We start from the raw sequence: 72089 nt of genomic DNA on the forward strand, positions 1-72089 counted from the left end.
CTACCAGCATCAAGAAGCTGACCCTTATTTAAACAAATATGGTTTGTACTTCCACACAGTGGGAAGTCTAACAGCCAGCACTGCTGGACTTGGTGTCTGTTCAGAAAAGTCACCAGGACCCAGGCTCTTTCCAGCCTCAGTTTTGTGGGTTTTTCTTTTTGTGATTGTGCCTCATGGTCAACAAGACTGCTGCCACAGCTCCAAATAACATATTCACATTTAAGGTAAGAAGCAGCAGAAGGGGTTGCAAGGGCTTTCATTCTGGGGCTGCTATTTTAGCAGGTAACAAAAATCTTCCCAGAAGCACCTGAGAGCTTACACTTCAAAACCGAAACATGGTTCATATGGCAGAAAAAGGCCGGGGGAGAAAACATCTGGGTTTCAATCTCTGTGTTAGGCAATGGCAAAGAAGGGCCTGGGAGTGGTTTGGAAGCCAACTGATGTGTTCATCCCAAATAAGGAATGTGTGCTCAATAACTATCTGTGGAGGGTCTGATTTTTGTGATCTGGTTCTTTATTTTCAGTAACATAAAGAGCTCTCATCATTGCAATGACTAACCAATTTTGAGCACATCTTGAGTCTATGCTGGGCCCCGGGCCAAGCAAGTTACATGAATTTTCTCATTCTATTTTTGCAACTTGATGACAGAGTTATTATTGATCTCTGATTTACATATGAAGAAATTAAATCTCGGAGTAGTTCAGCAACCTGTCTAACTTGTTCATTTACTAGCTAGTCAGTGATGAAACAGGGCTCTGGATGCCAGTGTCTCAGTCCAGAACCTGTATTCCTATCCTAGACCTTCAGATCTAGAGGGGACCTGAGAGTTCATCAGACCCTGCCTTTTATTTCCATGGTGCTTAAACAAAGGCCCAGAGAAGGAAGGTGACCTGCTCAAAGTCACCCAGCAAGCCCAAGTCAGAGCCAGACCCAGAACTCAAGAGTCCTCACTCTTAGGAATCCTTCTATCAACACTGGTCTGTCTGTCTGGACACCTCACATATAAAGGAATTAAATTTCTGATCTTTTTTAAAAAAAAATGTCTAGCATGACATATTGTAGATAATTTGGTTTTAAAAATTACATTTGGAGGCCTGGGGATATAGCTCAGTTGGCAGAGTGCTTGCCTCTCAAGCACAAGGCCCTGGGTTCGATCCCCAGCACCGCAAAAAAAAAAAAAAAAAAAAAAAAAAAAAAAAAAAAAATTGTGTTTGATATAAGGCTTGGCAAATTAGTTGTCTTCTGTTTGGTTCAGACTCTTTTACCCATTTCAGTGGAAACTCCAGTCTGCATGATATTCTCCTGTTCCCAAGGAATGAGAGGAAGAGCGAAATGGCCAGAACCTCAGCTAGATCGTACTGAGATGATTTTGAGGTCCAGGCTCACGACCAGAAACGCTCTTCCATCACGTCCTGACACCAGTCTTGGGGAATCTCTGGAGCGAGTCGAACAAGGGTGGCACCAAGTCCTACTCCTGCCACCTGTTAGCTGTGGGGGCCTAGAGCCCAGGCCCATGTGGAAACTGAGCAGAACTAACGTGCTGGGACTGGGCCTGGGTCAGCCTGTGTCCCCTTCCTCTGCTGCCTCCCTCAGGGCTTCTCGAGGATGGACATGCAGCCAGCAGGGCACCTTGTCCTGGGTTGGGAGGACAGAGGTCCCGGGGTGTGGCTCAGCAGGAGAGCGCTGGCCGTAGGTGTGAGGCTCTGGGCATTCCCAGCACCGCGAGATAAATGAATGGAGGTTGCAGAAGGATGGATTCTTCCAGGCTGGCTCAAGTGTCTAGAAAAGCCACCCAGTCAGAATGTAAGACCAAGGGTGAAGACACAAGGGGGCTCCAGAGCCTAGTGGGGTCTGGGCGCAGGCCCTGTCACTTCCTATAGCATGTGTGGGTACGTGACCTCCTGTGCCTCCATACGAGGGGGTGACAGTGACGGTGCCTCCCCTGACCTTGAGGCAGGATTCCATGAGGTGCCATCTGTCGAGCGCCGAGCACCGTGCTGCCTCATGGTGAGCACATGCGCGGGTTCCTGGGGCCGGGTCAGGTCCGTCAAGCTCTTCAGCACACTTCAAGGTTTTCTCTGCCTCTTTTAGGGGTGAGGACAGTTGGGCAAAGGACTGCACCTGGCAGCAGAGTGAGGTAGCGTAGCTAGCGTTGAAGACACGACTGCAGGGCAGGAGGCCTGGGCTGGAGGCCGGCCTCTACCCCCAGCACCCTGTATGGGCCTCGGTTCCCTGCTCGCAAAATGTACGGGTTGGCAGAGCTGATGGGTTGGGTGGCCCCTAGCTGTAGACGCAGGAGGTGATCTTGGCCATTCAGTCATCTGCCTAGAAACCTTGAGTGACTGAGATGAGCAGGAAGCAACCATTCAGCAAAGGTAAATCCCAAGATTTCTTGGCCTCCCAAGCCAAGAAGAGCTAATTACTATCTTCTCCTCTTATAAAGTGTGGGAGTTTGTCCTGCTCATCCAGCCCCCCACACTCCTCCTTGGACAGAGGGTGACTTTACCCCCTGCTTTTTTCCTATGTACTCATGTAAACTTGCTCTCAGACCCTTCTCCACACTCAGAAAGAAATGTATTCAACAAATATGCACCTACTGTACCAAGCACTCCTCCAGGTGCTGGGATAGAGCAAAGGACATAGTTCCTACCCCTGTGGGGTTCATGTGCTAGGAGGACAGATAGAGGTAAGCAAAATAGGCAAGTCAAATACACAATGACTCCAGCATGGTGGTGCACACCTTAGTCCCAGTGACTTGGGAGGCTGAGGCAGGAGGATGGCAAGTTCAAAGTCAGCCTCAGTAACTTAGTGAGGCCCTAAGCAACATTTATTTTGAGATGTTGTCTCAGAATAAAAAGGGTTGGGGATGTTGCTCAGAAGTCAAGCACCCCTGGGTTTAATCTCTGGTACCAAAAAACAAAAACCTTGGTGGAGGCGGGACTGGCAGAGAGCAGGAGCTAATGGCTGGGACTGTGCCACTGAGGGCAGCCCAGCAGGTGGTGTGTGTGTGTGTGTGTGTGTGTGTGTGTGTGTGTGTGTGTGTGGCAGGGTATAGACAAGACAGGAGCTGTGTTAGCCAACCTGGATTTAGGCTGGGAAAGGAGTGGAGTGAGGATCTGGGGGGCCGCAGGAACGTGGTGGGTTGGTGGACTCGGGAGGAGTCAGTGGACCTGGGAGTGGGGTGAGGTCTCAGAGGAACCAGCTGGAAAGAGGCTTGACTGAGCTCTGGGGAAAAGGAGGTCAAAGAACCAGGAGGCCAGGGCTGCACCTGCTGGGGAGGTAGGTGGATGGAGAACCACCGAGGACCCAGGCAGGACGAGCCACCTTGAGGTGGCCGCTAAAGCTGCAGGGACACGCGCGGGGAGCCCCGTCCAGTGGGGATGATCCGTGAGTGCGCTCAGCTTTCCATCCGGAAACCTCTTTCATTTCATAATCACAGAGAGGAGGAGAGCCGCAGCCTGGGAGGAGCTCCCGAGGGCCGGCCGCCGAGTGCCTGGCCGGACCCTGCCGCTGGCCCGGGTCGACGCAGCGCGCCTGAGGCCGAGCGGCTCGGTGCCTCCCGCGCGACACTGAGCTGGCAGGCCACCGCTGGTTTCCTGATCGAGGACCTCCCTGTCGTCTCTGAAATGCTGCCAACCGCCGGCCACCCGCGCAGCGAGGCTCTGTCGGCTGCCCCTGTAGTTTCTGAGGCACTGATGAGCCCAGGAGCACCTGCAGTGCCCTGCGACCCCGAAAATGTTGCCCCATGCATGCCCCGTCTCTCTGGTCTTTGTTGGCAAACAAACAAGAACAGCTCCAAAGCCCGCGACTGCGCAGTGACAGAACAAGGCTGAAAAGCCTGCTTTCCGGGCTAACTGCTGTCCAGCGGCCACCGGGAGGCAGGGTGGCCCCGGGGCTGAGGCGGTGCCCGCTCTGGGGCCCCGGGTTTCCTTCTCCATCTAGGAGGCCCAGGGCAAGTCAGCTTGTCCCCCAGCCTCAGCTTGCCCACCCGTGAAGTGGGGATGATGGTTCTTGCCAGGCTCCCATGAGGGGGTTTGAGGACCAGGGGAGGAAGGTGCGTGCTGCTCCCCATGCCAAGTGACCTCCTGCTGCGTGCTGGGCGCACACACACTCCTCCCTGGAGGAGCCCGGAAGACCACGCCTGAGCCCAGAGAACCGCAGTGTGTGGGAGAAAGGGCCGTCAGAGGGACACGCTAGGGCAGTCAGGTTACAGAAGGAAGAAGCATTTTTCTGGTGAAGTCTATAGACAGATTTGGGGAGAAGGTAATGAATGGCACAAGTGTGCCCAGTGGTCCCCCTTCCAGAGCATCATGTGACAGACACACCTGCTCATGCAAATGACCTGAGCTCAAGGCTGTTCACACAGAACAGGATGTAACTGAGCAGGTCGGAAGCCCCTAAATATCCACTAATTAGAGGAGGGTTGAATAAACAGGCTGCATGGAGAATAAGGAAAAGATGTTGGTGAACTGATATAGAAAGACTGCCAGGAGATACGAAGTGAAGAAAAACTGGTCAAAATAGTACATATAGAATGCTAGCTTTTTTTTCTTTTTTTTTGGTCCAAAAATAGGGGAGAATATCTATAGAATACACCTATTTGTATGTACAGAGAATATTCTGAAATTAGCTATAAGAAGCTAGTACCCTTAATTTTCTCTAGGAAGGAAAACTGGGAAATAGGGGTAGGAATATCATTGCATATTCTTTGTACCCTTTGAGTTAGGGACCATGTAAATGCAATATCTATGAAAGAGAGAGAGGATAAAGAAAAAGGAGGAAGAAGGAGAGAGTGGGACTTCAGAATCAGACTTAAGAATTCCAGCTCCACCACTTCCCAGCTGTGTGACCTTACCCAAGTTACTCAACCTCTCTGAGGCTCAGCCTGGGCATGAAAAAGGCAAGATGATATCATAATGTCTCCAACCTACCTGGTCTGTTGGGAGAGCCAGACTAACAAGTTTCAAGCACCAAGTTGAACATGGTTGCTATAGCCTTTGAAGCAGTCATGGCTTCCCGCTCTCCAAACTCCCTGGAGGACATGCTGCTTAGTTCTTCTGTTTTTTCCACAATGTCCCAGGCACTGGGCCCTTGGCCACCCCATGCCTGCAGGTTACCAGGTCAAAGTCGGGTTGGAAGGGGAGCTGTCCTGAGCCACGTGCCGTACCAGTCCTGCTCTCTCCCAGTGCAAACAGCGCACACACTAGCTGCTGAGCTCTGTGCTAGGGTGTCCAGCTCCACTCACCCCCACGGCCCTTTTCCTGGGCTGCGCCTCCTTATGCAGACAAAAGCAGCAATTGTCAAGTGTGGTTGTCAAGCTCCGACGGGAGCAGGCCTCTGAACTGCTGGTACCATGCCGGAGCCTGTGCCCACCCAGGGGCCCTGTTCTGCCCACTGAGCACTCCAAGAGGGAGCCCCAGCGGCACTCAGGGCCCGAAGTCCCACATCCTCACCCTCTACATCTTCCCAGTTCCTCACTGGTTCCCAAGTACATCCAAACCTTCCCCCCCTCACTCTCCAGGCGTCTGATTCCTGGTCCCTCATCCAGGGATCCTGCCTCCCAATCCATCAATGCCCACTTCTCATCTTGACAGAAGCAGCTCCAACATCCCCTCCCTGAGGAAGCCCTCAGACTGGGCTCTGCTGTGCCCCCTCCGGGTGCTCTCGGACACTCAGAGCCTCACCATGGCTTCCTAGAACTAGGATGGTCCTGATGACAAGGGAGGCCTGGCCAGTCAGTGCATGAACAGAGTGGTTCATTAACATTGGCCTGGTCAACCCCCAGCCCCAGAAAAGTCAGCGGGACGGTCACGGGGGAAGAAGCTGAGGCTCAGGGAGGGCAGAGAATTCACCCAACGCGGCACAGCAAAGAGGTGGTGGGCCAGGGTGTGTCCCATCCTTACTTGGTTATTTCTGTGCATGTGTTGCCCTGGCTCCTTCAGGGCCAGGCAGGAGACGGGTGTCCTCATTGGAGAGAAGAGGAGGGGGTGCAGCGCAAATGGGACAGGGTGGCCCTGTGAGGACCAGGGGGATGAGGCTCCGACCCTGGGCTCCAGGAATTAAGGGAATTTGTTGAAAATAAGCAGGTACAGGCCAGAGAAGAACGCAAACTGTCTTCCACCTAAACATCTCAAGAGGTGCCCGGTCCAGACCTGCCCCCCCACACCCTGAGCACGGGTGCACTTTGTTCTCCACACCCTCAGTCACTTGCTGCCAGTTGATTAAGGACTGGAGCCGACTCAGTGCCTGTCTGTGGGTAAGGAATGGTGCAGTCAGTCAGGAGAACATCATGTGACGGCACCGTCTGCAGCCAAGACGGGAGGAGGAAGTCCTCGCTGCTCTGATAAGGAATGGTTGCCAACACATGTTTGAAGTCAAAGAAAATACCATGTGCGTAATTAGCGAATGAAAAGCAGCCCACACCTGATGACGATTTACCCGCATCGGTCTGGCAGGTTTAAAAGGTGATTAAGGGGCACTCTCAGGCAGGTGTGTGAATAGTCACCACCGCTTTAGAAAACTGATGGGCAGCATCTACTGAAGTGGCCTGTGCCCAGGTCTCAGAGAAGTTCCTACTCAACCCTTACAAACACCGAGAGAGACAACAGCTCCTGCACACCACTGCTGTGCCCAGAAGCAAAAACTCCAAAGCAACCCAAGCAATGAAAGGAATCCCGGCATCTTCCGACAGTGGAATTCTACCCAAGAATGGAAATGTGCGCCGAGTCTGGGACTATAATCAGGGTTCAGATAAAAGTTGCAGAAGACGATTCAAAAATCCAAAAAAGTTGAGAAAGTATACAATATGTTTTTGCTACATTTTGTTTATTATATTATTATGTAATGTTTATGTGTATTATATCTACTAACTATACTACTTGTTTATAATTATTGATTATAGTAAATACATATTTATGATAATATAAATAAGTGGCAGGATTACAAAGAAAAAAGGCATAATAAGCATAAAATTCAGGATGGTATTTAGGGGAAGAGCGGTGGGGGGTGGGGCAGGGCACAGAGAGAATTTTAAAGGCCTGACTTCAGGCACAGCTGTGAGCTCGGCTCTGGGGACACTGGGGCAGGGGGATCGCTCCGGCCCAGGGGTTAGAGGCCAGCCTGGGTGACAGACTGAACAAAAAAAAAAAAAAAGGAAAGGAAGAAAAAGAAAGAGGAAGGAAGGAAGGTAAAAGAAAAGGAGGGAGAGAGAGAGAAAGGACAGAGAGAGAAAGAAACAAGAAAAAAAGTCAGCTCTCTTTGTTTAAAACAGATTGTAGATACCAGATGGGTTCATTGTATCATGGGTGTTTTTTAAATTTATATCTGCTTAATATTTAGTAAGACCAAGGTTTAAAAATGAGGTTCAGAACTGTGTGCGATGTGCTATAATATGTATACAAAAAGGAGACACACACACACATTCTTATACTAAAGGATCTCTGGAAAGTTGCATACGTGACTGGTAAAATCATTTGCCTCTGCTGAGGACAGGGAGACTTTCCTGAGGTTTTGGAATTCTGAATCATATAACAGACCAAAATTAAAAGTCATAAAGAGAGAAGATTGAAAGGGAGGGCAGGAGGGAGGTGGAGGGGAGGGGAGGACCCCAGTCCTGTCCCAGCCTGGGGGCAGGAAGAGGGGACAGGCCCCATGGCTCTGGATGTTACCTGGGTGTGTCCAGAGCCCGGGTGCCAGCTCAGGAAAGTCGGTGACCTCACCCCCTCTCTAGGCCCACCCCACCCCCAGTCCTAGAAGATGCTCTTGGGTCTCAGGACAAGGCCAGCTTCAAACAGTTGCTCAAGTCGACCCTGGTCCCACAATCTCTTGTGTCCAGAGCTTGCCTTTGGCACCAGGCTCCCCAGTCTCTCTCCCTGACCCGCCTTATCTCCGACCTTCACCCTACCAGAGATCTGAGCGAGTCCTTTGAAGTTGGTTCAGTCTTCCGTGCGGCCTCCTGCCTGACTCAACGCAGTCAGCCAGCCAGCGAGTGGGCCCTTCTCATCTCCTTTTATTCCTCCCTCGAGGTCTGGGTGTCCTTGCTCCGTTGCCTCATCCAGACCCGCTCATGCTGCCTCCGTTCACCCAGCGCTACCAATCCTTTAAAGGGAAAGCGACCCACTCTGACCGTGGTCCTGCCGCTGGGTCACAGCCTCGAGATAAAAGCATGGATTGCTAATGGTGGAATTGGGGGCATCAGCCTGTGCGCAAGGAAAGATTTGGATATGAAGTGCTGGAGGCTGGTGTCCCTCGGAGCCCAGCGGGCAGGGATGAGGAGGACGTCCAGGGCAAGGCTACATACTCTGAACCGGGGACCGTCCAGCCTAACCTAACTTCGCAAAGAGCCCAGGCTGCAATGCTGGGGTGCGGAGGCTGGTGCGGCGCAGCGGGGCGCGAACGCCTCCGCGGACTGCCAGGCCCAGCTTCCCTCCCCGCCAGTCCCTTCAGTTGGGGGCTGCCCAGTTGAAAGCACCTTGGAGCAGGGTAGTGCGTAAAGGAAGAAGGAAGAGCTGCTGCCCCATGGAGCTTAGTGGAAACCATTCAACCGCCAGGTCCCGGGCAAAGGCCACCGGCGCGTGCGCGATGAGGGACACCTGGACACTCGCCTCCGCTGTGGACTTGTGCTGCTGTGCCGCTGTGCTAGTGGAAACTGAACAACCAACGGCAAACTCGCAGAATGTACGAAAGCTGAGCATCTATCGGCCCCACGGCCGGCAGAGCAATGCCACTCCCGGGCAACGCCCAAACGAGGGCTTAAGTCCACCAAAGCCACGGCGAGAATGTTCCTGGCAGTGTCATTCATGACAGCCAAACCAGAAACACCCCAGCGTCCGTCCGCAAGAGAATGCAGAGACGACTGTGGTGTTGCTGAACAATGGAACACTGCTCAGAAAAAAAAAAAAAAAAAAAAAAAAAAAAAAAAAAAAAAAACTATAGCTACAGGTCAAACAGGAGAAGCTCAGAACACAATGGAGAAGGAAAGAAGCTAGACACAAAGCAGCACTTGTTGTGTGATGCCATTTACACCACGTTCAAGGAAGGCAGTCACCTTTGGAGCAGGGGTATTGACGGGGAAGGGACCTGAGGAAACTTCTGGGGCCCTGGAAATATCGTGCATTTTGACTGTGGTGGAGGTTTCATGGAGCATGTACGAATTCATGGAGATTCAACTTAAGGTCAAATTATATCTAAAAAAGATGGTTATTTCTGGGTGGTTCGAATGAGGATAGTTCTTACTTTCTTCTTGGCACTTTTTTTCTTTTCTGTCCATTCCAATCACTGACCGAGGTGCTTGAAGGGGAAGGGCAAGCCAGCAACCCATGTGTCAAGATGGAGCCAGCTCCCTGCTGCCCTGGCCCAGCACACACACACCTTCCTGGCCCCTCTCCCCCACTGCACAGTGATTTAGAAACTTCTATCCCATGTTTTGAAGAAACCATTCCCCCACTCTCAACTCAGGTAAAGGCCAGATTGGCTGCAGCTGGCAGGACCAGAGATGGGCATGATTGATGGTTGTCGGCACTGTTGAGGCGGCAGCCCCAGAGCTCCGAAGGCCTCACCGACCACGTAACCACCCTCTTACACAGCCTAGCAGTCAAAGTACAGCCAGACCAGGTCAGGCAAGCCCTTCTGAGAAGCAAACACACTCAAGTGTTAATGCCAACTAACACAGTAAGGAAGTGGCCAAGCTGACTGAATTTTTTGGCAAATGTTTTTTAATGATTTTTTTTTTTTTTGGTACCAGGGATCGAACCCAGGGGAGTTTTGCCACTGAGCTACATTCCTCAGTCCTTTTTATTTTTTATTTTGAGACAGGGTGCTCAGTGTCTGGATGAATTGCTGAGGCTGGCCTCGAACTTGCAGTCCTCCTGCCCCAGCAGCCCAAGTCGCAGGGGTTAGAGGTGTGTGCCACCGCACCTGGCTTAATGATATTTTAAACTTCTGAGGAAAACTGGATTCCCTGTTCCAAGTCAGACCTCCCCCTCTGCATGCGGCAGTGTCATAACACCATTTTAGACTTGAGTCCATGAAGTTCAATCACAGCATGAGCAGAACTTATTAAAGACATTTGTTATCTCCAAGGCTGAGTGATGGGTCTGCAGAGAGCAGGTAGTGCTGGGTGTGGGTTCTGCTCCGGCCCCACCTTTTCCTGCCTTGTGATGCTGAGCACACCTGGCTGTTCCCTCGCACCTCCTATTCCCACCTGTGGGATGATCCCTAGAGCTTGCCAATTATCCACAAGGGACCCTGGGGACCAGGGCCCTCTGAGGGTGCTATCTCCATCCACTCCCTGCCAGCTCCACACACTTGGGACTTTGCTCAGGTCCACTTGTCACTTCCTCTTTCCTTGGCCATTCTGCTAACTGCCCTGGTGGGCCCACCTCCTGGTCATCTGTTCCTTTCTTGACTCCAGGCCCAACTCCTATTTGCATGCCAGAAGTTTTTCTCAGATGTTCCACAGGCAACACAAATACACCCCTCCACCTCCCCAAGCTCCCTGATCCCCGCAGTTACCCAGCAACCCTGTCTCAACGCTTCTGCTTCCTTTCCTCTGGTCATCTCTTCCGTGTTCAAGTTCTTCAATGAATGCTGCCTCCTCCCGAGTACTGATGCCTTGACCTGGCTCGGGGTCCTCTACTACATCAGTCTCAGAGGTCAACTGTCATGCTGGAGGCCACGAAGCCAGCGAGGGACAGGGCTTTTCAGTGTGATGCACTGCCTCACCACATCATTGGCTTCTAGTTAAATGGGGTGTCAGTCACTGGAGTCAGAATATGCACAATTCCTTCCTGAGTCAGGACAAGCTGCTTCATCTATCGTCAGCTGTGCCTATTAAAAATCCCACCCACTTGGCCATTTTCCTTATTTCTAAAATACTTTACAGGATCTCATAATTTCATTAAACACAACTATTTTGCAATTCAAAATATAATTCATAAATAAGAACTTTTGACCCACTTTTTCAAGGCTTGAATTGCTTTTTTCTTCTGGAAGTTTTCATCATTCCCCAACCAAAAATCTCTTTCTCAAACTTCTCCACACTTCTGGGACTCTTGAACTACCCTCGTTCAGAGTTGTCTGTGATGTCCTGTAATCAGACTGTGAGCATCTTGAGACCTGGGCTGTGGCTTTTTGCACAAGGATCATCAGCACAATGGAGGTACTTTATCAGTGTTAAGCTGAACTGACAATTTTCACACATTAGAACCTCAATGTTAAGAATGTCACAGGCGAGAAGGTAATCAGGAGACCTGTGTCCTCTGCCACACTAAACACAAGCACATGTGCCGGGCAGGCCGAGAGAGGTGGTGGGATGGGGAAAGCTATTCAAGGTCCAGCAATCAGGCAGTTTGTCCCTGCTTCTCTTCTTCATCACGTCCCTTTCCAGAAAGGCTGGGGCCGCAGCCATCAACAATGGGGAGCATGGTACACAAGAGGCCACTGCAGCTTTGAAATGCTGTGGAGCTCATGAGGAGCACTGGCCAAATCCTCTTTCCAGAACTCTGCCACCATTTCTTAGCTCACCCACCTTGGTCGAATCTTTTACTCCTGCTGGCCTGTTTCCTTATTTCTTCCTTCCCTTCCTTTGAAGGAAGGAAGGGTCAGGTAGGTTTAAGGATCCCTTCCAGCTCTATGAGGAGCTGGGCTCCTGCTGCCCCTGTCTGGTCAGCCGCCCATCTACAAATGGATCAGCCAACAATGGCAAAGGAGGAGTGAGTATCTTAGACTCTCGAATTCAGCAGCTTGGCAAAGAGGTGCTGTAAGTGTCCAAATGGTCACTTCTCCTACTGAAGAGGAGCAGAATTCCTAAAGGAACTTGGCCACAGAGAATCCAAGGCATAGGAAGGTGGACTGGCCCTTCCATGGCTCCAGGTGGCACTATCTGGGATGGAAACAAGGTCAGAGCACATCTTCATGCCTACTCAAAGGTTCAAGAAGAGACAAAGCCCTCTCCAGCCAGGGGCTTGCAACAGCCGGACAATCCCATTCTTAAGGGCTCTGGCCTTCTGAGGAGCGGCTGGGCAGTAGGAGTTAGGAAGAGGGGCCCCCACTGATCATATCAAACACAGCACAGCAACTGCTGCCCATTAGAACATTTATTTCTCAGAGAGAAAATAAGTTTCCGACAGTCATATTATAGTAGGTAAAATTAACTTTTGTATTCTTTACAGGCATAGATTTTCTCTGTTTATTACCTCTCTTATACCATCTGTTATAAACAATTCTAGAAAGCAAATAAAGTCACTTTCTACAATAAATAGAGCATCATGTGCTTCACAGCAGACGCGACAGAGACACATAGGCCCCATGCCACAGCAGGATCTGAGCCGTTTCGCGTTCTAAAAGAGCATTTTTAAAAATGAGACTCAGAGAGAGACTGAAGGATTCAGAGATTGAAAAACAGACTAAGAAAAGAAAGTGTTGGGGGAAGAAAGAGATAGACAGACATGGAAAGGGGGGAGTGGGGGAGAAAGCCCCAAGATCTTACAACACAGGTTTAGACAAAGGTCACAGAGTCCACAGTTGACCAACTACCTGGGGAGAGGGGACGCGTAGGCTCCTTTAAATAAACCACACTGTGTGGCCACACAATGGAGGACTCCAGTAACGGACAGTATAGGCCTGAATAATTTAGAACAGTATTTTACAATTATATACACCATGTCCTTCCCTAGCCATATGCTGAATTGTGTTTTTTTATTGTACAAAATCCAAAATCCCATCCTCTATGTTATAGAGTTTTGTTGGTTCCCTTTTAACTCTGGCTCGTGTCCCAGATGTGTAAGAAGTTGGTGTGTGGTTGGCTGCATTTTTAAAAAGTTGTGTGTGTACAAATGGCAGTGATCTCCCCAGTGACTTTGTTTTGTCCAAAACTCCCCTATGAAAAATTTAAAACAATTAAAAAGAACGTCGAGTTAAAAATCAACATGGCGGTCAGTGGCCTGCAAGCTGGCCCGCGACTTTGGTGCTTAAGAGGAGGAGAAAAGAAATGTCCAGAGAACAAACATAGAAGCCTCTGAAAGCTGCGTTGGTTTGTCAGTCAGCATTCCCCATTCACAGTTTTGTTTTGTTTTTTCCCTTCCATTTTTGAGAAGGTGGTGGTGGAAAGGAGGTTAAAGAGAAAGAGGGAAGGAGACGGGATGAAATAAAAGGGCTGCGTTCCCTGGTTCGGGAAGAGGGAGCAGCAGAGCTGTGGGGCAGAGCGCAGGCAGGGAGATGTGTGAGGGCAGCGCCATGCCATCCACGATGGTGGAGAGCTTTAAGGCTGCAGTTGCAGAACAAGAAAAGCTCATGAGAGGAGAGGAGGGAGAGGGCACACCCAGCTGATGGGCACAGCTCCATCCCAACTGCCCGCGACATCTCAGTGGACAGATAGATACTCGCACAACCAGTCTGGTCAGCTGATAGGGGCCCATCCCAGCCTGGGCCCATGACACAGCAAGACAGGGAGAGGGCAGGAGGGCCACTTCATCCAGGGGCATGCGCAGATGGTCAGGCTCAGCCCTGTTAGCAGCTGCAGAGGCCTATGGGATGGGGAGGTGTGCTGGTGGATGGGGTTCTCACAGGGTGGGCGGGCGCTGCCTGGACCCTGGACCCTGAGGGCCTGGCAGAGACAACCACCCAGTATAGCAGCTGGCCAAGAAGGGAATGAGACTTTAAAGAAAAAGACCAGTTTGGTGATGTTTCTGTCAGTTTGGCACGAGAGAGAAAGTAAGGAAAGGAATAGGGCACGGAGAGACTGGGCCTGGGCATGAAGATGAGACAGGTGAGAATGGGTTGGCGAGGGGGAGGAGGGGAGCTCAGTGGGCTTCCCAGAGGGACCCTGGCGCATCCACAGCATCTCTGGGATCAGTGTCAGGACCTCGCCTGCCCTGAGGTGTAGTTAGCTGGGAGGGGGCTGGAGGAGCCAGGCAGCCCCTTGAGAAGGAGCCTAGCATCTCTCCCCTTCTGGGCCAGGTCCATCTCCTTGCTGGGCCCAAGCTCCACAGCCATTTCTACTTCTAAGTGGTTCTTCAGTGGAATAGCCCCTGATGGACCTCAGGTGGGAGTTTTTGGCACACAGCAGGCCCTCCAGGGAACCATGTTATTGGTCAAAACTGAGGCCTTGCCCTTAGTGAGGACACAGTTCAGTCCCTGGCCATCACGGGGAAGCTGCCGGCCATACATCTGACTGGGGCAGAAGAGGCTTCTCTGTACCCCATGGGACGGAGGCAGGCAGGACAGGCAGAAGCAAGCCCAACCTCATCCTTACAGGTAGCTGGAGGTGACGAAGGAGTGGGGCCCCCGGACTCGGCTCAGGTGGATCATTGCACGGTCATAGGCCACCTGCACTGACTTGCGGATGCTGGTCTTGCGGCCTTCCAGCATCTTGAGCTTGTCCACAGTATCTTCCACACCCAAGGGCAGAACTTTGTCCCTTGGAAGCCACTGCCTGAAATGCAAGCATAGTTACAAAGCTGGGCTGTGGTGGATCCAGGGCCTCCCCTGGGCCCACTTGCCCAGGATAAGCAAGACTAGAGGGCAGTTACAAGACAAGAGGAAGGTAGATGGGTACAAATTCATGCAAGAGCCACCAAGAACCAGGTGGGAGAGGGCAGCATTCGTGCAGGGTCAGTGGGAAGGCACAGGACCTGTTTGGCAGCCAGGTCCTTCCCTGGGCCCTCACTCTGCTCTAAGGATTGTCAGGGCCTGAGAGCCAGAAGAGGCCCATCTACTGATCAGAGGGCAAGCTGAGTGACCCTGGAGGACTCTGATCCTCACATGCTCTGGGGAATTAGGGAGTTATAGCTAGGAAATGGAGCTGTGGTTACGAAGTAGAGCCAGTGTCAGGAATCCATGGACCTCCTGGACCTCCTTGGGGTCTACTGTGTGTGTGTGTGTGTGTGTGTGTGTGTGTGTGTGGTCCCTCACCCCTACCTCCCTAGTGGGATCTAATGTGTAGCTGAGAGCACAGCCTTCAGATCTTGGTCTGTATGTTAGTTCTGGTCAAGGAGTCTTTTTTTCTTCTTTTCTTTCTTTCTTTCTTTCTTTCTTTTTTGGTACTAGGGATTGAACCCAGGGCACTTAACCACTGAACACGTAAAAAATGGATGGTGAGGGGACTGGGATTTAAATGAGAATAAATGAGATCATGTATGTAAAGCAATTTGCATAAGGACATGGAGTAAGCACTCAATAAATAGCAGCTATTACTATCATTGTTTTTACCAACCAGTTCCAAATCCTTATTCTACAAAAGCAGAGGTGACAGCACCTTCTGCTGGTGCGAAGAAAAACCTTGAGGTGTTCATGAACCATGCCAAGTGAGTCCCTTGTAGAGGACTCACATTGCCTAGATACCCTCCAGGGCTGAGATGTGCACTCCCACAGTTGCTGGGAGTGCTGGCAGCTGACAGGCTCTCAGCTGAGTCTCTCCAGGAATCATCCACCAAGGGAGCTGCCTGGCCCGAGGTCATGCCCTCTCCAGGGACAGCCAGCATTCAGAGACTAGTTGGCAAAAAGGCACAAAGACCAGTGCCAATTCCCAACAGCTCTCCCAAGCTCCCCAGAGGATGAGCTGAGACCTCCATTTCAAGGTTTTTTGCACTCTGACTTCTTCCTCTGCCCAGTGCTATGCCCCTCACCCCACGGCTCTCTCTAGTCTGCCTCCTGATACAAAGCTTCACCTCAGAGTGCTTCCCAGGGAGTCTCCTCTGTGACCCCCTCAGTTACTACTGATGCTTTGGGCCACTGTAGTAACACAAAGTTATCATTAACACAGCAATGCAGGACAGCTGCTGGTAGGTAACGCCTCTCCCTTCACCTGGGTGGCCCCAGGGTGGTGCCATCACTCACCAGGTGCGCTTATTGTCAAAGAAGAGGACAAGGAAGAGCTTCTCTCCAGCCTCTGCCTGTTTCTGCTCTCCCAGCTTCAGCACGTCCAGCGGGGGGACAGGGATGGGGACACCATTGTGCAGGAGGCCCTCCCGGGGCATCTTGGGATCGATGATCTGAAGGCAGAAAGGGAGATGGGCACTAAGTGGGGGAGGATGGGGTGACAGGAATCCCTGCTGCAGGACCAGGTGCCAAACATCCTATACCTAAGTCATGCCAAGGGCTCAGTTCTGCCCATAACTGAGGAACGGAGGGGCCAATGTCGTCCATGGCCCATAGCACCTCAAAACAGATATCAGGACTCTGTCCTAATCCTCCAGCCCTGCCCAATCAATCCTGATGAGGGAACTCATTTTATGAATTATCAGGCCTTGCAGTTCAAACAAAGTGGGAAGTTCATTGCTGGGATGGTACCAAGTAGCGTATCTTTGACGTCCTAACTAGGTAGGCAAACCCCTTCCTCCCAATGTCCCTTAGAAGATAAGAGTGCAGGCCATTTCCCCCTCGATTTCCCTTTAAAACCTTTGCAATTCACCTCAAATTCTCAAGGGAATTGCCTAACACCATGGCTACCAAAAAGGTTCAGCATCAGCAAGCAGAACATCCTTTCAGTACTATGGAACAGATCCCTGGTCACCCAACACCTTCTTGCCCAATTATAATCCTCAGGTATAGGTCAAATACACATCATACCTCCATGAAAAAAGTCAGAGGAAGTTCAGTGTACAGGCAGAAGACTGAGTTTGGAAGGCCGATGGAGAGGGGAGAATGAGGTGGCTGGGAACAAGGACCACATGAGGAACTAATCCTTGACGCAGCAGGCACAGGGGCTGGGCCTGCTTTGTTCAGGTTTGTTTCCTGCACCTAGCACCCCTGCCTAGCTCAGAGCAGGTTCTCAGCAAAATGCCTGGCAGCATCAACAAAATAATAATTTTCTATGTCTATAGAGCAATCTCAGTTTCCAAAGCTTCTAATTATTTACACATCATTTCTTTCTCTTTTTTTTTAATGTTTTCTTATTATTTATTTATTTTTTCATTTCAATCTCTTGCTGATGCTGGTAAGTCTGACAGGTGTAAGCTGACAGACAAAAAGGCCAAGCAAGTAGAAGCCATGGCTGGGACGAAAACCTGGACAAGGCTTGGGCCTCTGCTGCCCGCAGCCTCCTGCACAGCCCCTGTTTCCAGAGCAGTGAGCTGATAATCTTTGTGCACAAAGGCCAGAGAGACTTGGAAACTTATTGAGGAAGCAGTCCTCTCTAGAGACAGAGCAATCTTAATTCCTATACCCTGTCCCAGGGGCCTCTTCGTCATAATAAATTGCTCTCATTATTTACCTTTGGGTGCCTGCCAGCTTCCCCACATCCCTCTCAAGATAAGCAGCTAAAAGCAGGTGCTGGAGTTAAGAGTTTACTCTAAGGAAGAACCACCTCTACCCCACATGCCAGCTGTGGAATTTGGTCAAAACTCTACTCCCAGCGTGAGTTCCTTCTAGGACTGAGGCTAAGGGTCCTAATAAGAACAACTACACAAGCCCTTCTAAGCTTCCTCAATTACCAAAGGAGGCAGTGGGGTGACTGTGGCATGCTGGTTCCTGAGAAGAGATTGTGAAAAACTTTTTGAGGGCAACAGCAAGGTGGGTAAGCCTGCCATCTGAAGACAGCTTTTATGTCCCAAAATAATAAACAATGGTCCATTCACTCAATGAATGCTATGCAGATGTAAAACAAGATGGAAACAAAGCTTGTGATAAAATTTAACATTAAAGTGTACATATACTATTATTATATCTACAATAAGTAAAACAACAAATAAAAGTATATTTAAGAGCAACATGTTAGAATGGTAGGGTTTATGTTGCTTTTTTGTTTTCCCCAAACTTCTATATTTTAATACATTACTCTTATTAAAAACAACAATGAAAACAATAACACATTTGTGTAAACGACAAGAACTTAAAATAAGATTAAAATACAATATAATATGCAAATACGTACTGAAATGTGCACAGGAAAAGGACTGGGAGAGCATGAACAAAAATAAAAACACAGGTTGTGTTTAGGTGGTGGCTGAATCTCTTTTTAAAAAAGACTAGTTTTGGACTAGCTCTTTTGCATGTGAGGTTTAAAAAAAAAAAACAAAACCACCAAACCTGCGCAGCCTAAATCACTTCCTAAATGACTAAGCTGGGGGTGGGGGAGGTCCTATAGTCTCACAGCTGGCAGTGCCCCAGCCTTGTGAAGTTGAGCAGCCCCTGGTCCAATGTCTCCAGCTGTTGGACCACAGGGTGGATCTTCCCAGAGGCCACTACTAGGAGAGAATGAGGTAGGCAAGATGAGTTCCCAATATGGCTGCAGCAAACTATATAACCCCTTTGAGATATAATCCCTTATCTGTCCAGATAGGATTGCGTTCCTGCTGCCTTTATCTTAAGAGGTTGTTGCTAGGCTCAAAAGAAGCACAGATAGTAAAGGGCTCAGAGAAACAGAGGCCCAGAGATGTGTGCATATTAGAGACTAGCAGGGTGGTTCCCATTCCTGGATACAGAGCATTCAGGAAGTCTTTGAAAAAAATTATCCATGCCTCAGTCTGGGTTTAAGAGAATCTAATTTGGTGGTTGTAAGGTGGAGTTGACTCAGTGTATGTATTGTTTTAAAAATCCTCCCCACCCCCAGATGATTCTAACATGGTCCAAAGGTTTAGGATCAGTGGTATCTTCCAGAGCCAGGTGGACACTTCCTCCTCACCTGAGAAAGAGCTCTAAGAAATAAGAATCAAGGTGGTAAAAATGGAATTCTTAGCTACTGCTACTGTGGAAGAAATGGAAATTTTAGCTCCTGTTGGTGAAAGTATAAACTGGAACTCATTTTCAGGCAACTTGGGAACTTGTATCAGAATTGTACAGACTTTGCCCCAAGAAGGCATGCCTAAGAATTCATTGTAAAGAAATAACAAGGATGTAAAGAAAAGTAAAGATACAATGATATCTATTGCCAACTGTTTATCATGGTGAAAAATTCAAACAATCTAAATGGCCAACTAGGGACTGATTTAAAAACATGGTACAGGAAAACAACTGAAGATGATGCAATCAATAAAAGCGATGCTGATAAAGAATGTTTAATGGCATAAGAAGTGCATATTCATAGTATGCTTCTTAAGTGAAAGGGAGGTTAAAAACAGTATGGGCTCATGTATATGCATATTTATGCATTTAAAAAAAGGCTGAGGGGATATACACCAATTTATCCCTGAATAGAGAGGACTGTGGATGTTAAACTCAGTGGTTAAGAACATGGGCTTTGGCATCACACAGTTTGATCCCTGGGCTCAAATTCCAACACATATGCATAAGTAAATAAAAAAATGCTATCAAAACCCTAAGAACCCTAGTTTCTGCCTGCCTATGCTTAGCCTATTTTAAGTGCTCCCAGCTGGAAGCCTTACTGGTTTGCCCCACCCAGGCAGGGGTAAAACCCCACTCCCCTCTGCAGTCAAAGGCACCCTGACTCCCACCACACTCTGCTGGCTTGACCCACTCAGATAAGCCCCCAAGGCAAGGCAACAGGTGGAGGTGGGAAGGTGGTGTCTGGGGCAGACTCACCAAGGCAGGGTAGGAGGGGTAGCCTCGGCACTTGGCCCACACCAGCTCCAGGGGCTCCAGGTCTCCGCGGTCTTCAAAGGGCATCAGGAGGCTTCTGCCTGGGGGTGGGGGAGGGGAGGAGACAGCGCCCGAAGGGGACTTGGAATGATGCCCCAAAGCCCTGCCTGTGGCCTCTACTTCTCTGGGGCAGCACAAGAATGAGTCAGCAACATCCCCTCCACCCTTCCTTTTCCCTGCCCTTTCCTTAGGAAAAATTTCTTAGAAATTCTTAGACTGGATCAGGGGTCGGCAAACTAGTTCTACAAACTGCCAAAAAGTAAATATTTTAGGTACTTAAGGGTTACATGGTCTCTGTTCCATGTATTCAACTCTGCAGTTGTCCCATGAAAGCCACCACAGATGATCTGTAAATCAATGAGTGTGGCTGTGTACGAATTTTTGTTCTGGACACTGAGATTTGAATTTCATGTAATTTTCGCGTTATAAAATAGTCTTCTTTTGATTTTCTTTTAATAGTTTAAAAATATAAAATCCATTCATAGCTCACAAGTCATATAAAAATAGGCAGAAGGCCATAGTTTACCGACCTCTGAATTTGAACCCTAGGATGGCTTTCCCAGGGAAAACTACTTCATCCCCAGGGCCTCAGGGAGAAAGGCAATACCCCCGCGTGGGCAGAAAGAGCCACAGATCACTCTCTGGTCCCACTAAGTGGGGAGTCCTCATGATAGATGCGTTGTGGGAAAAAAATGGGAAGAACACTGCAGTAAAACCACTTGCAAAGTGAGCTCTTTTCTGACCAGGCCACGCTGGGTCATCCAGGACACCTGGCTATACAGCACTCGGCAGAGCCAAGTAGGTCTGCAGGTCTTTCACATCCATTTTTATCAGAACCTTACACTGGGTGTCCGGCCTCAGGCAGGCACCGTATGGCCTCAACTTACTTCATTCTAGCCTTGGGCCTACCCAGCACGCATACACGGGTGCTTCACAGATGCTTCTGAATACCAGAGGAAGCTCGCTTTCTCTCCCCACATCTACAAACTGGGAGCAAGGAGGTGATTGCACTCAACAAAGAACAAAGGCCCAAATCTCAACATGGCTAATTACATTTCTAAGCAAAAACTACCACTCTCATTTATGTTTTTTTAAAAAATGTACCAAAATAATAATGAGGTACTGTTTTGACTCTACTGAATCAACAGTAATAACAATGAAAAGATAAAAGGTACTAGTGAAGAGGTTGTGGGAGTGGGAACCGGTGCAGTGATACACTGCTGATACAACTGCGATTCTTTCAGAATGTAATTTGGGGTTATGTCTCAGGAGTCACTGAAAAAGTGTATGAACCATCTGCTCCTTGGCTACTTATTCTAAGAAAAATAACTTTAAAGATGAATAAAAGAACTTTGAACAGAAATGTTCACTACATTATGTATAATGTAAAAAGTTGGAGCTAACTCAAATGTCTAACAATAGAACAGTTAATTATAATGCATTGATTATTCAATACATTGTCCAATAAGATATATAAAAATTATGTGTCAACATGAAAGAAGTATGAGATAACAGTAAAAAAAAAAAAAAACAGAAGGCAACACAGAAATGAAGACAATAATGTTAAGATGATAGAAGTATGAGAGGTCAATTCCCTTGGGCATTATTTTAAGTATATGTGGGTTTTAAAAATAAGAATAAAATGTCACCACCAGAAGCACAAAGTGTGCCAATTCACTCTTGGTTTTGAGATTAGATGCTCTACGAATTCATCCAGACATAACTGCCTTCTGGGTGCTGACAGTCACAGAAAGTAATGAAACACACAGGCATGCATTCACCAGCACACATACGAGAAACTGATGCTAAGGGAAAAGAAAGCAGTTGGGAAAAGGAAAGGGGAAGAGGATTGCTGCAGAGACTGCACGGGGATGGACAAGGGCAAGCTCAGGGAACACCTCCTCTATCCCTGTTCCACCTGAGCACCAGCCCACATCTCTCCTCTTGGCCTGGCTCAGCCCTTTATTTCACTGATCCAAAGAGAAAGACCCATAAAATGACAGGGGTATGTGACATTCAGGGATACACTCTATCACTGATTAATGTGTACAGACAGGCAATACCCATCCAAATTACAAAAGCATATTTCCTTCAAACCAACAATTGACTTCGATAGATACACTCCCCCTGGACATAAAATGATCTATGTGCACATAGGGTTGCTCAATGCAATACTGATCATAACAAATAAGTGAAAACCATCTATACTTCTACCTTTAGATGGCTGGCTAAGCAAATGAAGGCACTCCTATATATTGGGATGCAAGGCAACCAATACAAACACAGAAAGATCTCCAAGGTATACTATTAGCTGGAAAAAAGAAATGGTTTAGAGTACAGTAGGCATCTTTGCTCACTCAAATATACACACAAGTTTTGGCTTGTACATCCATGGATTACCTCTGAAAAGACAAAGGAAAACGCTAACAGCTGGATGTTCCAGGGAAGGGAGCACTGTCTTTCATTATATACCCTTTGGTACCTTCTCTCTCTCTCTCTCTCTCTCTCTCTCTTTCTCTCTCTCTCTTTATTGGTACCATGGGCATGCATTATCTATACAGATTTAAGATGGAAAAAATGTTTTAAAGCCTACAAGTGAGGGCCATTTCCTTGGCCAGTGCCTGAGAGTTTGGGGAGCTCCAGGACTGGCTGCCTGATCCTGAGCCCCAGTGGTGAAGCAGCCTGCAGAGCTGGCTGCTCAGAAGTCCTGCCCCCAACCCAACCAGCAGTGCTTGAACACCACTCCTCACCTGAGCCACTGTAGTCGGCGTCTCCGTTCACACCTTCCAGGAAGGGCACTCGAGACAGGGCTGGCTTCCCACGACTGCGTTTGGGGGGCGTTAGACCACTGCATACAGAGCAAGGAGAGGGTTGAAATGAGCAGTGTGGATGACTAACACACCCACTCCTGCTTTCCTATCTCTGACACAAGTGGAGCTGCAAAAGCCCACAGGGAAGATGGGCTTGCAGCTCCCCTAAAGCCCACACTAGCCCACAGCACTCTTCTGACCTCAGAGTTCCCACCAGATTTTCAGGAACCACAGCTTCCATGTAAAAGGACTGAACATGAAAGGAGGTCCCTGTCCAGGGACTTTGGACTTCATCCAGAGGACAGGTCACCCAGTCTCTTGTCAATCCTTCCAGAGTCTCAGCAGCTTTGCCACCTCATATCTGCCCAGAATTCCTTGCTCTGTGGTTCACATGCTGCTTCTTTAGAAATCAATTTATTTTTGAGGTACAAAAATTTGCCTCTTTTCCAAATTTTCTACAATGGACATGTCTTACTTCTAGAATTAGAAAAGACATTTTTAAATTGAAAAAAAATCCACTTCTCACTTTCAAATCATTTATGTGTGAAGTTTTTCTTGGATAGAGAGATGTATTTTTTTTTTTTTAACTAAAAAGTAGATCGACTTTTTTTTTTTTTTTTTAATCATGGCTACTGCAAAGAGGTAATATATATATATTACACAAAGACTAGAAGGTAATAAGCAAAACCAAGAATAGCAATACCGGAACAACAGTATATAACTGAGGTCACCCAGGCATCAGTATTTTAAATAGTTCCCATGCAATTTAAATAGTTCTAATGCACAAACAAGTTGAGAGCCTCTGGCAAGAATGATGTGGCAAGGGCTCTTTATCACCCAAACTTTAAAAAATATTACTGCTACTTATTTTTTCCAATAAAACAATGCTTAAAAGATAGGTGGACGATCTACAGAAAAGTAGATGTAGGTGCTTAGGAAACCCTATGGAATAAGCAGAAATGGTTGGAGCTGTTTTCCTGAGTCACAACTATCATGATCTTAGATTTTTTATACAGTCCCCTTTGGTACTGGGGATTGAATCGAGGGGCACTATGCCACAGAGGTACAACCCAAGCCCTTTTTACTTTAAGATGGGCTTGCTAAATTGCTGAGGGTGGTCTCCAACTTTGTAATCCACCTGCCTCAGCCTCCCATACTAAGAAAGCTTTGCTTAACCAAAACCCATGAGGGATAATCCTTTAGTAAACAGTAGTTACATTGGAATGTTATTCTTATTAGTCAAATTAAGAACTGTTTTGGAGGAAAAAACAAAACAAAATCCCAAAAAACCCAGTTCACATTAAGGATTCAGTTCCCACTCACCCTATAAAAATCTATCCATGGGCTTAGAGACTCTAAGGTCTTATACAGATATAAGTGCTAATAATTTTGTTAGGAAAATCTCTCAAAGTTCATATCCTGAGTCTGGGAAGACATCTTCAAATACAAAAGGAGAGAACACTGCAAAGTGGTTCAAATATTTAAATTGGAGCCAGGTTCTCTATGTTCAAAACCCAGCTCTTCTCCTCATTAGTTGTGCAACCTCAAGTGAGTTATTTAACTTCTCTGAGGTTTGTGTTCTCTGTGTGATGTTATGGGGATTTAATGGTTTAATACACACAAACCACTCATTATAACACATACCATGAAAAGAATAAACAGTAGTTGTAGTTATGTGAAGGGCTGTAAATTTTGATGTCTAACTTTAAAAAGTGTTCCAAACTACTAATGTTACGCTATGGAATGATGAGCTCTGAGAAGAATGAGCTCAATATAATAGGATGCAATACTAACACCAGTTCTGTGTGTTTCTGATTCATAGAAAAAAAGCACAACTGACTCAACTATTGCCTGCATTGCAGCCCTCTGTCCAAGGGACCTACTGTTTAACCTCCATCTCCCTTCTGGAAGATAAGCTCCATGAGAACAGACACCTTATCAGTGTTTAGAACAGGGTCTGGCATACAGTAGGTGTTCAATCATCAACAGGTGAATGAGCCATCTACAGAGAGACACAGTCCCAACCTGCTCTGAAAACCACAAGAGAAGATCATCACAGGAGTGGGTGGAGAAGAGGGAGCCAAGGATGGGTTAGTGACCAGTTCTTTCAAGGTTATTTCTAGTTCTGGGATGATGTGATTCCAGCATAATAAGATCCTCTTTTCTGTACTTACTGCCATAATGGAGGGAAGAGAAAAAAGAGCTGCAGTTGGAGCCCCTGAATCTCCTGTTTTAAACCCTGAAATTCCACTGATAATCACCAAGTTAAAGAGGAAATGCCTCCCAAGGGCACTGTTCCTACATCAAGCAGGTGCCCAAAGCAACTGGTGACATTAGTCTGGAGTTCCGCCTAGGCCAGCAGGTTGAGCTGGGCCTGGCTTGCTCTCGTGACTCACAGCTAGGAAGAGTGCCTTCACAGAAGGAGACTAGCACACCTTCCACCTTTGGTCAAGGGCTAGAAGGGAAGGGTGGATGACCTCGTTCAACCCAATGAACTGGGCTTCCAGGCACTTAAACTTTGAAGGAAGTCAGAACTCCAACCTAGGCCCAGACTAGAAGCATCTTCTAGGATTCTGAAATCTCTGTCTCTCCCCTATTCCTGGTATTTTCCTGTGTATTTTGCCTTCGACTTCCCTTATACATCTGAAGGCAGCAACTGAGAGGGAGAAAGCTAGGGCAGTTTTGAGGCACTGTGGGAAGAAAAATCTCAAAAGAACTAACGTGGAAAACCAGTTCACCACCAAAGGGTAGGCAGAGGTCCTTTTGGTCCTCCCTGAAGCCCAGCAGCCAAGGTAGAGAAAGTACCTACCAGACTATACACCAACCCTGTTTTAAGTGGCAGCACTTAAAACTTAGACATGCAGTCCTCTGGTGCTGCCCTGGGACCTTTCCTCCCCGCCCTCTGAAACTCAGCGGCTGGGGTGAGACCAAGCCATCAGCCTTCAGGACGAGTCATTTTCATTAGTGACACTGAGGGTCTCTCAATTTCTAATAGTTTCACTCTCCCTGGGTTTTGCAGAACACAGAACACAGAGCAGAGGCTCAATAAACTCCAATTTGGAAGAAACTTTTAAGGTTCTGGTCCCAGAAATCCTCCCTTCAGATTAAAGAATGACAAAAGAGACCCATCCCTTCCCTGCTCAAGGATGGTACATGAGCTGGGGTCTTTATGTGAATAAAAGGCAATTTCAAATTTCCTATTTGCTCATTCCTTATTTCCGTATGGCACCTCTAAAGAGGTGGTCACTATGAAACTCCAAGAGGCCTAGTGCAAAACTAAGTCTGTAACAAGCTAGGTTACCTGTGTGTATGATGGGGGCCTTGCTTAGATGTTATTTTCACTGGACAGTAGCAGATTATGCTGTCCCCACACTCGAGAGTCCACCTTCAGCCCCACAGACCCTGTGAAGCACCAGAACTACTCTTCTCTTTGTCAGAGCACCCAGGAGAGTCAAGAGTCATCCTGTTTCCTAGGAGCCCCCCAGGTTAAAGACCAGAAGCCTCAGGAAGTAGCAGAGGTTACAACCAAGATAAGAATGAAGAAGTTCAAACCACCACTGAGTGGAGAATAAAGGGAGAGGTGGTGGAGCTGCTGACAAAGTTTTGGGGACAAGTGTCCTTACCTGCAAGCTTCAAATGCCAGTCCACCACTGAGACCCAAACTACATTCCGAGTCAGACCCGCTTTCAGTGTGTTTTCCAAAGCCATTGGTCACGCCTGCCAAGGACACACAGAGTGAGCCTGTGAGCACAGAAACTCCCAGCCCCTGACACATGCCACAGCCTGAGGCAGCCACCTCGGGAGAGCTCAGTGAGGAGGGGTGAAGAGGATGGCTGCCCCTCCCCTGTGGAAATGGGTCTTGGGTGGCGGAGAGAACCTGACAGAGATGAACGTTTGGGAAGAGCACTGCTGGCTTGGGCAACGAGCAGACACTGCATTTTCCTTCACTTTAAGAAAAACAGCACACAGTTGATTTCTGCTACTGTCATCAGATACAAAGGCAAATGCTGACTTTCCCACCCTGGTAGGCTCACAAGACCCTGGATCTGCTTCTAATTTCAAACCTCAATTATCAGGGAGTCTTCTCTGTCTCTTGAGGAGCCCACCCACCTTGCCTCTTCAGATAAACATTCACACCCTACACATCACACAGCTGGCAACAGCTTGCTTCATTCTTTGGAGAGGGTGTCAGGAGGGAATGGGGCAGGATAAGAGCTCTGTATTAACTGCCCCTGAGATATCTAGCAGAGTTATCAGAGTTAAGAATGGAGAGAATTTCCAGGAGATCTACAGCAGCCCAGATGTTGTCAGGATGGGGAATCAGAACCCTGGGATCTGAAATGTTGGGTCCCTTTTCCTTGTTAAGCCTTGGCCTTTCCTTTTGTGAAGTGAAGATAATGCCCTCTTACTTGTGGAGGATGCTACTCAGCAAGAATGAGAGGTCTGTTTACAGCAGGAGCCTTCAGAAGCAGATGAGGACTGTCTGGTCAATCCAGGGACATGATCTTGCTGTGAAGGCTTCCACTCTATCTATCCAATTTCTAACCACATTCCGGAGTCCTGCAACTGACAGCTGGGCCAAGAGAGGCATGGAGGTGAGCCAGGCACCTGATTTCAGAGCTGTAACAGACACCTTGGCCAGAAAACTGTGAGGCAAGTCACACCCGTAAGAGCAGGTATCTGAGCCAAGATGTCTGTACCCTGACCTTGCCTCTAATGTTAGGACCTCAATTGAAATCACTGAATCCAACTGTGCCTCAGGTGCCTCACTCGTAAAGGATCAACACCTGTGGTGAAATTCAACTAAGGTTATACACAAGTATTCCTGGGTGCCAGGCAGCTGGGGTCATGGTAGAGGAATGGATTCTCTCAGTATCCCCAGGCAGGAGGCTGCATCAGGTTGGATGGGGCTGATGTCCAGGTCTAGTTCCCAAGAGCAAGAGCTTTCATTTTTAGTGCACAATGTTCTCTGTGCAGTTTGGCAGAGCCAGATAGAGCCAAAAGATGACAATAACGGCTCTCGACTACTGCATATGGTAAGTAGTTTCTACAGCCTATTTCTAATCCTGAGTCCTAGTTCCATATTAGAAATAAGGAAACAGGCTTACAGTGGTTAGTTTTCCCAGGTTACATATCTGGTAAGAAGTTGGGATGTGAACTCAGGTATGCCTGACTCCGCTCTTGCCCCTATATACCAACGTTCTTCCCTAACCAGGGAAACTTAGGCCAGATAGGAAAAAAAAAAAAAGTAATGTTGAAGACAAAAATGTTAGATTGAAAGGGAGAAAAGCAAGTGCTAGTTACACATTTCAAAGCCACCACATAAAAGGACATGAAAGCAACACAAGGAACAAAAGCCAAGAGCAGCCCTTACCTGCCAGCTAGCTAGCCTTCCCTATCCAAGACTACACTACTCTGCCCGGCACTCAAGACCCTCCACATCTAGGCCCACCTTACTCACCTAGGCTCTAAGGCTCCCAGAAACCCCTCCTAACTGTCCCTCAGAAGACTGTCTTCCTCCTTGTTTCCACACGCCTGGGTCTAAGCCCTTCACCCCCAACTATTCCTTTCCATCCTCCCTCATCCCTTAGGGCCAGCTCAGGTACCACTGGACTGGGAAGCCTTCCCAACTCTTTCACCTCCTCCTCCAACAGCTCTGGGAGTTCCCCCTATCACCCAACGCTTAACCACACACTGTTGGGTTCTGTGATTTCTTTGTACCTCAGGAGACCACTTTGTTTCCCTACTGAACTGTAAATTCTTCCAGAGCTAGGACTGAGTGAACTAATTTTTTATCCCCACAGTGACCAGCTTGTTCTGGACATGACCTAGGCTGTGGGGCCTCATCCCCTCCCACCACCCCCTGCTACAGCCACACTGGTTCCCTTGCTGCTCCTCAGACATGCAGGCACATTTCCACTTCCAGAGTCAGTGTATGTTCTAGTTTCTTTTGGGAATATTATTCCTCTAGATAAACAGCTCCTGCCTCAGCTCCTTCAATCTTTACTCAAATGTCACTTCCTCAGTTCTCCCTGGCCATCCTTTAAAATACCATCCCAGCATTCCCTATTCCCCATCCCTGCTGGATTTTTCTTCAAAGTTTCTATCACGAGATAACTCGTTTTCTTTTGGTTAACTTCCCCTATAAAAGAGGAGATTTCTGTCTGTTTTGTTCATTGATTTTTCCCCCCAGTCCCTAAGATAGTGCCTGATGAACAAACTGAAATGCAGGCAGAAACTATATTAGCACATACAGGCCTGCATCACGGGCCAAAAAGAGCCTCAGACACAACTCGGCCCTCTGAAATGCCACTCAAAGCCTCTTTCCCTGGGTTGCTACTTATGTTAGGCCCAACTGTGAGCTATAGAGCCCTCCAAGATACTACTAGCATGCAGAGGCCTATAGGGAGATGGCCAATTAGGGAAGGTGCTGGTTGGCAAAGCAAAGCAGAAAAGCAGATGAGAAGCAGTGAGAGAAGTCGCAGGCAGGGTCACCTGTCTCCTCCTCCTGCCGTGGGGACCTCTCCCCTTCACTTTCACTACAGCTCCTGCTCCTTGGCCGCTTCCGGGAATGGTGCTCATCCTCAGTGCTGGCTGGAGAGGCAGGAGAGCCCACCATACCATGGTCCTCGCCATTCTCTGGGGCCCGGTCTGGGCTCCTCTGTAGCTTAGCTCCATTCTTGGCCTTCTTGAAGAGGACTGATGTGCGGCGACCCACGCCACTTAGAGGGATACCAGCAGGAGTGTCAGGAGCCATGACAGACAATCTGTTGATGCCATTGTCACTGAGCAAGTGATGTAAGGGCTCACTCCCTAGCTGCAGAGATGATTTTTCCAAGAGCTCATCTTCTTCCACCTTTTTGGGCTTTGGGAATCGGCTTGGAGGTTTACTATCATTGATGGGTTTCAGAGTCGGGGGGTCTGGGGGAGATTCTTGCTCAGACAAGGAAGGTGCAGGCCCAGTAGGCTCCAGGGTTGGTGGGGGAGGCAGTTTGGAGTCATCTGTTAGAGAAAAAGGGAACCTGCTTGAACATTTTAGAATGAGTCTGGCCCTACAAGCCAGATACTGACACTGATAACCAGGAACCAAAGTCATGGGGCTGGCAAGTATAGGAAGTTTCTTAAAAATTCCAATGCCTAGGTCCAACTAAAACCAAATCTCTAAAAATAGGGTATTTATTTTTAAAAGCTTAACAGGTGAGTCTAATGAAGTGAGGGTTGCAAACTGTCACTCTATACCTGAGAAAGCCACCTGCATAGTTAAAACTTAGGTTAAGTCTCAGCCTGGCAGATCAGAGGTCTAAAATTCTCACTGGTCTTCAAGTGTTTTCTATTTGTTATTGATTTTGTTTCAAGTTAGATCAAGTAGAGCAGGCAGAAAGAATAAGTTTACAGCGGAAAACAGAACAAGTAAGTTAAATCAGTGGTTCCCAAACATGTCTGCTCACCTACCACCTTGAATCTTTAAAAAATTGAGAATTCCAAGTCACAACCCAGACCTCCTGAAAGTGAGGCTGGGGATTTGTTTTTGTTTTTTTAAACCCTCTAGGTGATGCTGTGGCAGCTGGTATATGGGGCATGACACTGCCCTGCTAGAGACCATGAGTGGAATATAGGTGGCATGCACATGCCACATGGGGAGTTGGTTTAAGAGTCACATTGACATTGAACCCTCTAATGCCAAACGTGACCTATCAGTCACCTTCCTATTCTCTGCCAACTTATAATAAAAAGGGTCACTCACTCCAATTTGGGCCCTTATTTATTGGAGATACTTCCCAATCTTTTGGACTGTGTGGGTAAAAGGCCCTCCCAAGACCTAGGCTCAGGGCAGGTATAAGGGAGACAATTCTGTCCTCAGCTAAGGGGAAAGATGGGAAGAAGCTTAGCTTATAAAGCTCCTGAGTTTCTCAAAATCACTTCCCCAGCTGCCTTTTACAGTCAGGTGCCTCTGCTTGGGAGGGGCCGGCAAACTTGACTAGCTGGGGTCAGAATCATGAGGAAGCTCAAGAGCCCAAGTCACATGTAGGGTCTCTCCTGCCCTGCTATCTCCTCATACTCTGACCCAACCTGCTCTAAGAACCTCTCTTCATGGTGGGAGAAGGTAAGCTGACATTTAACTGGAATGTACAATATGGCCATTTCAGGTGGACATTCTGTGATGCTTCTCAATTGGTTAGTCAACAGCTACTGCTCCAGCACCTGAAACTCCTGAACCTCCCCCAAATCAAGCAACTAACCATCCACATCAAGGGCCCCTAGGAGCACAGTCCCATATAATAGCCAACATCTACTATGACAGATAAATTCTGGTCTCTACAGGTTATTCAATATTTTGAATATCATCATTTGATATGGAAGGGTGATCCTTTTGTGGGCTTTTGTTTGCTCAGGGGGTCAGACCTAAACTCGAGGAAGGATATTTCCGAGAAATTTCAGCTTAGCCCTTGGGAGTCCCATCCCTCCCACCCTGACACACCCACGCCCTGCCTGCCTGTGACTCACTCTCACCTCTGTCCCCATCGTCTTCTGGCTCCTCCTGCAGGGCCTGCTCCAACACAGCTGCATCTTCCTGGGGCCCTGCTGGTAGGTCCCCATTGGACATTGTCTTGTTCAATGATGGTGGCTGTGGTGGTGGTGGTGGCTGCGCCAGCTTCTGCCGAAGGGCATTGATCTCCCGGCGTAGTAGACGGACACGGCGGGTACGGGCCCCACTGGACCGCATGGCATTCACCAGATCCAGTTTCTCCAGCAGCTCCTTCAGCTGCACCTCTGGGGACAAATGGGCCCGGTTCTCTGGGATGAGGATGTTGTCCACTGCCAGGGAGAAGGGAGGACAGAAGGGGCTAAAGGACCTGCCCAGCCCAGAACAAGGGAATGGGGCTGAATCCTTCGGATGTGAAATGCGCTCCTGGAATGCCTGGGTCAGTGGCTTCCAGCAATGTCACTGCCTTTGCCCTGCAACATCACTGACCAAAGGCAGACACGGGGATGAGGCCAGAATGTGGGAAACATCTGCAAGAAGCAGTTCACAGTCATGATATGGGCACTGTGGAGCAGGCACGAGGCAGCTTAGCAATGCCCTGGCCTGAGTGACTGGCTGTTGCCATCAAGTAGCAGAGAGCAGGGGGTAGGTGATGTGTGAGGCTCAGAGGCAATTCTGTTTTTCTGGTCCTCCACCTGCACTCTTCTGAACAAGCCAGACACACATCAGCATGTACTGCTCCATTCCATGCTCCAGTGCCACACAGAGGGGATCCAGGAGAGGAAGACTCCTGTGAAGCTTTAACTTCTCAAACAGATAGCAACACCTGATTCCCTTTTTCTACCACTCAAAAAGTGCACTGGTTACACTTTACCCTGGAACTATTCAATCCACAAGCAGGTATACCCCATTCAGTACCTACCCCCAACTTTGATACTGGAGCCTACACTATACCCCGCAAGGTCCACCCTGACCCCTGGCTCTCTGGGCTCTGACCCTGTGCCTCTTCCTGGTGCCTTTTCGCCCCACCCATCCAGGCTTCTCACCGTCTTCCCAGGAGAAGCGGTAAAAATCTTCCAATTTGGGTGATTCAGGCAGGTGGGTACCCCTCTCGGGGTCATAGCCAATGTTCTCTGCCTGCCGCCGGGCATGGCGCAGGATGGCCCCTCCCAGGTCCCGCAGGCGGACAGCTGCTCGGTGGAAAATTGTGTCTTTAGCATTATACTTCATGCAGTTGGTAACTATAAGGTTAAAGTCCTCCTCAAACTCCTCCAAGGTGCGGTACAGGTGGGACTCCAGCTTCCGCCTCATAGTAGAAAAATCCATTGGCTTGGATATGAATTCCAGGTAATCTGGAACCTAAACATATAAAACCTGTACAATTACAACAACCATTTACTAGCCAAACAGGCGCACCCTTCACCGGCACTCTTGGCCTCCCCACGTTCTGGTTTGGTCATGCCAGGTTCCTTCAAAGCCTCAGAGGCCTGGCCCACCCTGACTTAATACTGACCCCTCACCATGCCGCTCACCATGGGCAAGTTTACTGGTTTTGCCAGATATCACACTCACCCAGAGTTCTGTACCCACTTTGGCGCAGCTCCTCCCAACCCACCCCTAGCCTAGTTAGACCCTATTTCCAGGTCAGGAGGGGTTTGTTGCTCAGGATGTGGCAGGAACTTGCCTCACTCAGGTTGACGGGTTCGGCAAAGATGTGTGCGGGGTCCTTCTCCTGCAGCAAGTCCAGTGTTGTCCTCAGCAGCACATTGAATGGCATCAGCTCCAACTCCATGGCAGCTTGCTGGACCTTGACCTGTATGGGAGGTGGGAGCACTCAGAACATTCCCTGCAAAGAGGCAATGGAACTTTTTCTTGACAACTTAACTGTCATCAATAATCTATAAAATTTTCACAGAATATTAAGCTGCCCAGTATATGAGGAGCTATCACCCCAATCCTCTGCCTAGGAATAATGACACCAACAGTGGTATGGTTTGAAGGGGTCTCCCAAAAGTTCACATGCTGGAACTTTAATTTCCAGAGTAGGAATGTGGCAGATGTGGGGCTTGACTGGAGGTAATTTACATACAGGCTCCACCCTCATGCATGGATTAAGGCCAAGCTCCTGAGGGTTCTCACAGGAGTGGGTTAGTTTCTGAGGGAATGACTGTGTTATAAAGGTGAGTTCTCCCATATGTGCTCTCTTTTTACTTTTCCACCAAGAGATATGCAGTACAACAGCCCTCACCAGAATTTCCCAGCTTCCAAAATCATGAGCTTGATTGTGTGTGTGTGTGTGTACGGGCACACACAACACACATATATGTATTTATATATTTGGTACCATATTTTGAGACAGGATGTCATTAAGTTGTTGAGGCTGGCCTCAAATTTGCAATCCTCCTGCCTCAGCCTCCTAAGCTGCTGGTATTACAGGTGGGCATCACTATGCCTGCTGAACTTTTCATTATAAATTATCTAGTCAGTATATTCAGCAAATGAACTTAAACAGTAACCATTTTGTAAATTTCTTATGTATCATGCACCACACCAAAACAACAGTAACAATAATTATTATAATTCCAATAGTTTAAGTTTATACTTTTATAATCCATACCAGGCCATGCACTAAGCATTTTATAAAATATAAGTAAGTATATGAAAGGTTAGATATTTTACAAACAAGAAGCTGAAGCAGAGACTATCTGGTCCAAGGTCACATAGCTAATAAGGGGTAGAGTTAAGATTCAGTACAAGTCAGTCTGCTTCATGACCATTCTGCCCCTTTGCTTCTCTACTGGTATTACCTCAATTAATCACCATATAACTCTGAAAGAGAAATTATGATCCCCATTTTACAAATATGGAACCTGAGGTTTGGAGAGAATGTGATGGAGTCACTAGTCTAAGGTCATCTGACTAAAGAATGGCACAGATGACATTTGAAAACAGGTCTGACTTAGTCCAAGAAGTCCAAATGTGCCTTGGACCAGAATTTTTTACCTGATCCCATCAGACCTGGCATGTCTGGGTTAGACTGGGGTGACCAGGGCCTCCAGGCTCAACTCTCAAGTAGCAAACAACTTCACATATTTAGAGTGATGTTCTGTACAAATTTTACTGCTATGTGCTACCCTAATGTGAAATGGTTGGGAAGCCCACCTCTTGGCCTCATCGAAACAAGTCTGACTACTTTACCAGAGCTTGGGTCACCTCTCCCTCTCATTTCTCTGAACATGAGGCAGGAAGAGAAGTACAGCTGTGGAACCAAGCCTGGAATGGCACTTACAGTTTGAACTCATGGAGAAGATCCTGAGATATCCTTCCTGGTCACCCATGCTAACTTTGGTAAGAGCTGCCCAGAAGCATAAGTGGGAACTCAGACTAATGCCCTGCTAGAAAGAGCTGAACAGCAACATAAGGGTTTAGAGAAAGAGAGTAAGAAACATTTTTAACCCAGGCCTCTGAAGCATGTGAGTAACAGCTGCTATTCCTGGACTACAGAGAATAGTTTTGGCTTGTCATCCATTCAATTAATAGTATTTGCTTTCTGCTATGTGCAGAGCACTACAATAGATACTTGGGCAAGGAAAAGCATATCAATAACAACAACTGCTGACATGTCTATAGCCCTTACTAGGTCAGGCACTGTTCTATGCTACTTTTTACATATACAAAGTCATCTAATACTCACCTTATGAGTTAGGCTCTATTATTACCCCCTATCACAGATAAAGAAATGAAGGCATTAAGAGATTAAGTACCTTGCTTAATGTTACACAGGTAGTAATTAGCAGAGCCAGGATTTAAACCCAACCTAGTATCACAGCCCATGTTCCTAAACCCCTGTGCTACAATATCACCTACCTCATCATGCTCAGGAGAGTAGAATTTCCGAGAATTGAAGTTGGAAAATTTAAATGATTCAAGGCCATAGTGTTTAGGGCCAAGTGAGACCCCTCAGCAATCCCAAGCCAAGGGTTCTTAGTCAGTGATGCCCATTAGAATGGCCTGAGAAGATCTTCAAAATATTCAAGCCACGCTTCTGCCTGACACAGCCTGAATCAGAGACTCTAGGTATAGGCTCAGGCACAGGACATTAAACTTATGCTTGAGGTCACAAAGAGTTGAACCCCCAAACACAGAAGTCATCAGTAGCTCCACACCCAATATAGAGTAGGTAGAGCTTGGAGCCCATATAGTTGGGCAGGAAAGGGAGAAAGAAACCTGGCACCAGGTACAGGCTCCTGGGTCTCCCAGTACCACACTAAGATTGGGAGAAAGGACCTTGAACAAGAGTCCCATGGCTGGGGGTTCCTCCTTACCTGCTCCCGCTTGAGTTTCTCTCTCTTCCGAATCAGCTCAACCAGCAGCCGCGCCCGCTCCAAGTCATGCCGCAGTTTCTGCCAGTACTTCAGCTCTTCTTTGACTGCACTTGTCTTTTCGTCCTGTTCTCGCTGTAGGAAACAAGAGGAGGCGCTGGGGGCTTCCTTCCTGCCCACAGTCCTCTCCCTATTCAAGCGTCACAGGCTTCAGGAGATGGCCGAAACTCCCCAGACAGGGCCTCTGAGAGCCTCTACTGCACCCCTCTTGGCCCTGTGCCTTCCTCTTCCCTGGCCTTATAACAAGTTTCTCCATTATCAGCACAATAAACACTACTGGAGAGGGCTCTGGGACTGCTTCTTCTTGCTCCCCAGGGATACCCAGGATCAGTTATGGCCCTCAGGGCTGGAAAGAATTTCAGAAGAAAACTAATAGACACCTCAGGGTGGAAAGAATCTCACCCTACAGCTTCGACTTGGCTAGAATACAAAGTCAAGTGGCTTGAACAAAAAAATAAATAAATAAATAAACAACTGTCAATTCTGCCCTAGAAGAGGTAATAGTTGTTGGGGAAAGGAAAAGACCCAGAGATTAAAACAAAAGCACACTGCAACATAAAGACAATAAAAACTGATAATGTAAACTGAATATAAAATGCTGACAGGACAGAAAGTAGAGAAAGGTTCTGGGTAGGTGGGGGTTAGATAGGGAAAGACTTCCTTGGGGGTATCTAGCAAGAGCTTCACATACAGTGGTAGACACTGAAGGCTAAGCAGTAAGGAAGGTCTATTCTGGAATTGACGGGACCAGAGGGACGGAAATGTAGGGGTAGAATTAGTGATTTTGTGTTTAGTTGAGTAAAATAGGGTGGTCAGAGTTGAGTAGCTGGAGAACCATAAAAGTCACAGGATCCAGGATCCAGAGGACAAGAAGCCTCAAATGCCAGAAAGAAGAACCTGGATTTGGCCTGCCTGGAGAGGGAGGGTATATTCTGGAAAAAGAAGTGATAGGATGGAAAAATAGTATATATGATCCTACCACTTATAGCACAAAGAAGTAGAGGCTGGAGACCACCTAGAAAACTACTGCTGAGACTAAGGGGGTGTGGTAGGCAAGGTAGTGTAAAATGAAGACAAAGGGCTGATAAATTCCCCAAAATAGCTTAGAAGATGATTAATTCTGACCCATTATGGTGTAAAAGTCAAAAGGAACTCTAAGGTGGGGAACTATTGATAAGAGGTCAGGAGGGAGAAGGGTACCATGGCAAAAATGGGAAAATAAGTTTACTAAAAGGAAGATAATTCATTCAGATTCCAGATTCTCAGTTACATGTAACTACTTCCACATGGAAGCATCCCAAAGGGACTAGGACAGAAAAAAGGAACGAGAATAAGGCAAAAAATCTGGAGATACTGACACATAGTTATTTTCAATTATTTTTACTTGGACATGGTCTCCAAGTAAATGAGCAGGCAGCAGAGAAAATATTACCATTAAAGAATGAAATGTGGGATCAGCAAAAGATACAATCAGAGGGGTGGAAGAGGTGGGAACTGACATCACAGAAAGATGTCACCCACCAAAGACACGAAGACCCACCAAAAAAAAAAAAAAATGTGTGCTGATGGTCAGTATGGTGGGAATCTAAGGAAAAACTTGCTTGGAGGGGGTCGCTGACATTGTAGGATAGGCTTCAAGGGAGCAAATGGTCCAGAAGGCTCAAGGGGACCAGATCCAAGCTTGTACTTCAGGAACTTAGTTACAAAAGGTAAATGTGAGATCAAACAGAGTGCACCAGTCGCAGAAAGGTTTATTTCTTTTCTGAAACAGCAGTGTGGGATGATTTAAAGGCAGAAGTAAAGAAACAGGTAGAGAGAAAATGGAAGATGTAAATACTGGAAGGGAAATTAGGACCGAAAACCCCCAAAATATGTAGCAACAATAGTTGTTAATGGCGATAGGCCACCACAATTAGATGAACTGTGCACTACAACTAAGATCATAAATTTTTTTATTTACTATGACACATTTTTTGGTGGATGGCAGTATACTATCTTGAGAAAAGGGTGCCTTTTTCTAATTCACACAATGCAGCCACCCTGGCTCCTCTTCCTTTCTGCCCTATCTGGAGGGTTTTCCCCACTAGAGGGGAGGTTGAACTGGCCCTACACTCTCCCCTAGAATGTGCTCCTAAGTCAAGCCTCTACCATCCAGAAAGGGCTGCTGTTAGGTCTGAAGATCTCAGTAGCGCTGGAGGTTATTTCAGAACACACCACCCAGCAGGGTGATCTCCTGCAGGCAAAGGCTCCACAGAGGACTCAGGGACAGGTACCAGCCCCACCCCTACCATCATCACTTCTCCTTCACTCTCAGCCTCCCTCACCCAGCCTCCAGTCATCACTGCACCTACCTGCTCAGCGTTTCTTTGGGACTGCAAGTGCGAGTGCAGGCGCCGGATGAGGGGGACACCATTCCGTGCCTGCCGCTTCAACAGCCAGTAGTTGTGAAGCCGCTGCATGAATTGGTTTTTCCTCTGAAAGGAGAGACCACTACAGATCTTGTTCAACCTTGAGTAGAGGCACAGAGAAGTGAAAGATAGGGTCAGACGGCAGCCCAGATTATAGCCCATGCATCCTATCCAGACCCCAGGTCATTTCTGAGAGGAAGACAGAATAAAGTAGCCAAATGCCTCACCTCAGAGAAAGCCTTGAAAAGAATAGCAAAGTTTAGCAGCTCAGATTCAGCAAGAGGTACTTTACTTGCTTTTCCACCTCCTGTGTTGCAGCCTTGGTCCTCCAAAAGAACCCATTTCCTGTGATCCTGGACTCCTTCATTCCAGGTATTAGCTGAGAAACAGGCCTGTGCACCAATACCCCCCACCCTCCTATTAATAAAGGCAGCAAAAGAAACAGGAACTTAAATAAGCTATGGGCAATGTGGCCACTATCACTACCTCCTGTGGCTGAGGATCCCACTAGACCAGGGGCTAGCTCACAATCAAGCAGGAAGGAAAAACCAGTGGGAATACATCAGGTTACTGCTTTCTGAGCAGTAACCAAATCCAACCCCTTAAGAGTTGTTTGACCTCTGATTTTCATTTTAAAAAATCTCAACAGCCTAAAAATGTCTAATTTTGAGCCAAATGGAAAAAAAAAAAAAAGAATCTAAAGGTGTAAGACGGAGGATCTGAAAACCTAAGAACTACCCAAAAGAGAAGTCTTAAGGTCAGGGTTAAAGCCAGTAACACCTGGAGTAAGGCAGGAAAGGGGTAGGAAAGAAACCAATAAGAACCTAAAATTTCTTATCTTAATGCCCATACTGTAAGAGTAACATTATTCACATGTCACAAAAAATGGAAAAGGAGCTTAGAAATAGCAATTAAATAAATGGTCAATGCAATTAATGCAGTTAAGAAGATGGTGGATCTGGGTGAGATTTGAATCTATGATCTCTCTGCTCTATTCTACTATGGTGTATTCCCAAATTGTTTATCCACAGGGTAAGCCAGGTCTCAGTGCTCCTGTGTTACTTCCTCTGCTTTGGTCTTCACCCCACTCCACTAAAAAAAGGATAACTGGCTAATCAAGAAGGTGGAACCTTAGAAGGATGGGCTTGTTGGGCAGGACACTGCTTACCTAGGCCTTGTTCATCTCCATAGTCGGACATCCCTGCCCCAAAGCCAAGCTTACAAAATCAAGGCCTACACCTTTCCCCAAAGGACAGATCCCCACCAATGCCCATGCCAAGCACACCTGCCCAGATGCAGGCAGCCCCCTCCCTCTACAACCTTTTGGCCATGGAGGGCCCCAACAGCATTTGTGCAGGTAGGGAAAAGAATAATAATAATAAAATAGCAGCAGCAGCAGTAACCACCATTTATTGAGCACTTACTATTTGCCAGGCACTGTGCTAAGTGCTTTACTCATATTACCTCATTTACTTCTCACAATTCTAAGTGATAGGTTCACTTATAAATAAATTAACTAAGACTTAGAGTCATTAAGCAACATGTCAAGTCACCAAAGTACTAAGTGACAGATGGTCTGTCTGGTTCATAGTGTAGCTGGTGCCTGGGAGAGGCTCCAGAAGAGCAGACAAGGCACCCAAAAAATCTAGCCCCAGGGCATAGTCACCCTACAGACAGGGACTAAGCATACATCTACTTATCTCAGCAAAGAAGTAGCCTAGAAAAGTTCTATGCCTAGAATACATTCAGAATCACTAAGATTCTAACTTGGGGCACAGGTTGCAACAGGAGCATCCCTGCCTTGAGCATACTTTCATATCTTCTTCCCTGTCTGTCAAGTCTGGTTAGGCAAATCTGCCTAACCAGAAATCTGAATAGGTGTTCCCCTCATACAACTCATTTCCCACTATCTTCTGTCCTTTCTCCCTAATCTCCTTGAAGTGACAGCAGGAACATAGCCTAGAGGCATCATGAGCTCCAGCTTGCAGTCCAAGATCTGTCACTTTTCACCTGGTTCCATTCCTTAGAACAGGATGTGGCATGTAGTAAGTGCTCAATAAATATCTCATTGAACGAATAAAGGCATAAACAACTTTACCTCCTGTGGTCGTGGTTTCTTCATCTGGGGGTGTGGGAGAAGGTGCAAGGACTACATTAGATGAACAATCTCCAACATTCCTTCCTGCTCTAATCCTATATACCTGCTAATGAATCACCCTTGAGTTGAGCCCCTGCTGTAAAATCCCTTCTCTTGCTTCTCTACCAAACTCCCATCCAACAGCTTCAGCAACCTAACCGAGATTTTAAAACAGGTACAATGATCTCTCTACAGAAGCAATGGAGGCCCAGGAGTTTTAATTATACAGCTGAATTTCCCCCTAAATCTAAAGATTCTGAAGAGGAGGAATAAAATGTTCTTCCCATACTGCCACCCCTCATACAAAGTCCCTGTTACACCCAGGACAGTGTGTTGGACAGCAGATGTGTCAACCCCTTAGCACAGTGGTTCCAAATTAGGAATATTTCTATTCACCCAAGGATATTTAGAAACTTGGGTGAGAAACATTTGAGGTTATCATAAAGATCAGGCAATGGGAAGGGATGAAACTGGCATTTACAAAGAGCAGGGATACTAAACATCTAGAAATGTAAGAAACAGTTCTAACAATGAAGAATTATCCTGTCCAAAATACCAATTAGTGCTGAAAAATAGTAACTTAGATATCCTGTTACCTGAGTTTCTAAGCAACTCAAGTGTTTTGCTTTACTCTGAACCAAAGGAAACAAATTACTCTGAGGGTACAATCAAAACCACAAAACAAACCGGGTGAGCCAGAATCCAAAGGAAAAGTTTAAATTTGGGGCATAGAAGAGAAATGACATCCACCAGCCATATTTGGGGAAGGCCTGGCCCAAAGCCAAGACCAAACCAAGAAGAAACCATTAATCCTTAAAGAGCCCATCTGGGCAGGCTCACCTGTAAGAGGGTATCTGTGGGACAGTGACCATGGGGACAGTGGTGGGTGTGTCTCGGCCCGCTTCCTCTGGTTCTTTCTTGATCTTTTGCTTCAAACTCATCTTGTTCTTCTTGGGCACTCCCTTCAGGGGGCCACCCACCCCACCTTGGCCTTCCTGCTCCTCCTCCTCCACTTCTTCTTCTTCTTCCTCCTCCCCACCACCCTCCTTCAGCCCATCCTCATCCCCAGCCTCACTGAGGCTCCTAGGGGAGTCACCCTTCCTCCTGGTAGTGGCAGAACCTGGTGGTGAGTGGGCCTCACAGTAGGCGGTCTTGCGCACGGTGAAGATGGTGCCATTGAGGCTAGTTTCTCTCATAGGCTCAATCTTCATGAAGAGCCCAGCCCGCTGTGCACATGTCACATGAAAGGCTGTGTAGCAGTTCACTTTATGGCACTGGATAGCTGCACCCAGCCCCTTCTGCTTGCAGATATAGCAGGTTAGTTTCCATCGGGCAGGTGGGATGTTGTCAATGCCCTCAATAGGCTCCAGGAAGACGGTATTAGCAAAGCAGACTTCTGGGATCCAGATGGCACACACTACGTGGGCCCAGTGCCCATCGCTGGTCTGTTTGAAGGCACCACCCTTGTTGGGGCAGAGGACACAATCCACAGGCCGAGAGGGAGACTGCAGGCAGCAGCGACATAACCACTGGCCCTCGGGGATATAGGGCACACCATAGCACTCTTGGTGTACAGCCAGGTTGCAAATGTCACAGAAGAGAATGACGTTGCTATTATGGCATTCATCGTCCAGGCATACACAGCAGAAGGCATCTTCGTCAATAAGTGACTGCTGGGCCCCACTGCTGCGACTCTCCAAGTATGACTCCTTCTCAAGCCGGTCTACCAGCAGCTCGAAGGTGTCTGCTGACACCAAACTGTGCCCATCTACTCGCCGCTTCTCATTCACCATGTCCAGCCACGCAAGGTCCTCCTCATCCATGTCATACTCTACCTCTGCATCCAGGTCTTCAGGTGGCTTCTCAATGTAGCGGTAATAGGCAGCAGGCAGTGGCGGTGCTTCTGGCTGGCTGCCTGGATCCACCACACGGAAGCTGGGCTGTGGGAGGTGGAAGGAAGTTCCAGATGCATGCTTAGAGCAGGATTCCTTCTTTTTGCCCTTGGATGAGGTTTTCTTGGACTTGCCAGGGAACTGAGGCTGCTCACTATTTTCTTTGTTACTATTGCATTCAGTGATATCCTGAGCAGTCAGTTCATCCTCAGTGATGATCTTAAGAGGGTCATAGATGCTGATACGATGGAGGCGCCCATCAATGTCCACCTCAACAATACGCTGGGCCTGAGCATATGTTAAAGTCTCCCGGGTGGGTGAGCACTTGAGACTATAGGGAGATGGGGAACGCCGGCCCTCGGCATTCTGCCGCGACTTCCGGCGAGGCTTCCTCATGGCACCTAGGAACCAAGGAGACTGACCTAAGGAGAGAAGACCAGGAGACTGTGAGCTGGGTATTCATGCACACCTGCCTCTACTCACCCTTCCATCTGATCAAGCAGTCACTGAGAGGACTGGCTGTTCAGTCTGTCCCTGAAGCATTCAGATGGCTTCACCATCAAGTCTTTCAACAAACATCATTTCTTAGTAAGACCTTCTCATTACTCTATATAAAACTGCAAATACCTTTTCTCCACCAGCTATGGACCTTTTATCATGCTTTATTTTCCCCTGTAACACACACCATCTTCTACCATGCTATGTAATTTACCTATATATAATGTTTATTGTTTGCTTCCTTCTGCTAGAATGTAAGTTCCAAAGGGTTGAGAATTTATGCCTGTCTTCACTGCTGTATCCCCAGTGCCTGGAGTGATGCCCACCTCCTAAGTAATTCTTCAATCAGTATTAGGTGAATGTATTCGGTAAATGAAAGGAGCAATCAAACACTCGTGATCCCTGTCTTCAAGGTGCTATGTCTAAAGTAAAGGGAAAGAAAACAGATCCTTACAATGTGACACATGGAAAGAGCTTATGTTCAAATGGTGTACATAAGGTGGTAGGACAGCTAACTAAAAAAAGAGATGGTAGTTAAGACTTCAGAAAAGATAAGACAGGATGCCATAGGGTATACAATGATAGTCCCAGCTACTTGGGAGCCTTGGTGGGAGGATCACTTGAGCCCGAGTTTTGAGGTCAGCCTGGACAACAATGCAAGATCCTGTCTCAAAGAAAACAAAGTCAGAAAAGAATTCACTTTTGAGTTCTGTACCTGAACACTAGGCCCCATTAGAGGATTGAAAACTCAGGTCTAGAGCCCTCTCCCAATCCATCTTACCATGATGGAAGTCCTATCTCTTTCCCTCTCTTTTTTTTAGTTGTATCTGGGATTGAACCCAGGGCCCCACACATTGTTAGACAAGCACCCTACATCTGAGGTACATCCCCAGACCTCTTAAATTTTATTTTGAGACAGGATCTAAGTTGCCCAGGGTGGCCTTGAACTTGTGATCTCCCTGCCTCAGTCTCCTAAGTAGCTGAGATTAACGAGCATGTACCACCACACCCAGCTCCAGAAGCCCTATCTCTTGGCCCCATTCAGGGTAAAGGCATCTACAATGTCTATCACATGTGGTCTAAGGCTTCAAACTACAGTATGCAGGGCATTTCCTGCAAAAGGAAGCATCCAGGATAACTGGTTAATACATTTCCAAGCAGAGATCCTGCGAGTTCTGGAAGCAGCACCAAAAGATTTCTACCATTGTAAGTGGACTGTCTGGGTTTCTCAATGGACCCAAGACCAAGGTGACTGGGGCAGTTGTCTGAGGTAATTCTTAATACTTTGTTACCTCAAAAGTCCCTCTCTCCCATAATACTTACATCTAATCTACCCTTGTGCAGCACACAGAAAGCCCTAAAGTTTTCCACATTATTCTCTGGAAGGAAGGAACTATGAGAAGCTCATAAGGAACAGTTATCAAAAGCCATCACTACTAGGAAGACTCTGGGGCACAGATTTGGAAAGGTATGAACAGAGAAAGGCTTTCAAAGAGAAAAAAACAACTTCATCACCTTGGTCGCAGCACCAACCATCTTTACAAAGTGGATGGTGATACTTTAACATACTTTTATTAATTACAAAGCCCTTTTCCTTTTGGTATTGCTCACAACTACCTTGGGTGACATACACATACTATTTTTTCCATCTTATGGATGAAGAAATAGCAGCCCAGAAAGGTGTCACTCAAAGCCAGTCAGGTAATCTAGATTGCTCTGGAGCAATCTAGGTTCAAATCTTGGCCCTATGTGACTTAGAGAGTCTTCTAATCCCTCTGTGCCTCCATACTTCATCAGTAAATGAGGGTAATAAAATCTACCTCTTCAGGAAGGCTGTTCGTTAATAAGGTATTATCAGCATCCTTATTTAAAAAGGGCTTCTAATCCCAAAGTGACTGAAACAAACAAACAACTTGCCTGAGGAACAGTACCAGGCAGGCAGGCACAGACCCCATTTGGAGCTAAAGGAAACAGAATCATCACAGCAATTCTGACGAGGTTCCAGATACCCCTGGCCACTAGATTCTTTACAAATACCCAGTTCCCAGAGGCAGCCCAGGCCAACAGATGTGCTTCATTATCCACCCCTCCAAAAGCAGGGGAGCCCCTAGGAGAGATGAGAACCTCTTCCTCAACACCAGTTTTCAGCAGCTCAGAGCCCTCCCTTCAGGAAAGCCCTGAACAGCTTCCCACCTGCCGCCTCCTCCGCAGCTCAGGAATCTCTCAACTAACCAGCGAGTATCTATACAGACCTCTTCGGTCCTACCCGAGCCTCTAGACGCCGGGGAGCAAACCCTACATGAGGAAGGGCTGCAGCTGAGGAAAGCGAAATGAGCTTCGCCCACAAGGCGCTGACAGTCGAGTTTTTTGGCGGGAGTTTTCAACTTACACAGCTCTTTCCACATACAAATCTACAAAATACCACAACACCCCCCCAGAGATGTTCTCAGCACCCCCTGAGCCCCGACTCGCCCACCCCGCCCAGATCCCCAAAGAACGAGGAGTTTCTGCAATTAGACGGAATCTCCTGCACTCCGCACAAGATACTCAAGAGATGAGGGAAGACCCCAGTCGAGGCTACTGCCCCTTTAAGGGGGCGCCTCTTTCAGAAGAATCTTGACCCCCTCCGAGAAGGATAAAGGAGGGAAATACATCTCCTCCCTAAAGGGGAGAGGGCGAGGGCATCAGAGACAGACTGACGCGGAGTCAGACCCTCAGAGAAAGCGAGCGCCAGCGAACGAGCGGGGCAGAGTCGAGCGCCTATTGGCCGCCTGACCTGCCCGTCAAGGAGAACTGGAGGGCCAGGGGACGCACTGGGGGCGGAATTCTCCTCTGGCCTGGCCAATTGGAAAGCGTGGCGGAGGCGGGGCTTGGCAGCTTGGCTTCTAGGGCCGGGGGGAGACAAGATGGCGGGTGCGGGAGGGGGTCCTTGCTTTTCAGCTCCCCCACTCGCCCGCCTTCTCCTTCTCCGCCGCCGCCCTCGCTCCAAGGGAGAGCTTTCGCGCCGCCCCCGCCCCGATCGGGAAGCCTCCCGCTTCCCCGGTTTCCACCCCCCGCGAAGTCCCTGGTCCCCGTAGGCCCTGCTGCTCCCGCCCCCGCTCTGTCCGGCCCCGCTGCCGCCCCCATTACCTCAGCCGCCGGCCCGGCCCCACCGTTCGGGGCCCCTGGGCGCGGGCGGGACGGCTGCCGAGCAGGTCGGCGCGGCCCTGGGAGCGGAGCGCGGCCTCCTCCCGCGCCGGCCTCCGCGGCCTCCGCCGTGCCCCCTCCCGGCGCGCGCTGGGGCCCCGGCCCGGCCGCCGCCACCGCCGCCGCTCCCGGGGGAGGAGGGGGAATGGAGTCGCCGCCGCCGCCGCCGCCGCTGCCGCCACGGAGCCCGGCCGAGGGGAGGGAGGGATCAGCCCCCAGGCAGGATCCGCCCCTCCGGCCTCCCCCCGCCACCTCCACCCCTTCCCTCGCTCCCTCCCTGGCTCCGCGGGCTCTCCCGCTGAACAGGAGCGAGAGCGCGAAAGAGGGGGGAAACGGGAAAAAATCCCCCCGCCCGTGCCCGGCGCGGCTGCGGCCGGGGCGGCGCGGAGAGGAGCGCGGAGCCGCCGCCGCCGCCACGGGGCACCGTCCCCAGCTCGGCCTCACGGTGGCGGTGCGGACGCGGCGGGGGCACCGAACAGAAACCGGGTCTGCGCCCGCCGCGGCCCCGACTCACCCCAGCCCTGCCCGTGGCGGGGTGAGCCCGACAAGGGAGCTGGAGACGTTCGGGTCTAGTTGGAAAAGACTGGGCTGCCTAACTCTTTTGGGTCGTCTCCTCCCCCCATTTCTGCGGGGGAGGTGGCCAGGGTTTGGGGTAACAAACCCCCTCCCCGAACTGGAGGGCGCTACAAAGGTTAAGCGAGGGCAATTATTGAGCTCAAACCGGTATGTAGTTTATTGGGGTGCAGGTGCCTGTATTACTCCCAGAAAGTCGCCCCCTCCCCCAGGTCCTGAGGACAAAGGTCTAGCGATGTCCATCCCCTCCCCCAGTGAGGACAGCCAGGGAAGACCCGCGTCTGTCGTGTACAGGTGAGCGACTTGTTCCACACAAGACATCCTTTTTAAGAAACAGATCTGACTTTTCGTTATGTGCCATCCTTTCCCTTCTGTATTTAAAAAGAGTAAACATAAAAGTTTGACAGTCTACTTAAGGACCTCTGGTAACGGGTTTGTCACTGTAGGCATGGGAAACGCTTTCTCCTTAAACCTGAGTTGGCTAAGAATGGGTTAATTTAGTGCACTAGGGGTTTTCTAAAAGATGCTTGACAAATGGCAACTTCAAACTCAGATGTAATCAAACTGGCTTTTGTTTTGATATATAAAAAATAAAGTTAAAAGGGCTTCTTTGCCACCTCCTTTTGCATATAAATTGGAAAGCTTACCTTCACATGACTGAAGTCTTAAGCACCAATATTTAATGATGTTTATAAAGGATATATGGATAAGCTGCCTTCAAATGCGAAGATGAATGACATATTTTGAAAGCATCTCCTCTGCCCGAACTGATGCAGCTTTTGAGATTGCACTATTTCTTGCTCGGTTCTGATGATCCAGGACAGGGGTTCTGGAGTCGGAAGGATAAAGGAAAAGTCTTAGGATCCAAGTCTTCCAAATGTTTAAATTGAATGTACTACTGTTTTTCAAAGTATACATATTTATTATTCTAAGAATTTAAACATAAATCGTTTTAAGTTTAAATGTTTGATTAAAGCAAGGAAGTTAATTTGCATTACAAAGGTTTTCTGAGTAGATGGTAGCATCTTCTGGCACAGAGTAGTGCAAAAAATACTTCTGTTAACCAATTTTTAAGAGGAAGGAGTGGCTTGTGGTGCTAAGCAAGGGCAGGGCAATGTTTTGAAAGCTGTGAAGATGAAATAGTATGAATTACTGTCAAGTGTTTTAAAGCTAGGGGGAATAATCATTTGGAAGGAAGGTGTGGAAAAACGATGATTAATTGTGGAAGGGAAGCCCCAGAGGCAAGAGAATATTGCAATTACTTTTAGTTAAGGAAAAAAAAAAAATTCTGAAGACCAACAGGAACAAAAATACTGAATTTCATTTTGTGATCTTTTAAAATATGAAATACAGTAACCATTTACACATATGAATAGTAACATTTCTTGAAGAAAGTTCTCAAAATTTATTTAGCACAATTCCCATTTGTGTGATTGGGAGCTGTCTTTTTCCACTAAAATGAATGAATAAATACCCTGAGAAACTGCTATAGTTTCCACTTGTTATAAAATAATGATTTAAATGTTGTTGAAAATGTGTTGTCTACCTAATGAGTGTATTCTCTGGGTTTTTGTGTACAGCACTTTTATGTTAAGACCTTATTCAACCTAAATGTTTCTATTCCAGTTTCAGCTTCTACTTTTTTAGTGGTAATACTGCAATTGTCTTCATTTTCATTTTTGACGTTTGGAATTGGTTGCTGTTAGTGTAACTACACACATAACCAGTTCACTGTGATGTAATCTTAAATGTAACATGGAACAATTATATCATTAAAAACAAATTTGGAACATGTATCAGAAATCCCAGAGGCACTAAATGTAATTCGCTTTAATCTTTAGCTGTTTTAAACAGTTTAAATTCACCAGCCCCTGGCCTTTCTATTAAGCCATACAACCATTAAGTTCAATCAACAGGAGCATGAGCCTTTGATTCCAAATAGTTGTTAAAAAAAAAAAAAAAAAAAAAAAATCCTTCATCTTTAAGTAGAAACTAACTTGTTTGGACTAGGAGAATGTTTTACATTTCGGTCTAAAAAAGGAAACAAATACAAAAAAGTCTCCGTTTCACACGTGTACTTGGTATGTTTTTAATGCTTCACTATTATTAGCTTACCAGGGCAGGAACCCTCTGAAGGCTCAGATGATATACCCACTGGATTCATAAAATACATATGATAAGAATAAACAGGCCTTGACTGATAGTTAAATTATTTTTAATAGAATGTTCCTTCCTTAGACATTTGGCTAAAAGAATCTGAAACCGCAGTTGGGAGGAATGTTGGAGGTTGGAATCATTGCGATATTTTTATGCAGTAATGCAAATGATTTCAGAATATAGTTTGCTTAGAAAAGGGAAAAAGTTTAACTAGAATAACAACAGGTCTTGAATAGAATACCACACCCTCTAGATTTAAGTCCATTCAATTATTCCTGAAACACATTTTTGACTACCTACTGAGTGTCCAACACTATACAAGTTTCTTTAGAAAATAATAACAAAATCTGAACCTAGAAAAGGGATGAGTGATCATATGGAGAGACAGAATATTTTTTCTTTGCCTTGAGTAGTGTGCAATCAAGAGGCAAGCCAGAAATAACTAGAAAACATGCAGAAGAAATTAGATAAGGCATCGAACAGTGTTAGCCACCATTATTCAAAGAAGGCTTCTTTAAGGATGGGAAGCTTCTTTTGCTAGGTACTAATAGGAATGGATGTGAACTGGTGAACAGTGTGAAATGACATTATTAGGTTGGTGACAGGGCAGTTCAGGCAAAAGGACAATACTCAGGGAATAATAAGGAAATTATCCTAGCTGGTCTGCAAGAGCAGGTGTTAAAAAAGAAAAGGGCTTGGTGGCACACGCCTGCAATCCATTGGCTCGGGAACCTCAGGCAGGAGGATTGAGACTTCAAACCAGCCTCAGCAAAAGTGAGGGCCTAAGCAACTCTGTGAGACCCTGTCTCTAAATAAAATACAAAATAGGGTTGGGGATGTGGCTCAGTGGTCAAGTGCCCCTGAGTTCAGTCCCTGCTACCCCCCCCCCAAAAAAGAAAAAAGAAAGGTTGAGCCTGTAGTCCCAGCTACTCGAGGCAAAGGTAGGAGGATCACTTGAACCCAGGAGTATAAGACCAGTTTGGGCAAATAATGTGATCCCATCTCAACAGAAAAAAAAGGAAGGAAAAATTGGATTGGGTATGAGATATGACTAGGGTATAGGGATAAAAGGAAACTTCTGTGCAAGGTACTTACTCTTTTTATCAAAAATCTTTGTGGCACTAGTTTGATAAAGGAAATCTATTGTCACACACAACCATAAAGTCCAGAGGTGCATTTAGCTTTAGGCAAGGTCAAATCAAGATACTCAAATTATAGCATCAGGATGCTCCCTTACAGTCTGTCAGTCATCCTGACCCAGTATCTGTGGTCAGAAAGACATACTACCCTGGTGAAGTCTGATCATGTGTCCACTTCTAGAACCGGAAACATGGGCAAGAACTGATTCTCTAAAGAGACCTTGGACACACGTACAAAATAGATCCAATGTGCACACCGTATTTCACTTACAACTTATTAACTCTATGAAACAAGTATTATTATCCCCCATTATATATAGGATAAACTAGATCCAGGAGATCAGATAACCAGAAAGAATTCACTAAAGGTAACAAGGCATTATGAAGATAAAAAGGTATTAACTAGAATGATGAATGAGGTGGTAGGAAAAGGAAGAGATGAATCAGAAGATAATCAATCAACAACTTGATGACTACTGAACAAAGAGAAGATCAAAGATGCATCTAAGTTCTAACTTCAGAAGTTTTTTATAATGCTGGTAGAATCATTGCAAATTAAGAGGTGGTAAAGTGTTGGTAACTCAAGAGCTCCTGCTGGGGACAGGCAGAAATGATGAGATCAGCCAAAGTTCTCTGGAGCCTCTTCTGATCACTCTAAAATACGTATCCATGCAATAATTATTTATGAGTTGCTGGTTGGATTCTATTTTATGCTTATAAAGGCCATGACCTGTGAGGGCAAATCACAAGAATAAAGCAAATGGAGCATGCCTCAGAGAGGTGCAAACTAAGTTGGAGTTTGAAGGCCAGAGCAGGGTCACCTGGAGAAGAGGGAATCCTCCATCTTCATCCGAGCCAACTGAGCTCTATCTTAAAGCTTAGGTAGAGTGTCAGCTTAAAAGATGATTATGGTCTGATGTTCTGACTGAGCCACTGGCATGAGCAAAGAGAAATATGTGTCCAAGAACAAAATGTCAACAAAAATTGAGTTTCAAAGATCTAATTGACTTTTGTTAGCAATTTAGGAACTGGCAGCATCCATTCTACAAAATAGAAAGGAGCTCCAATGATCTAGACAGCAGGTGAGTTTTATAGGCAAGAAAAAAAGCTGAGTTAAAGCGGGAACAATGAATAGTGAACTGGTCATGTCCAGATTACTTTCCTTATAGAGATGTAAACAAAATCTGGTTGGCTTAATGGGATTCGGCTGTCATCCCCTGATTGTTCCAAAGGTCACATCTTTCACGTAAACCATTTAGGTTTTGGTTTGGCGATATGGAAACTTAGCATGAGTGATTCCATTTGGTGTCTGCTGTCTTCTCCTTAACAGGGGGAACACCATAAAATTGATGGGGCAAACAGTGGGATGCCCTGGTGGGTGAGAAACGGGAGAGGCGAAAGAGAAGGCTAAAAAGGGATCAAGGGAGAGCATGGAGACGGTTGGGGAGGGAAATAGACCTAAGGGGGTGAAAGTCTTAGTGATTTTTGAAAGAGGAAAAATTCTTTAATAAATCCATGCTTTAAGATGTAGGCATGCAAGAGTAAGGTTCAGTGTGGTTTAAATTATCCATCCAGTGTAGCTTGCACGCTCCTCCTTGGACTTGAATCTAGCTAGAACTTCTGACCATGACCTCAGTGGAATGCTAAACTGAAAGCTTGAAAGCAAATAGAATGTGGCAAGTATAAAACATTCAACCTGATTTAGTGCCTTATTTCAACCTTTAATTAACATTTCTATTAAATTCTTAGATTTTAACTGTGAATGAAGCCAAGACACCAAAAAATATAACTTATTTCCATATTTTAACAAAAGAATCAACCCTGTAAGTGCTATCTTCTTGATGTAATTTTACCAAAAGAGAGAAAATACACAAAAATAATAGCACCTACCAAACCTGCATTTTAATGAGGTCCCCTTAGGTGATTTATATGCATATTAAAATTGAGAAACCAGACTAGAGGATATTAGAGATTTCTAGGATTAAAGTGTTTTAAGATCCTTAAGGGTAACATTAAAGGATTAGTATTAGCCATTGGTTAGTCAAGAATAGGTAACAAAATGTATGATTCCATTTATTTATATGAAATTCTTGAAAATGCAGACTGTAATGACAAACAGCAGATTGTTGGTTGCCTAGAAGGGAAGAGGAGCATCAGTTATAAAGAGGCTTGAGGGACCTTTTGGAAGTGGTAGAAACATTCTGTGAGTTGATTGTGTTGGTGGAGAAACAGGTACACGCACATGTCAAAAATCAAACTACAGAATAGCTTTCATTTTATTTTACATAGGTTTTTGCCAAAATTCAGTTGATAAAGAATCCAGTTGCAATTTTTAAAATAATAATTAAAAGAATGAAAAAATGAGGATGCAACTCAACAAACGAGTAGAGGAGAAAAGAATCATTGAAAATTTTAAGAAACAAAACACAAGGAAACAAAAAGGAATATAATATTGAACAAATGAAAAATGATGGCAGATTTCAACCCAATATTTAACTACTTTTATATATCATGGAAAGAATGGGACATTTCTGGATAAGTTATATGATAAAGGATTAAAATATATAGTTTGAGCACATGTATTCATCTCTACTCCATCCCCAACTTCATTAATATGTTAGTAAAGGATTTTTAAAATTCACAAAATGAAGTGAATGATGGAAAGAAAAAACAGCATTTGAGCCAATGCCAGCACCATGTCCTTGAACTTCCAGAACTGTGAACCAAAGTAAACTTTTCTTTATAAAGTTATACACCCTGATATATTTCATTATAGTAATGAAAAGACTGAAAAAAAAACCCCAACTTATTTGGGGGTCATAGAAATGTTTTATGTTGTGGGCATAGGAGAAAAAAGCTGAATGTTTTTTTCCTGTATCAAACACTCCTTTATTAACGTGAGGAATTAGTTCTCTAATAGTAAGCCAATTTTGCAACCCTAGAATCAGCCTGACTTCATCATAATTTATTGGCTTTTTTCTTATATGTCTTAGTGGAATTGTATGGCTAGTATTTTAACATTTTTGCATATAGACTGTCAGATGAGATTGGCTATAATTTGCCTGATGAATCAAATTTTATTGCTCTCATAGAAATAAGTTGGGAATATGTTTTTCTGGAAAAGTTAGTATAAGATTGGAACAAACTCTCTTGAAAAGTTAGTAGGACATACACTGTCTTTGTATGTCCTTTTCTGCTGCTGTAACAAAATAACCGAACTGGGTAATTATAAACAACAGAAATGCATTTTCTCACAGTTCCAGAGCTAGGAAGTACAAATCAAGGCACTGGCCAGTTTGGTGTCTGGTAAGGGTCCAGGCCCTGTTTCAGGATGGAACTTGGTTCGTTCCCATAACCCTCTTAAGCCCTGGCAACCACTAATCTGTTCTCTATTTCTAGTTTTATTCTATCAAGAATGTTATATAGGGCTGGGGAGATAGCTCAGCTGGTAGAGTGCTTGCCTCGCAAGTACAAAGTACAAGGCCCTGAGTTCCATCCCCAGTACCGCAAAAAAAAAAAAAAAAAAAAAAAAGAATGTTATATAAATGGAATCATACATTATATAATCTTTTTAGATTGACTTTTCCCATTCAGCGTAATTCTCCAGAGAGTCATATAGATTATCATCTTTATCAATAATTTGTTAATTATTTCTGCTAAGTAATAGTCCACAATAGGATGTACCACAGTTTGCTTAATCATTCACTTATTGAAGGACACCTAAGTTGTTTCCGGTTTGAGACTTTCATGGATAAAGTTGCTATGAATATTTGTGTAAGGTTATTATGTGAACATAGTCTTTATTTCTCTGAGATAGATGCCCTGGAGTACAATTGCTGAATCATATGATACCTGTAAGGTTTTTTTTTCTTTTAAGAAATTGCCAATCAACTGGGCGTGGTAGTGCACACCTATAATCCCAGCTATTTGAGATGCTGAGGCAGGAGGATCAAGTTTGAGGCCAGTCTAGGCAAGTTTGTAGAATGCTGTCTCAAAAAATAAAAAGGATCAGGGATGTAGCTCAGAGGTAGAGCACTCCTGGGTCCAGTCTTCAATACCACAAAAAAGAAAGAAAAAAAGAACCTGCCAATATGTGTTCCAGAATGACTACTGTTGGTTTGTTTGGGGTTTTTTTTGGTACTAAGGATTTAACCCAGGAGTACCTTTCTACTGAGCCACATCCCCAGCCCTTTTTTATTTTTATATTTTGAGACAGGGTCTCACTAAGTTGCCTAGAGCCTCAAACTTTTGGGATCCTTCTGTCTCAGCCTTCTGAGTCACTGGGATTACAGGCATACACCACCGTGCCTATCGAAGGACTACTATTTTACACACCCACCAGCAATATGTGAATAGTCCAGTTTCTCTGTATCCTTGACGTCAGAATTTTTTATTTTAATGATTATAATAGGCGTGTTAATATTTTATTGTGGTTTAAATTTGTATTTCCTTACTAGCTAATGATATTAAACATCTTTATATGCACTCATTTGCCTCTTCAGTAAAATGTCTGTTAATATCTGGTACTCATTTTCAAAGTGGATTATTTGTTTACTGTTGAGTTTTGAGAGTACTTAATTTTTTTCTAGAAATTAGTCCTTTATTGGACACATGGTTTATAAATATTTTCTTCATTTTGTAGCCATTCTCTTCATCTGCTTAATGGGGATTTTTTTTTTTTTTTTTTTTTTTTTTTTTTAGCAGAGCAAAAGTCTTATTTCGATAGATTTTAGTATATCAAATTTTTCATTTATGGATTTTTTTAATATCAAGTCTAAGAAATCTTTGCCTAGGGCTTAAATACTTCCTATTGTTTTTTTCTAAAACCTTTTCAGCTTTATGCTTTACGCATAAGTCTGTGACCTATTTTGAGTTAAGTTTGGTATAAAGTATGAGGCCTGGGCCACGGTTCACAGGTCTGTTTGCTTGTGGAGGTACAGTTTCCAGCCTGTTTGTTGGAAAGGCTCTTTCCTCCCCTGAATTGCTTTTGCCCCTCTGTCAAAACGGAGTTTGCATCTATTTCCAAGTTCTCTCTCCTGTTCTACTGATCAGTGTGTTTTTCCCTCCGCCAATCCACACAGTCACAGTTAGTATAACTATAAAAAGTCAAGTGTTTTAAAATTTCTGAATACATGGAGAGTTCTTTTTTAAATTTCTTTGTTATTAACAATTTAATTCCATTGTTGTCAGAGAAGGGTATCAATATTATGTAGTTCTTTGAAATTTGCTGAGACTTAGTTTGTGGACTAATGAGTATTTAATTTTTATAATGTTCCACACATGCTTGAGAAGAATTCGTATTCCCTAATTTTTAGGTTCAGGATTCTATTGTATTCTTCCGACCCCTATATATTTTTGCTGCTGATTTTTTTGTGTGTGTGTACTTATAAATCCCTGGCATATCTTTAAATTATGTAATGAAATACTCCCTCCCTAGGACTGTGTTTGTCTTTAAATCCATTTTTTCTAATATTCATAAAACTGCCTCCACTTTCTTTTGTTAGCACGTGATTGAATCTTTTCTTTTTGCTTTCAACTTCTCTGTGGCTTTGTGTTTTAGGTGAGCTGATTGTAAATAGTACTTTGTTGGATTTTGTTTTATTTTAAATTTAATTTTCTTCTCTCAATGGCACTTTTAATTTTTAATCTTAGTGTAATTATGATCTGCTTGGTCCTCCGTCTACCCTCTTGCTTCGTGCTTCCTCTGTGTCTGCTTTCCCCCACGTCCCCGCAATACTCACATTCTTTGCCTCGTTTTGGATTTTTTCCAGTTAATTTTTTTCTTTTTTTTTTCTCTCCGAATATATCCACTCTCTACTGCTTTAGAAATTATGCGTTCTAATGATACATTCACATGGTTCAAAAGCCAGAAATATAAAACAGTATATAGAAAAAGTCTCTATCTTGTATTTGTCCCCCATCTGCTCAGTTCTCCCTCATAGGAAATAACAGTTCTTAGTTTACTATGCATCCTTCCAGAATTTTATTACACACAAGCAAATATAAACAGACTTTTACCACTCCACACTCCTCTTTGAATGAAAGAGTCAGCCCGCTGCGTTAACTGCTTGGCATCTTGCTTTTTTTCTCTTGGCATATGTTGGAGCTCTTTCCTGATCAGTGCATACAGGTCATCTCATCCTTTATTTAAAAAAGTACTTTTGATATTTCATCATGTGTATTAGCACAATTGAGTTCACTAGTCCCATAATGATGAAATGTGTGTTGTTTCCAGCCTTGTTATTACCAGCAAGGCTAGAAAAGAACAACCTTGTACATATGTCACTTCACACACATGGGGAAGTGTGTCTGTGGGATCAGTCACCAAGTGGAACTGCTGGGCCAGAGGCTGGATGCTTTTGGAAGTGTGATGTGCTCCCTGAGGGCGATGCCAGTTCACACTGGCATGAATGAGCGTGACTGTGTTCACAGCTTCATCAACAGAAGGTGCCACCAAACTTTGGATTTTTGCCAATCTGACAGGTGAAAATGACACTTGAGTATAAATTGGAATTTCTATTATTATGAAGAGTTTGAGCATCCTTTCATATGTTTGAAGTCACTTTTTATTGCCCTTTTCCTGGGAATTTACAAGGGTCTGGATGTATTACCCTGGTTTTGCATGTGTCTGTCATCCAGAAAGAGGACTTGGCTGAACAGAATCCTTGACTCACATTTTATTTTCTTGAATATCTTTAAGGTATTGCTGCACATTCTGCTGGCACTGAGTATTACTAGAAAGAAACCTGAAGACAGTCTTAATTTCTTTTGTGTGTGTGTCTATGGGTGGGGCATTTCAAAATTGGGGCATTTTGGTTGTACATGATGGTGAGATTTGTTGTTACCTATTCATACTTGCATATAATATGGTATAATTTGTGAATTTTTTCTTTTATAAATTACCTCATATTTTGTGGAGAAATACTGGCTGCCCAACCAATTTTTGGCCTTTATAGTCCCATAGTTTTGGGGTGATAAATTTGAATCCATTTTCTCTGATGCATGGCATGACTTTGACTTGAAAAGAAGTCCAAAACTTTTTTTTTATTTTTGTAATATCAGGAAAGACTTTAAAATGTATATCTATCTTGAAATATCTCTTGTCCTAATTTAGATGTCCAATTGGCTCGGTTTTCTTCTTAAGGGATCCCAATTTTTTGTGGGGTTGGATCTCCTCTGGCTTTCTTCAACACCTGTCATTTTCTCTCTGATATTACACTGTCTAGTGTGGTAGCCAGTACCAAACATGGCCACTTAAGTCAGCTAAAACAAAAGTAGCTAAGCACGGTGGTGCACACCTGCCATCCCAGCCAATGAGGGAACCTGAGGCAGGAGGATCACAAGTTTGAGGCCAGCTTCAGTGACTCAGTGAGACCCTACCTCAAAATTTAGAAAGGCCTGGGAGGGTTGCTTGCTCAGTGGTAAAGTGCCCCTGGGTTCAATCTCCAGTACCAAAAATTCCACAATTATTTAAATTTAAAATTCAGTTCCTTAGTCACACTAACCTCATTCCCATACGCACTAGCCACGTGCGGCTAAAGATTACCATATTAGATTGCACATATGTAGATTTTGATCATCACAGAAAATTCTATTGAACAGAACTACTCATTTAAACTCCTTTTTCCCATTTTATTTTGTTTGCTTTTGTCACTTCTGTACTGTATGCTCCTTTTGGTCAGAATTTTCATCTCTCTCTCTCTCTCTCTCTCCCCTTTTTCTGTACAGGGCCTCCAAATGCTAGGCAAGTACTCTATCACTGAGTTACATCTCCACTTCCATCTTTTCTTACAGTATCTTCATAATGATGATATGCCCATTCCTTTAATCATTACATTTTATCCAGTGAGTTGGAGTTTTCTGGCCCAGTCATTTGCAAGAGGTTCCTTCTGTGAGTGTATTTTCCGAGGATCTGCTAGCCCTGGGCCATTTCTCTATTCTCGTTTAGTTGTATTGTACTTCTACCCACATAGTTTCTGACCAGTTGCTTCCTGCCTGGTGATTTCCAGCTTTCTCAGCTTTTGTGGTATATAAAGGATGTAGGTCGCTCATTTCAGGGTGAGCCCTCACCCACAGGAAATGCAGTTTTTCTAATATTTTCTGAACCGATGCCTTGGTTCTGCTCCTCTAATCCCCTGTGGTACCTATTGCACTTGGCCCCCAGGCAGTGGCTTCTGTGAAGCTTCTGGTAGCACTTAGGCACTTTTGGATCAACACATCCTGTGTCACCCAGTCTTGCTTATTGCTTGTTATCCCCTCAAATATCTTACAATTTTTGTAAGGCATCTTCAAAGAGAGATGAGTTACTTTTGCCAGTGGCTTTTGACCACAAGACATTATTATCATCTTACAAACCATTTGTTCTTATTTAGCTACATTAAAAAAAAATTTTAACTGAATGTTCTTTCCTGAATCTCAGACCAGTTAAGTAGAATCATTTTCCCTTTAACTGCTCTTTAGAAATTTCTCCTAGAATTTAGAAATTCACTCTTCAGAAATTCCTTCTGAGAAGTTCTGTTGGTTTTATCTGGAAATATTTTTAATTCATCATATTTCTTGAAAGATTATTTTCTGGTGTACAATTTTAAGTCGATAAGCATTTTTCTCAGCACTTTGAGCACTGTGCCAATGTTCTGGAATTTATTGTTGCTATTGAGAAATCTGTTCTTAGTCAATTTATTGTACTTTGTAGATGATCTGCTTTTTCTCTGTTTTAAAAGCTTCTTTGTGTTGTTGGTATCTTATTGTGTTTGGATGTGGGTTTTTTTGTTTTTGTTTTGTTTTGCAGTGCTGGGGATTGAAACCAGGGCCTTATGCATGCTAAGCAAGTGCTCTACCACAGAGCTACATCCCCAGCCCATTTTTTTGAAATTTTGTTTTGAGACAGGGTCTCACTAAATTGCCCAGACTAGTGTCAAACTTGCAGTCCTCCTGCCTCAGCATCTTGCTTGGCATATATTTTGCATTCTGGATTTGAGGATTCATATCTTTCATCTGGTCTGGAATATTACAATTACTGTCCAAGCATTGCTTCTCTATGGTCTCTTTATTTTCTTTTTCTATGACTGATTGTTCTCTCATAACTCTTAAACTCTTGAAGTTTTTGAATTTCTTATCTCTCTAGGTTTCATTTTTGGCTCATTAGGTGTTTACTATGGTGTGGTTTCACTTTAGTTTCTTTAAGCGTTTCATACATTTAGATATATCCTATGGCAAGTGAAGAAGCCAGAGGCAAAGAGTATATACAGGACAAAATTCCATTCATATAATTGTCTGTAAAAGGCAAAAGCATAGGGTCAAAAATCAGTCTAGTGGTTGTCAGGGGAGGAAATTGACTTCAAAGGGATATTAGGGGATTTTGAAGGTAAAGAAAGTAGCTGATATCTTAATTATGGTCATAGTTACACAACTATACACTTGTCAAAATGTATTGGGCTGTACACCTAAAAAGGATGCATTTTAAAATCTTTTCCACACACACTTCAGACAGAGCACTAATCTCCAAAGTTCATAAAGAACTTAAAAAACTTTACACCAAAAATACAAAGAACCCAATCAATAAATGGGCTAAGGAACTGGGGAGACACTTCACAGAAGAAGATATACAGGAGATCAACAAGTATATGAAAAAGTGCTCATCATCTCTAGTAATTAGAGAAATGTAAATTAAAACCACCCTAAGATTTCATCTAAGTCCAATTAGAATGGCTATTATCAAGAACACAAGCAATAATCAGTGTTGGTGTGGATGTGGGGGAAAAGACACACTCATACATTGCTGGTGGAGTTGCAAATTGGTGTAGCTACTCTGGAAAGCAGTATGGAGATCCCTCAGAAAACTTGGAATGGACCCACCATTTGACCCAGCTATCCCACTCCTTGGTTTATACCCAAAGGATTTAAAATCAGCATACTACAGTGATGCAGCCACATCAATGTTCATAGCAGCTCAATTCACAATAGCTGGATTGTGGAACCAACCGAGATGCCCTTCAATTGATGAATGGATAAAGAAACTGTGGTATATATACACAATGAATATTACTCAGCCATAAAGAAGAATAAAATTATGGCATTTGCTGGTAAATGGATGAAGTTGGAAAATATGTTAAGTGAAATAGGCCAATCCCAAAAAACCAAAGGCCGAATGTTTTCTCTGATAAGTGAATAACGGATATATAATGAAGTGGAAGAAGGATGAAGGAATTTTGGATGGTGTAGAGGAAAATGGGGTGGGAGTGGGTGGGGGACACAAATAGAATCAAACAATATTACCCTACGTATACATATGATTACATGAATGGTGTGAATCTACATTGTGTACAACCATAGAAATGAAAAGTTGTACCCCATTTGTGTACAATGAATCAAAATGCAGTCTGTAAAAATTTAAAAGAATTTTAATAAAAAAGAATGTATTTTACTCTATTAACTTATACCTCAATAAACCTGATATACTTAAAAAAAGAAAAAGAAAAAATTGTGTATGTAACCATAGTTAGCCACTATTACATGCCAAACAAATAGTGGAAATGGTAGGAGGAAGAAATCAATTCATTGAAACATATATAACAGAATAAATAAAGAAATGTGAGTAGAGATGAGAGTCCCTATTCTGTAAATTTTATATAATTGCTTATGAGACTGTCGTCAGATTGTGAGACTTTCCCCCTCTGCAGCTTGTGTCATGTTCCCTTCACACAGGAACTCAAGACAGGTGGGGTTTCTTTCTTTTTTTTTAGTATGTCAGTTTTTACTCATTTATTCATCAAATATTTATTTAGCACCTCTATCTTTGAATATTTTTCTGGTAGCTGGGCACAGTGGTGCAATGCCTGTAATCCCAACCACACCAGAGGCTGAGGGAGGAGGATTGCAAGTTCAAGGTCAGCCTGGACACCTTGACAAGACCCTGTCTCAAAAAAACAAATAAATAAATAAAAGCTGGGGGTGTAGCTCAGTGGTAGAGCATTACCTTGCCAGGTTCAATTCCCAGTGCAAAAAATATGTATAAATAAATGTATATATACATATGTATACATACATGCACACATACACACACACATATATATGTATATTTCAAGTAAAGTGTATCTATATGTATATCTATCTCTATATATATGTATATATATATATGTATATATATATATATATATGCTTTATGCTTCAATTAATTCACTCTTGGGGAGCTGCTGCAGTGCTCTGGATTCTTCTGAGCCACCATCTTATTTGAGTTGGCTATCTTACCAAGTTTACCTTCACAAGGGAATTAGACCTTTGTAATTCTGTCCTTACAGGATACAGGATAAGGTCTTCTCTGGAACAACAGGGCTGAGTTAGGTTAAGAATATGTTCAGGGACCTCACAAAAGCAAAAGAGTGACCAATGGAGCAGAGGAAGAGGATGGAGAGGCAGAGGAGGGGCAGCATGGGGCAGTGCTAGGGAGTGAAATCTACCAAATCATGTTGTGTCCATATCTGAATGCACCACAGTGGATCCTGATTATATAATTACAAAGCATCATTAAAATAATAATAATAGAAGGGAGATCCAGTAAAAAGCACGGGTCAGGGGTAGGAGGAGGGAGAGAAGGGAAGGTCCTGGGGGATGAGATTGATCAAATGATGTCCTGTGCATGTACAAATACAGCATGATGAACCCCACTATCATGTATGGTTTTCATGCACCCATTTTAGAAAGGTAACATTTGAAAAGATACCTCCATCCTTGCTCTGAAGCAGCAAGCTTCTTTCCCGTCCATGAACAAGATTATTCAGGATCAGTCATCCCTGTTGACATTTTTTGCCTAATCGTGTGTGATGTAAGAGCCTGAATGATCAGCAATGGAAACACTGTATCTCTAGGATCCCCAAAACCCACATCAGCAGAGCCCCAAGTCACAGAAGTAAGATGCGGTAATTTGATGAGTAAGTCATTAGACCTAATCATAAAAGATACTCTCCTGCTTCCACCCCATTGTTTCCATACCTATATATTATAATTATAGAAAAAGGCAACACGGACACATACCTTGGTTCATGATTCAGAACATGTTATACATCCCGCATGCCAGCGCCCCAGCCTCACGAGGTGGCGTCATTGTTGGAGGTACAAGTGTCTCTTTAATAGGGCCTTCTGCTGTTCTGTAAGGCTCTGCATACCAGGCATGGTAGCAGAATGAGTAACACCCTCGCCATTTACTGTATCTTCAAAATTGGCTGGAGCCTGAGCCTGTGTTTCATACCCCCTACAGCTAATGATAAAATGTTTGGAATGTCCAGTTTCATCACTTGGTGGCTCAGACAACTAAGAAGCAGTTTGGTTATCAGCATTGGGCTCCCCCAGAACGGAGGAGCAAGAGTAGGGCAGTTTCTCAAGATAATCACTTGCTTATGAGGCTCTGCGGCATCACACCAGGGGCCTCAACTGTGACTCCTGTTGAGGCCTGTCACAGACTCCATATCACAGTCCCAGCTGCCAGCCATTCAGGGAACACCATGGGACACAATGGGCCATAAAGGTCAAGTAAGAGTTCCCTGCATGCTTCACAATTTGACCAGAATGTATTGCCCACAAGAAAACCCCCAACTCAACCATCTTAAATGATGTAGAAGTCCCTATATTCTGTGGCTTTGCTCTCAAGCTGGCTTCTCTCAGAGTCACAAATGACCACAGTAATTCCTTGGAACATGTCCAGACATAATAAAGACTAAAGGAAAAAGAGGCTCTTCCTGCCGCCACTCTCCTGGTGTGAGTGGTTTGTTTTAGAAGTGAGGGGGAATTTCCTAGAAGCCTCCAGAATTCCCTTAATATCTTCTTGTCAGAACTGATGCCATATCTGGTTCTAAGCCAATCACAGGCAAAAAGAACAAGAGTACCATAACTGGCTTGGAGACTAATCATTTGAGGTGGGATAGATGTTGGAAAGTCAACCACCTTGACCACTAAAGACTCAAACTAAGCTCCTCTGATCTCTCTATCCCTGTGCTTCTGAAGGTTACGTATCACTACGTGGCCTCTGGAACATTCCAATCCCATTAAATTCAGACATTCCGTCTCATTTCCATATTCCAGCAGCATCAGAGACCTCCAAAGGAGCCATTAAAGTGATTTTTGAAGACAGCGGCACCCATCACCAATGATGCCTTAGGCCTTTGGTGAAGGGATTACCTCCCGTGCTTTCTGAGGGTGCATAACTGAACGTATGTTATTGGTGGTGGAGTTACAGAGGATAAATCCTCAAACTTTCTTGTCTTCCCAGTTCTTGAAATTTCTTCTTCTGCATTATTTCAAGAAACGCTGGCACCTTGACTTAGTGTGGTCCATTGTTAAATGGAGACCAGGGTGGGTCTGAGTTTTGCTTACCCAGCTAAGCAAATTGTTAGAGCTGCTCCCAGCCGCTAGCTCAACAAACCCCAAACCATAAGGACACCCACATCAGTAAATTTACCAAACTGAAATTACATTCCTCATTTGGTGACAGACACAGAAGCCAGGTGTGCTATAAATTAACAAAATCCCTGTATTTGATTTGAACTTCTATCTCCCGGAGGAGCATGCGGGATCTGCACCCACCATGAGCACTGGCTTTGTCTTGTAAGGAAAGGGTGAGGATGTGTTTTCCAGCGAGGGAGAGACAACATCATCAGCTAAGCAGGGAGGCACTAAGGAAAGTGGAAGTGAATGCTGAGCCTCACAGCAGAAGGGTAACTGTACCGACAATCTCTTTCACCCCAGTTGTAGCACAAAGAATGCAGAATATTTCTCTAAAATGAGTTGAACTTGAGATCTGGAGGGAACTAGGGCAGCTAGTGTGGTTTGGGCACCTCAGGTAAAGCCCACTTCATTCCAGAACTTGAGGACTTCCTTATAAAGGAAGATTCCCCCAACACCCCCCCACCCCCGCCTTACCTGAAGCAACAGCAACCTCCTGAATACATGGCCCTTGAGAGATGTTGTTACCACTTTTACAATCTGAGCAGAAAGCCAAAGATCATCAAACGGCGAGAAAGTCCTACGGCACACAAATGGAAAAAATCTGACCCAGAAACAGTTCAAGAAATAGAATAGAAACAACAAATAATTCATATTTTCAAAAATACAGCTTTTTTACAAAAATAAGTCATAATGTTATGAAAAAATGAACAAATGGAAAAATGAATTCTTGCAAATTAAAAACATGATTGCTGATTTTAGGAGGACGATGGCAGCATCTTTTTAAAGCTTTGTTGAGGTATAATTTATATAAAACAAAATGCACACATTTAAAACATGTAATTTGTAAGTTTTGATATATGAGCATACCCATGAAACCATCACCACATTCATGATAATGAACATATCATCAGCTCCAAAATTTTGCTCAGGCCTGTTTGTAATTCCTTCTCTTTTTCCCCTGCCTTCCCTCCCAGGCAATGATGTGCAAATGGAATGATGTGCAAATGGAATGATAGTATGTATTGTTTTGTTCAGCATATTTCACTGAGAATCGTTATTTGAGAAGTATCCATATTGTGGCATGTATCAACATTTCATTCCTTTTCACTGCTTAATAGTATTTCACTGTGTGGTTATACCACAGTTTATGCATTCACCTGTGAATGAACACTTAGATATTTTTTTGTTTGCAGTACTGAGAGTTGAACCCAAAGAGTTTGTCACTGAGTTATAGCCTTAGCCCTTTTTATTGTTTATTATTTTCAAATTTTCCAGATTGGCCTCAAACTCCTAATCCTCCTCTCTCAGTCTCCTGAGTCACTGGGATTGTAGGCATACACCACCATGCCTGGCAGATTGGTTTCATTATTTGGCCATTACAAATAATGCTGCAATTAACATTTAAGAGAAATTCCTAGGGATGGAATGGTTGAATCAGGCTGGATCCTATGACAGGTTTATGTTTAACTTTTTAAGAAACTGCCAAACTGTTTCTGAAGTGGTTGTACTAGTTCACATTTCCACCAACAGTGCATAAGAGTTCAAATCTTGTATGTCTTCATTGATATTTGGTACAACCAGTCTTTAATTTTTAAAAGGACTTTATTGACATATAAACCGTAAGCCATAAACTTTACCCATTGAAAGTGTACAATTCTATGAATTTAAAACATTCACAGAATTGCATGATCAGTATGAATAATCTTAGAATATATTCACTACCCATAAAAGAAAATTCACACCCACTCGTTGTCATCCCTTATTCTCTTCATCCCCAACCTGAGCCCCTAGGCAACCACTGATCAACTTTTGCTCTTCAGAGCTGCCTGTTCTGAGATTTCATGTAAATTGGATTATATATTATATACTTGTGTGTGACTGGCTTTTTTCTCTTAACATGTGTTTTCAAAGTTTGTCCCTGTTGTGGTATGTATCGATTCTTCATTCCTCTTTTTATTTTTTATTTTTTTATTTTTTTTTTTTTTTTTGGTGCTGGGGATCGAACCCAGGGCCTTGTGCTTACAAGGCAAGCACTCTACCAACTGAGCTATCTCCCCAGCCCTTCATTCCTCTTTTTAAAACAGTTACATTCTAGTGATTACTAGAGGCTGGGAAAGACAGAAGGGAGAGGGGAGATGTTCTTAGTGGTGCACATCTGTAATCCCAGAGACTTGGGAGGTTGAGGCAGGAGGATGGCAAGTTCGAGGCCAACCTTAGCAACTTAGTGAGACCCTATCTCAAAATTAAAAATTTTTAAGAAGACGAGGCTGGGGATGTAGCTCAGGGGTTAAGTACTCCTTGGTTGGATCTCCAGTACTGCAAAAATAAATAAGTAAATAATAAATTAAAATATGAAAAGGACTGGGGATTTTGTTCAGTGGTAGAATGCCCCTGGGTTCAATCCCCAGTATCAGAAAGCAAGAGGGCGAGGGGGATAGAGAGAGGCTGGGCAATGGGTTCAGTGAGATAAGAGTAGTAAGTTCTAGTGTTCCGCAACACAGAAGATGACTGTCATTCACAATGACTTATTGTGTGATTTATGAATAACTAGAGTGGAGGAGCTTGAAATCTCCAAACACAAAGTAGTGATAAAGAGACAAAAATGTCATCCCCCTGCTATCATCAGTACACACTGTACACATGCACCAAAAGATCATGCTGTACTCCATACAAGGGAACAACTAAAACCATAAAAAAAAATAATAAAAATAAAGTTCTGAAATAATTGTAGATCCACAGGAAGTGACTAAGATAGTACGGAGTTCTATGCACCTCTTACCCAATTTCCCCAGTGGTTGCCCCTTACATAATTATGATACAACATCAGGGACTTGGCATTGGTAGGACGTGGGTGCCATTTTATCACACGTGTAGATTCACAGAACACCACTGCCCTCAGGATACAGAACTACCCCGTCACCACAGAGATCTCCCTGATCCTTCCCTGGCCCAACATCCTCAATCCCTAGCAGCCACTAATCTGTTTTCCAATCCTAGAACTTTGTCATTTCAAGAATATTATTTAAATGGAATCACACAACGTGTGACCTCTTGAGATGGGCATAATGAATTCCTCCTAATGTTCAAATAAAAACAGAGAGATGAAATAGTGAAACCAAAACTCATAGATGATACCTATAACAAAACTAGGTGACAAACCACAAATACCAAGGAGTGGGGCCAAAACAACAGCCCCACCCCTGCACAGTACCAGCATCTGTGCAAGAGAAGGCAGGGGAAGAACCGGGAGCCGTTAGCCAGTACGCCATCACTGTGACCAAAAGACCTGACAAGAACAACTTAGAGGAGGAAAAGTTTACTTGGGCTCACTGTTTCAGAGGGTCCGACCATGGCCATCCAGCTCCATTGCTCTGGCCTGAGATGAAGCAGAGCATCATGGTGGAAGGTCCTGGGGGAGGAGCAGCTCAGCCAGGAAGCTGGGAGGCAGGGCATGGACAGATCTAGTCCAAGGCCACACCCCAGTGACCTACTTACTCCAGCCACGCCCCACCTGCCAACAGTCAACACCCAGTAGTCCATTCAAGTTTTTAATCCATCAAATGGATTAATCCATTGATGCGGTTACACCTCTCCTAATCCAATCTTTTCACGTCTCAACATTACTACATTGTCTAACGCACAAACTCTCTGGGGGACATTTTTAGATCCAAATCACACCATGATGTGTCTGAAAGATCCAAGGAAAGGAGAGACCCAAACTGGCCCCAAAAAGTACAATTGGAAGTTGAATGAGGGTAATCTGAGGGCAGCTGCAGAAGGTGGGAGTTCCGGCCCACCCAAGTGGCTGGCCAGCACAGGACCATCCCCAGGAAGATCCGAGAGGTCGAGAGGTCGAGAACCCAACCCTGCCTACTCCTGAGAGTGGCCTCCCAGGACCTCCACATCAGGGAGAGACTGAGGAGTGGAATCAAAGTCGAGTAGGTCAGGGACAACATCAGAACCAAAGGAAACACGAGGGCAAAGTGAAATCGGGAGAGGTGGGGAGACAGGCCAGGAAATCTCAGAAGGCAAACTCCCGTTTACATGAGCGCTGCACAAAAATGAGAAAACTCTGAAGGTAGAAAAATATCTGAGCCTCACTACCTTCAAAATGTTCAGAGAAATTAATTTTACATTAAAAACAAGCAACAGAAAAGTATCAAGACCCAATTCATACAAAATTGGTACAACAAAACAGAATAATATGCAGAATGACATCTCTCAGCTAATGAGCACATTCCAGGATGATCAAAACTAGACTCTATTATTATAGGTTATAATGATAACCTATTATTGTAAAGCAAGCTAAAAGACACTAAAGTAGAATCATATATGATATGGGGATGGAATAAATTAGATTCAGAAAAACTCAGAATGACAGAATCCAGATGACAATTACAAACAAAAGAATCATTTAATAAATGAATAAAAGAAAAACAAGAATGAATGAACATATAGATGATCCCTTAAGAGAAAGATAAGGTGAAGATTTGTAAATTTAAAAAGGAAGAAGGGAGCCGCGAGAGGTGTAAACCCAGCGGGGCCTGAAATCCCAGCGGCTTGGGAGGCTGAGGCCGGAGGACTGCAAGTTCAAGGTAACTTCAGTAACTTAGCGAAGCCCTAAACGACTCAGCAACTTAGCAAGACCCTGCCTCAAAATGAAAACATAAATAAATAAAATCAATTAGCAAATAGAAATAGCTTCAAAAAGGAAAAGGAGAAGGTGGAGGAGGAGAAAAAGGATTGGGAGGAGGAGAAGGAGAAAAGGATTTGAGAGGAAAAAAAAGTAGCAAATATTGAGGACAGACAAAAAAGAAATAGCCAACATTAGAGAATAGAACAAATACAACAAGCCATAATTCAACAAAAACTATCCTGATATTAATTTTTTTAGAAAGACGTTTCAAACTACACACCGAGAGAGCCAAATTCTCCATCCTCCTCTTGCACCCACCCGGACCTGCGTTCTGGGTCGCAGCGGGCCACATGCGGCGAAGATCCACGGGCGCACTTCACCACGGCTCTCCGCGCGCTCCTAAGGCCAAGTCCTAGGCCTGAGGTTTCGTTCCCCGTACTTCACTTGGCACACAGAAGCATGTCCCCCATTTCTGGCACCGCTTTCTCCATAAGTGTCGCCCCGCCTACCCCGTCTGGGTTAATGCGTTCCTGTGTCTGCATCACCCTGTAAACAGGCCTTGAGCGCGGGGCTCTCATAGTTTAACTCGCAAAGCTCTCACTGGGTACTTATGGGCTGCGTGTCCCTCTCCTGTCCCTGATAGTCCAGAGCACAAATTTGTCATCTCTGCCTTTAGATCCTCTTCATCTGGTACAATATTTGGCCACCGGTTACTGTTAACTGAACAAAATATAATGAATTTGGTATAAATCACTATTAGACAAAATTTCTCAACTATTCCATTTGTTAAGGAGGTGTGTGAGGAAGAACTCATCACCATATTATGTTTTCATGGACATTATATCAGGAACATGTTTTCCCTAATCCAACAAATGAATTAATACTATGACACCATTTATCAAAAAAGGGATATTGAGTGTAAAAAAAATAATAAATATATATTAATAAACAATATGTTAATAAACAATAAAGACTCATTCACGTCTCTTGTACTTTTACTTTGGATGCCTTTGAATAATACACCCTTTAACAAAGAAGGTGCCGGATACTGATGTTTGCCATCATTTTGATACCATCTAGGAGACAGAGCAGGCAAATTCATTGTTTGTGGTTGTCCCCATAAGAAATGCCACGCTGGGGCACACACAAATGAGTCCGAAATCTGGAGAGCCTAATTTGGAATCCAGAATGAAGTAGTAACATTTAGTTGGCAAGAATTCATGTTTATGACCCCTTGGAAAAAAGTGATTGCTCCTTAGCAAGGTCGAAATCAGTCGAAAGAATAAAAATAAAGTTTCATTTTTCTGTGCATCTGAATTGTTACTGTATATTTCAAATATGCTACAAGAGGATAGTGTCTCTTTTGTCCACTATTCTTCCTGGGCATGGGTCCTAATTCACATCTTACTGAAGTTATTTCTTATGATGATAATCAATTATGATGGGAAGTTGCCATCTTACCATTAGCAATAGCTTGAAGTTCATATCCTCATACATGATTGGGCTTTTACCTAATGTTTGCTAGTACAAGAACTGTAGTTCCTTTGCTAATGGACTCACCCATTACACAACTTCATGACAACTTCCTGAAGTTTATTCCCTCTTGCTTGGCACTTCATTTAATGTTACCTCTAACCCTGTTTAATTTTGCATCCCTTCTCCAAGATTTACAAAAATAACAAATACAATTCTAATTGCATTGATTCCTCAGGAAACCACACTGAAACTTCTTTATCCAAATAAGTGTCCATTACTGATGCCCCTTATCTTCTCCCTTTTGGCCCACATTTTCTGTCTTCTAATCGGAGTCAAATACCTTTACAATATAACTTGTCAAGTTTGTCATGTACTCAGAAAGTTGGATGTAGAACTACCATAGGACCCAGTAATCCTACACCCCAAAGAACTGAAAACAGGTACTCTAATAAATTCTTGAATGCAAATGTTCATATCAGGACCATTCAAAATAGTCAAAAGGTAGAAATAACCCAAATGTCCATCAATGGATACATGAATAACAAGTCATGGTACTTGCAAACAATGGAATATTGTTCTGCTGAACAAAGAAGGAGGTACTGATAAACATTGTAACATGGATAAATCTTTAAAATTTTTTTTTTACTTGTAGATGGACACAATGCCTTTATTTTTGTTTATTTATTTTTATGTGGTGCTGAGGATCAAAACCAGTGCCTCTTGTGTGAGGCAAGCGATCTACCACTAAGCTCAACCCCAGCCCTCCATGGATAAGTCTTAAAAGCATTATGCTAAGTAAGCGAAGCCAGACACAAAAGGGTCAAAGAAGTATCCATTACTTGTGTCCCTTATCTCCTCCCTTTCAGCCAGCATGTGAAATATCCAGGATAGGTAAATCCATAGAAAGTTTGGGGTTTCCAGGGTTAGGGGGAGTGAGGATTGAGAAGTAACTATTTAATGCATGTGAGTCTTATTTTGGACTTGTGAAAATGTTTTGGAAATAGAGAGGTGGTGTTTGCACAATATTGTACGGAATGCCACTGAATTGGTGGAATTGAAATACTTACTTTTAGCAGGGTGCAGTGGTACACACCTGTGACCTCAGCTACTCCAGAGGTTGGGGCAAGAAGATCCAAGTTCAAGGTCAGCCTCAGCAACTTACAGCAAGACCCTGTCTCGATATAAAAAGGGCCACAGATGTAGCTCAGTGGTAAAGCCCCTTGGGGTTCAATTCTCTGTGCCAAAATAAAAAAAATGACTAATTTTATGTAGGTGAATTTCACTTTTATAATAAATGTCTCTGCAGAGTTTAACTGTTTCTCAAAGGTATTCTTTAGAATTTAAAGGAACAATATTCATTTGGGAGGTAGTCACAAGACAAAAGATCCAAAACAGAAAGAATGTTAAAGACTTTGCCAAATAAAGGCCAGTACCCTCATGAGGACATGAGACCACATGTCTGAGTAATATTACTATACTTGTTGATTAAAAGAGAGAACTATGGGGTAAGAAAACTGGAAAAGAAAAGGAAAAAAATTATAAATGATATAATTGTGCAACAGGAAAACCTAAGGAAATCAATTTTAAAATAATAGATACTCATAAAGAGTCTTACAATATTAATCAGAAGCATAATTTCTAGAAATGAGTTTAACAAGAATAGGACAATTTTTTCCCCCGTAAGTTGCTTAGGGCCTTACTAAGTTGCTGAGGCTGGTTTTGAACTCATGAGCCTCCTTCCTCAGCCTCTGGAATGACTGGGATTACAGGCATGTACCACCGTGCCTGGCAGGACGATTTTTTTGTGACATAAAAGAAGACATGCACACACAGAAAAACATACTTACCATGTCTCCTCGTTCCCCCACTCCATAAATAAGCCTCAATATTTTGGTGAGAATTTGAAGAAAAAGGCACTTGGCAAAGTATAATGACATGTGATTTGGTATATACCTTCCTGAAGTCAGGTTACCACTATGTGCTGGTGGGTAAGCCACACATGCTACATTTTGTGTAAGAAAGGAGGAGAATAAGAATATCCATAGTGTTTGTTCTTGTTTGCATAAGAAAGCTTAGGAAGACATCCCAATGAAATGATAGGTCAGGGGTGGCTGGAGTTGCAATACAGAGGGACCAAAAAAATCCCCTAGTAGAATTAATAAATGAATTTGAAAAATCTACGTCAACTCCAGAGATGATGAATGTTATTGATATTCTGGTTAATCAGTAACATTCGACATTTAAAAAGACCCGCTGTAATCTCTAACTTGAGATATCACAAGACCAGTGGGTTTCAGCATCAGGAAGCACAACAAGCTTATGCAGACCCAAGATGACCACAGTTTTAAGAAAGGCTGCAGAACAGAGACGGCAGCACCATGCACAGCAATCTCAAGGGAGATTCTGGTGCCCCACTCACTGCACAATCACGAGGGATGGCAAGAGACAGTATGCATGTGAGTCACATCAGGTCAGGGAACCCCTGGGGCCTGGGATCCCTCAACCTAAATACTTCCCTAGTCACCTAGCTCCTGGAGGGAGGGCCCAGTTCCTATTCATCAGTGCAGCTGCCATCTTCAATTTCCTGTGGAACATAAAGCAATCCTGACAAAGGACAGCATGCCTGGACCATCCTTGGATCAGTAGTCAGGACATAGAAAACTGAGAAGGACCCTCATTTATCTCCAATGGGTATGACTCTCCACTCACTAATCTAAGACATTCAGGAAAGGGTCAAACTTTCCTCACGTGGTCCTGAACTGGAGGAGAAGATTCATGGCCCCGCTGGGAACACTTTCCTTCCAGACAACACTCACAGAGCTAGGAAGTCTTTCCCTCCTCCGGACGCCCCGGGTGTCTTGTGTGGCACGATGGCTCAGTCAGCGCTTTTTAAGATGTCAGCAAATGGTCAAGGGAAATGCCAACCTGTAACTCAGAGAAGTGTTTACCAGACGCTGATCAACCAATGATGGAGCAAAAGGAGAGGAAGGAAGTGAAGCAGGAATTAAGGTACAGGAAGTGCGTTGCCTTTTATTAATTGACAGGTGACTCCACCTGGTGTTTAGCTTGAATTAGTTTGCTAATAAAAGTTTACCCTCCCTGATCTTCCCTTAAGTTAATATTGAGGATTTGTTCAATAATAATAACTATTATTATTTGGTATCAGGATTGAATCCAGGAACACTTAACCACTGAGCCACATCCCCAGCCCTTTTTATTTTTTGTTTTGAGACAGGGTCTCCTTAAATTGTGTAGGGCCTCCCTAAGTTTCTGAGGTTGGCTTTGAATTTGGGATTCTCCTGCTTTAATCTCCCCGGCCACTGGGATTACAGGTGTGCA

The 72089-nt window shown here is 44.9% G+C and overlaps 1 protein-coding gene across 3 annotated transcripts; it reads right to left on the minus strand.

Moving 5' to 3' along the window:
• Positions 1-11727: 11727 nt before the first annotated feature.
• Positions 11728-45565, minus strand: Brpf3 (bromodomain and PHD finger containing 3). Of its 3 annotated transcripts, XM_047558354.1 has the most exons (13): positions 45276-45563; positions 40597-42070; positions 37563-37719; positions 35155-35286; positions 32514-32642; positions 31876-32188; positions 30856-31161; positions 28840-29346; positions 25968-26061; positions 22285-22382; positions 19478-19575; positions 15836-15990; positions 11728-14432 (listed from the first exon to the last, which is right to left on the minus strand). In XM_047558354.1, exons 2-13 carry the CDS (start codon positions 42042-42044, stop codon positions 14249-14251), a joined length of 3621 nt encoding a protein of 1206 aa, XP_047414310.1. In that variant the 5' UTR covers positions 42045-42070; positions 45276-45563; the 3' UTR covers positions 11728-14248. The 3 variants fall into 3 exon arrangements, 2 of the variants coding, with proteins under 2 accessions (XP_047414310.1, XP_047414311.1); XM_047558355.1 differs by lacking the exon at positions 19478-19575 and having other exon boundaries at positions 14294-14432; positions 45276-45565; XR_007109469.1 differs by lacking the exon at positions 11728-14432 and having other exon boundaries at positions 15935-15990; positions 19478-19571; positions 45276-45565.
• Positions 45566-72089: the final 26524 nt, after the last annotated feature.

This window comes from Sciurus carolinensis, chromosome 7 (genome assembly GCF_902686445.1).
Source record: "Sciurus carolinensis chromosome 7, mSciCar1.2, whole genome shotgun sequence".
In the NCBI taxonomy this organism is placed as follows: domain Eukaryota; kingdom Metazoa; phylum Chordata; class Mammalia; order Rodentia; family Sciuridae; genus Sciurus; species Sciurus carolinensis.

Bases quoted from the DNA above. Each gene is read 5' to 3' on its own strand.
- Brpf3 (XM_047558354.1), bottom strand. From the start codon at position 42,044: ATGAGGAAGCCTCGCCGGAAGTCGCGGCAGAATGCCGAGGGCCGGCGT. The intron at 32,643-35,154 runs GTAAGGAGGAAC...CCTCCCATACAG, and splicing joins AGAAACTCAAGCGGGAGCAG to GTCAAGGTCCAGCAAGCTGC. The intron at 14,433-15,835 runs GTGAGTGATGGC...CTTGCATTTCAG, and splicing joins TTTGACAATAAGCGCACCTG to GCAGTGGCTTCCAAGGGACA.